The sequence below is a fragment of the Cyprinodon tularosa genome, unplaced genomic scaffold (genome assembly GCF_016077235.1).
Source record: "Cyprinodon tularosa strain WSP-4 unplaced genomic scaffold, ASM1607723v1 ctg739, whole genome shotgun sequence".
NCBI classification, from domain to species: Eukaryota; Metazoa; Chordata; class Actinopteri; order Cyprinodontiformes; family Cyprinodontidae; genus Cyprinodon; species Cyprinodon tularosa.
This window is the reverse complement of record NW_024039495.1, coordinates 1-57,731: the sequence shown is the minus strand read 5'-3', so window position 1 is coordinate 57,731 and position 57,731 is coordinate 1. Positions and strand designations below refer to the sequence as shown.

At 39.5% G+C, this 57,731-nt stretch overlaps 3 protein-coding genes and 1 pseudogene across 3 annotated transcripts; 3 read left to right on the top strand and 1 right to left on the bottom strand.

The window, feature by feature from the left end:
* The first annotated feature begins 8,014 nt into the window (after positions 1-8,014).
* LOC119773008 (14-3-3 protein zeta/delta-like) lies at positions 8,015-19,568 on the top strand. Its single transcript, XM_038269784.1, has 6 exons — positions 8,015-8,173; positions 11,749-12,060; positions 15,379-15,502; positions 17,484-17,647; positions 18,406-18,501; positions 18,604-19,568. The coding sequence occupies exons 2-6, from the start codon at positions 11,758-11,760 to the stop codon at positions 18,658-18,660; spliced, it is 744 nt and encodes a 247-aa protein (XP_038125712.1). The 5' UTR covers positions 8,015-8,173; positions 11,749-11,757; the 3' UTR covers positions 18,661-19,568.
* Positions 19,569-25,625: 6,057 nt separating this feature from the next.
* On the top strand, positions 25,626-31,761 carry LOC119773007 (polyadenylate-binding protein 1A). Its single transcript, XM_038269783.1, has 15 exons — positions 25,626-26,423; positions 26,912-27,105; positions 27,265-27,380; positions 28,093-28,232; positions 28,333-28,427; positions 28,519-28,656; positions 29,573-29,668; positions 29,763-30,035; positions 30,127-30,217; positions 30,302-30,424; positions 30,541-30,683; positions 30,786-30,870; positions 30,957-31,087; positions 31,192-31,282; positions 31,394-31,761. The coding sequence occupies exons 1-14, from the start codon at positions 26,231-26,233 to the stop codon at positions 31,279-31,281; spliced, it is 1,908 nt and encodes a 635-aa protein (XP_038125711.1). The 5' UTR covers positions 25,626-26,230; the 3' UTR covers position 31,282; positions 31,394-31,761.
* Positions 31,762-34,187: 2,426 nt separating this feature from the next.
* On the top strand, positions 34,188-34,833 carry LOC119773005 (annotated as a pseudogene).
* Positions 34,834-43,232: 8,399 nt separating this feature from the next.
* LOC119773004 (coiled-coil domain-containing protein 180-like) lies at positions 43,233-49,389 on the bottom strand. The gene is made up of 8 exons (XM_038269782.1): positions 49,280-49,389; positions 49,071-49,206; positions 47,008-47,168; positions 46,808-46,933; positions 46,637-46,733; positions 46,225-46,297; positions 46,005-46,137; positions 43,233-43,781 (listed from the first exon to the last, which is right to left on the bottom strand). The coding sequence occupies exons 2-8, from the start codon at positions 49,132-49,134 to the stop codon at positions 43,626-43,628; spliced, it is 810 nt and encodes a 269-aa protein (XP_038125710.1). The 5' UTR covers positions 49,135-49,206; positions 49,280-49,389; the 3' UTR covers positions 43,233-43,625.
* Between the last annotated feature and the right edge of the window lie 8,342 nt (positions 49,390-57,731).

Below are 57,731 nucleotides of genomic sequence, written 5' to 3'. Positions count from 1 at the left end.
CTTCCCTTTTTTTTTGGGCTATCAGCAATCCAGTGAATAAATAGAGATCACTGCCTCCAGCAGTCTAAGCTTACAGCAGCATAACTATATAGAAAGCTCAGGATAAGTCACTCTAATTATAAGCTTTATCAAAAAGGGAAGTTTTAAGTGTAGCCTTTAACATATACAGGGTGTCCGCTTTACAGACTAAAACTGGTAGTTGGTTCTACAGGAGTGGAGAAATTCAGTTATTTAGATATTCTATTATCTTGATATATAACTAATCTTGATTTATTACCCAGCTCTTCCCTCACCTCACATGAACCCTTTTACAGATTATAATACTATATTTGGTCAAAAATGGCTGCTCCCAGAATCAGTGATCGTAACGAAGAATATTGTTTTTATTTTACTGATTAACGCTAAATTCATTTAATGATGAACATATTAGTTTTAGGTAAAGATAATGATTCACTGATCCACTGACTTTTCCTTTAAAGGCTTATAGTTAAACATGCTATGAACGATAGGATAAGATTTATTGGTTTTAATCAGGTTGGAAATAAATGGTAATTTTTGATTTTGTTAATAACAAGTGTAGTAAAGAAATATTATTCAACAACGTCAATTAAAAAGTGGTATTTTAAGCGTCATTATTTACAGAATGACATTTGAACAAGGAGTATTTATAAATAACTGTTGTCCTTAAGTGTCATTCTTTATAACTGTGTAATGTCATTTTTATGCACAACCCTTAAAATAAAGAGTTACTCCTCTCTCTCTAACCAGCTTTTTCCAGCCTCTTCAGAAAGTCTTCAGCCTTTCTTTTCAAAACTCGATTCCCACATTTCACCACAGAACTCCTTCCTCTCTGACTGGAAAACAGATCCCATCTGCTTCCTAAATGGAAAAGTGGCTTAGATGTTTGATAATGCTTGTACTTACATAACTTGGTAGAGATGAAAGACAACGTCATGTATAACTTTCCAAAATAAATCATATTTTATTTAATATGAAACAAGAAACTGTCAAACATTGCAATAAACATTACTTTAAATAATTCAAAATACAGATATCATGATATTGTATCAGACATTGTTAGTATTGATTCAAAATAGAGCCAAATGGATCATACATGTAAAAAAGTATTAATAAGCAAGCATCCCTCTCATTGTCACTTTTGTTTAACTCTTAAATCTGCAGCCACTGGTTTGCAGCACACTGCCCATTCAGTTCAGTTTATTTATATAGCGCCAGTTCACAACACATCATCTCAAGGCTCTTCTTCTTTTCAGCATCGTGATGCAAAACTATGGAATGAATATGGAAAATATTTGGAAGAGAAAAATGGTAGAAAGTCTTTGAAAAAAAATACTGTTATCCAACAGTGATACAAATATTGACTACCTGAAATCTTAAAGCTAAAATGTAAAAATAATGTTACTGTACATGTTTTTGCTGTTTTCTCTCTTGAGTGAAATGTATTTCATAACATGAGGTGCCTGATGTTTTGTTGTTTTAGGGGTATGGCCTTTGGTATAAGCCCTATGGGGTTTCTGTCACACTCCATCACAGTTCATATTTTATTAATGTATTCTTAGTTTCTGTTTTGATTTGTGAAAATAAATAAATAATAAAATAAAAAGTCTCTTTACAGTTCACCAGATCATCCAGTCAGATTGATTCAAAGTTTTCTATCTAAGGAAAACCAGTTGATTGCATCGACTCATTGACTTGAAAGCAATCCCTCACACTAAGCATGCTTGTAGCGACAGTGGAGAGGAAAAACTCCCTTTTAACAGGAAGAAACCTCCAGCAGAACCAGGCTCAGTGTGAGCGGCCATCTGCTGAGGCCGACTGGGGTTCAAGGAGACAGAAACAGAGATACAAAAGTCAACTGTAAAAGGCGCCTCCATCCAGGAAACACACAGCCAGGGAGTTCACACCCCTGGCTAAAACTCAGGATATTAGAGATATTTTTGTATTTTCCCTTTAGTCTGAGTGTTTATTAAACAATCCCTCATAAATGTAAGCTCGTGCAGTAAATATATATTCTTCTATTTTCTCAAATCACCAAAATTGCATGTTTTATAAGTAACCCACAGAAAAGCAGTGGAAAAATGAACAGGCCGCATGCATGATTAAAAGACCGCAGTAAATCTATGATGGAGATGAACCTATGGGCGGCACTAAGGTGTGTGAGCCTCCTGGGAATTCCAGTAACACGCTTGTGCACTTCCTTGTTTTCTGAAGAATGCTGGGCGTTTCCCAGAGTTTATGTAAGAACTGTTAACACGTGGTGGTTGCATCACCGCTGATCCCAACCAAACCTGGGTCACTTTTCTGCCGCTCAGAAATGCTCTGGTGCCTTTAAGGCCACCCGGCTTGTTTTAAATCACTGTGAAAATGAGCATTTGTCAGATTTGTCAGAGCCCCCCCAACCCCTCAGAGAGTGGGGGTTAAAAAAGGCTCCACTGATGGCAGCAGTGTTACAATTTGAATCCATACCACTGTCACTCTCTCCTCACACTTTAACACTACACCGTTTAGAGCTTAAGTGCTAATGAGAGACCCATGTGAGATAACTGCAGAAAGTTCCCATCATGTTCTTAAAGAGTAAAGATTTCTGTTTGACTCGCATTTCTTTTTTTTTTTCAAATATATATATATATTTATTATCATTATTTTTTTTTATGCAAGTCGTAGTTGTTTTAGGCTTAGAGTAAAAGCTTTTATTGTCTATTTGTTGCCTTGTTTAACTCTTGACTAGCTGCCATCCAGCTGGCCCATGGGAAGGGCAGAAAGTCGCGTAGCTTGTTATGTCTTCCCAGGGCCAGGAATGTAACACCTGGAAATTAGTCATCAGCTTTCAGCCACTGTTAGGGCGGGTCACACTCACAGCTCCATCCTAAACCCCGGAACAAGGCTTTAAATGGTTCCTTTGAATGTTGCTGCTCTAATTTGTATCTCTCTTATTTGGCTCTTTATGGTTTTAAACAATAAAGCATTTTTTTCCTCCAAAGAAATAAACAAAAAGATGAAATTAGTAACTCCCTGCAGAGTGCTTTAATGTTCTCTCCTGAATATTCCAAGAAAGTTTGTTTTTAAAAAGTTGTAGTTTGCAAGGCAATTAGGAAATTACATTACAGTGGCATAGAGATAATTAAATAGCAATTAGATATGAATAATTCCAGAGAACAAAAGCAAAATAATTAAAATGACAAGGTGATTATAAAGAAAATATAACAAAATGAAAATTAGACTACAATAGTAAAATTAAACTACTAATAGTGTTACGATGAAGTTGAAGTCGCTTTAAATATTTTCTATAGTTTTCAACAGGCTGGATTATAATTAAAAAAACACTAATAGAATAAAAAGTAAAGCTTTCAAAAAGAAAATGCAATTTAAGTTATCAGGGTTACCAGATTCAATGAGACGTGAAAAAACATTTCTGACCACAGTGAAAAATGCAGGAGGGACCCAATCAACATCTTAATGGTGCCTGATTAATTTTGTCTGTTATTTAAAATATAACTTCTATCACTACTACTACTATCACAGGTGACTAAAGAGAGAACAGGTGTAGATAACCTAGTAAGGTTAAAATAGTTTAGTTGTTTTCTATCTGGATGTTTTATTCTGTAAGCTAAATATGTATAAATAGAGTAGTGACAAAAAATAATATGAAGTAATTAGAAAACTAAATAGTTGCGTTTTATGTCTTTATGTACCCAATGGATGCAGAAGACACACAGCCTCAAATTTCTGAATATATCCCATCTACTTCTCTGGTCCATATTGGGTTAGAGATTTCACCAGAGAAATGCAGATAAAACTGTTTTCAGCCCCCAAAAATGTAAAAAGATCATCAGTGCTCAACTTCTCTCAGTGGTGAGAAACCTGGCTGTACTTTAGACTTATTTATATTGTCAAAACACTTTACAGTACAATATTTCATTTGATTCTTTTTAACTCTTTACCATTATGTTATTCTTACACACTTTCTAAGCTCCACATTTGTGTGACCATTTTTTTTCTATAATCTTTTTGCTGCTGTAAACATCAGATTTTCCCCATTGTGGGACAATAAATGCATTTTCTATTCTATTCTATTTTAGATTTGGATTTAAATATATCCAATTTCACAGCAGCCCTTAAAGCTCTGTAATCAAACCGTCCAAGATTGTTAAATTCAGCGATTAAAGCATTGAGTGATAGTGGGTCTAAATGTTTTTCTGAGTCGCTTGTCAAGAATCAACCACCCCTCTGGGCTTTAAAGACCTGCTTACCCAGGAGCAGAGCTAAACAAAGGTTAGGGGCATTTGGCTTCTATTCTCTTTAATCCTTGAACAATTCCCTGGAAACCTGCCATGTACAGAATTCATGATTTATACAGAATTCATGACAGAATAAAAATTTCATATATATGAAAAAAATGCTTTGTCTTTCTTTTCCATATTATAAGTGGATTTTCATCGCATACATACTCCACAGCTGTTGGAGTAGAAGAAGAAGCAGTGGTTTAGACTTTTGGAGGACATAGGGACCCCTATTTCATCATTCTGCTTCATTCTCTCTCTATTCTCCTATTCTGCAGAATCTGTTATTTTAATCTCTAACCTTCTGCTCTCTCTGCTTTGCCTCAGAGTAGCTTTGCCTCGTCTTTTCCTGTTTGGCTGTGACGCCATCCTGGAAAGAAACATCAGCTGTGCTGCTTCCATCAACACCCTTGTTTATAGATGCTGGAGATCGGCCTGTTTTCCAGTGTGGTCCTGTTTCTCTGATCGTGACTCAGTGGATGTGCTCTCTTCGTCCTCTGGCATGGGAGCTGGCTCGGTGCTCGTCTGCCTGGCTGTGTGTTTCCTGGACAGGGCCGCCTTTTATAGTTGCTTTTTGAATCTCTGCTTCTTTCTCCTTGAACCCCAGTCGGCCTCAGCAGATGGCCGCTCACACTGAGCCTGGTTCTGCTGGAGGTTTCATCCTGTTAAAAGGGAGTTTTTCCTCTCCACTGTCGCTACAAGCATGCTTAGTGTTAGAGATTGTATTTGAGTCAATGAGTCAATGCAATCAACTGGTTTTCCTTAGATTAGAAAACTTTGTATCAATTTGACTGTATGATCTGGTTGAACTGTAAAGTGCCTTGAGATGACGTGTTGAGAATTTGGCGCTATATAAATAAACTGAATTGAATTGGTGAGTATCATCACAGGGATTGAGGTTGACAGACTGTGGCTCGGTTTGCTGGTGATTTTCCCTCGTTCCAGGAGGCACATGAGGAGTAATGGTGTTCACATGTGGGAAAGTCAAGACAGCGGTTCTAAGACAGAGCGACCAGAGAAAAAAATCTTTGAAGAGGATCTAGAGGATAAATAGAAGAGATGGAGAATCGAAGATGTGAGGGAGGACTATGGACTGGAGAGCGGGCTTCTATTACTCTTTAGTAAGCGCAATCTGGCATCTGCCTCAGGGGATCCTGTCATCTTTAAGCTCATTTTCATGGGCTGAATGGGTTACAGCAGCAGGGCCACACCTGCGAGACACACCTTGCTATTAGAGAAGGAAAGGAGCACACACACACAAACCCCCCACCCCACACACATGTTATGTCCTACTATCCTTATGGGACTTTCCACTGGCTTCCATTCGTTTCCAATTCATTTGTATTGCATAATAGTTAATTTTATAAAATATTTTATATTTTAAAGTATTTGCAGATTCAATTGAATAACCCAAACCGTAACTTTAACCATCAAATACTGGATCTATATTATCTATCTATATCTATATAGAGGGGATTTTTTTTTTTTTAAGTTTACATTATTTAATAGGTAATTTAAGGTAATTGGTCTGCATGTTTCCTGGATGGGACTGCCTTTTACAGTTGCTTTTTGTATCTCTGTTTCTGCCTCCTTGAACCCCAGTCGGCCTCAAAAGATGGCCGCTCCCACTGAGCCTGGTTCTGCTGGAGGTTTCTTCCTGTTAAAAGGGAGTTTTTCCTCTCCAGTGTCGCTACAAGCATGCTTAGTGTGAGGGATTGCCTTCAAGTCAATGAGTCGATACAATCAACTAGTTTTCCTGTGACAGAAAACTTTTTATAAAACATATACATATATATATATATAAAACAATATATACATCTACATACATACACTTCAACAAACATATACATACCTACACAAACAAATCACTCAGAGTACTATTAAATGTCGGCTGGTTAAATATTTTCCATCTAAGGAAGCCCAGCTAATTGCATGGAGTCACACAGGTCATGCTCCTCCTCGATGAGCTTCTACTTTTCATGATATATTCAAATATATGCATTGCATGATATATTTTTGCCCTCCATGTACCTAAGGGATCACGTCTGCATGATTGTAAACAGACCCACACTATTGGAACCCCTGAGAAAGATAATGTCCAACAACTAACAGTACTTTCCTAAATAACTTTGCTGCTTTCCTATGTACTGTTTTTTTTATTGATAAACTGGCCCATAGTACTCAGTTGTTTTTTTGTGTGTGTTTTCTTTTTTTTATAATGCAGTAACTGTGTCCAAAATAACTTGATGTATTTAGATTTTCTCTCCCAAGCTGTAGTTAGCTGCAGCCACTCCCACTGAGCCTAGTTCTGGTCAGCAGGAGAGTTTTTTCCAGTTAAAAGTGAGTTGATCCTTTGCAATGTTGCCGCTTGCTTGCTCAAGAGGAAGCTTTGCTGAGCAAAGTCAATGACATCATGCATTGGGCTTCCTTACATAGATAATGTCTGAGAGAAATTTGCATTGTGGTCTGTGTAACAATGTTGATTTGTATGTGTGTTTTTTATATTTCGATGCTAGTTGGACATTTTTCTTTGAGGTGACAGTTGTTGTGAATTAGCACTTTTGAAATCAAATAAAATATGATCTCTCTCTGGTGGTGAATTGCACTTTATCTTTTCCTATTTTATTTTCTCAATCATTTTTGAAGACATGTTCAGTTGCATTTGCTAATTATCTTTCTTTCTGTTTGTTTTCCAATGAAAGTCAAGAGAACTTTAGCCATTGCAGAAAACCATTGCAAGAAGCTGCTCCTAAGTGTGTGCCCGTACATGTGCATTCAAGACATGGGTCATGAACAGTAAAACTCACCTAACAGGTTTTTAGACTTTTAAGGTAGAGTCCCGCTGGTTTAGAGTTTCGCCCTTCTCTCACCCGAGTTTATTTAGACAAAAAGATGTCTTTTCCCCCTTAAATTCTTACTCTTTTGCTTCTGTGTCTGCACATTGGAGCCAATATTATCTGATCCACCCTTAAATAGGTTACAAGCTTGAAATCTCGCTCAAGGGGGAAACCATGTGACACGGCAAAAATAGCTTCACCCTCTCCCTTTGGAAACCAACAAGAATGCAAAGATAGTAGTTTCTATTAGGATAGTACCATAGCCGTTTCTTGTGTTCTAGTTTGTGAAACCCTCTGCATTTTATGCATATATCTGATGTTTTCAAAGATATAACAAATTTCTATATGATTCACATAGTTCTCTACCAATTAAAATTTAGTAATACCTCCTGCCTGGTATTTTCCCTCCTGTTCTCATACTAACATTTTCATTTGTAGTATTTCATTTAAAAGGGTGAGGGGTTATATTTAATGACTTTGACAGATTTTTTTTTGTTATTTTGTACACACAAGTGTAAACCAGAAGAAATGTTGTTAAGTACAGCTCTCTAGACTATTTCATGTTTTAAAATGCAGGTAAGCAGCAGTGATAAAAACATTGTGATGGAAAAAGTGATGTAAACATATGACTGTATAGTTACAGTTCCAACATTCAGGGGTTTTTTTTTGTTGTTGTTTTTTTTATTATTATCATTATTCAGTTTTTGTAGTTGCAACACCCAGACCTCACTGAGAAATAGTTGGACTAAAGATGTTCACGTTTTCATGTGAATAAAAGCACGATAATGCTCCTTGTTTGCACATTTCGTTTTAAAAATAGGACTAACAGAAAATGTCAAAGAGAACTACAAGTCCCACAGTTCTTCACGCGTGGTCGCCCTGGTAACGTTTGACGTCAGTCCTGATTTAGCTCGGCGCTGCTCTGGCCGTGTCTTGGACCGGTGTTATTGGGAGGAAACCCCGTTGACTTCTCTCATTCGGACAGGCTGGGAGTATCAGCTGCACCTTGGTACGCTGACATCTGCAAGAATCCAGGTAAAAGACAATAACGGCTTTAAAAAGCGTCTGCGCTTTAACACGTTTTAAACCTCACTTTTAGAAAACAGAGTAGATGAATAATTGACAGATAGAAGAAGCTCCATTGTGTGCGGGTTTTTAGGCAGGACTGGGTGTAGCGGGGACGCTCATCCAACTACAGAACAAAGGCTAGCTTAGCCTTTACCTTTACAGTCCGGGATGTGTCTAATGGCTGGGTTTTAATGTGAATATGAAAGGCGTATCAGTTAGATGTAGGCTTAAGTCCCACTAAGGACAATCATTAAACATGTTACCTGAAACTGTGCCGTAGATAAAAGGAAAATGAAGGCTTGCTGGAAACGGTATTGTTTCACCGAATCGTCTTCAGTCGATATATTACATTTATCCCGCAACTGTGAAGTTACACTTAAAAACACGCCCTCATTGATGGTAAAGTATTTTATTGTAAGCGATACGTTAGATATGAATGTAAAAAGCTGAGTAAATAGGACATTTCCGAGTGGGCAGTCAGTCGGGCCATACTTTATAAATTATTTTTAAATTAGCTGTAGAAATGGGATAAGTTTTCACGGTTATATCGTTTAAAAAAGCTGTCAAGCTTCTGTTTCAGGAAATAGTTGGCGCCATTCTAGAAACTAGTCGGTCACGCGGGCCTAGCTTCAGCGCTGCTGCCGTTCTTAAACCGGGCTTTTCACGCCCAGAATCTCCGATTTACGACTTAAGACCAGCCGCAGCTTTGCTTTGTGTTCTGTCAGGACATATCGCTTTATTTTCCCTTTTAAAGATTCAGACGAACTTTTGGTATTTTAGTTTCCGCCTGGGAGGCGAGCCACAGGTACAGGGATGGGTGTGGTGAGAGGAAAGGAGGGGGCCACATTCACTGCGAAGCCTCGCTGAACACACTGATTGCAACATTCTGCTTTTTCTGCTCCTTCAAAAGGGCTTTCAAGCATGAATGTTGGTCTTAGCTGTTTTTTTTTTTTGTTTTTTTGTTTTTTTTAAGAAATGGTCCATGGCAGAACAAGGTGAAATTTAAAAGTCCTCACAGCAGCCTTTCAAATATAAGTTTAGAAAAATACAGCTCTGTATGAATGTAGAAAAGTTGAACCAGCCTATTTAACACAAATAGCATAACTCTTCAGTGTTTTTTTTTTTTTTTTTTATTGATGCTGGTGAAGATTCTCAGTCATCCAGCTCATGGTCCTTCCAAAAAATAAAATGAAAAACAATCCACTGGACTTGGTTTCCAAGTTGGAAGATGTTTTGCCTCCCATCCAGGAAGCTTTTTCAATTCAAATGTCAGAAATATAGTTGACTTTGAGGTTTTATACAGTAAACCTCGAACCCAACACGATTTCTGACATTTGAATTGAAAAAGCTTCCTGGATGGGAAGCAAAACATCTTCAAATTTGGAAACAAAGTCCAGGGGATTGTTTTTAAAAATATATTTTAGTTAATATTTCACTACATTTTAAGGTGTTTTGAAAAAAGAAAGTTTACTAATTTAAAAAACTAGTAATGCAGCACCATTATTAGGCATGCAGAACTTTAAAGATTATAACTGCAATGAGATTTTTTCAAAATAATTTTACTCACCAGGAAAATCATCCATGCTTTTAAGTTGGAAACATTTTCCTAACCCTGTAACAACCAGGAAGTGAGCATCAGAGCAAATTTACTGTGCATTTGAACAAAATTGTTATCTCTAACATCTACCTCACCATGCTCTATAGTCATTTTCTTATCTAAAAGTGAGATTGGCTTCTACAAGTTGCTAAAAATTTCAAATCTACAACTGAACCCTCAAAGGCAGCTAAATGATGACGTGACGGCTTTTTTTCTTTCCATGTAGCGGTGGATGGCCAAGAAAATGGCAGTCGTCACAGGTACGCTGCCAGCCTGTTCGTGTTCAAACTGTTGCTCTTCTTGCCCACATCGTTAAGGAATTTAACGTTTCCCTCTGGTTGGAACATGGGGAGCATAATCTTTTAATAACCTATTACCAGGGAACCAGCTGTGAGACAGAATCTGGAGGTTTATTCATTTTTTTTATCAAGTTCTGCATTTTGCTCATATATTTGCTTTAATTTTAAAACTTGTGATGGTTCAACAATATAGAAATTTGGCTGCAAACCTGTGAGTTTTTTGTAAAATGGTGCTGATATGAATTATCTTGAGTAGTTCTTATTATTCATTTTAAGCCATTTAAAAACACCCACCCTTGAAAGTCCTTGAAATTTTATTAGAAAAAAAAGTTGTACATTTCACAAAAACTGTAATTGATTTTTGTTTGCTAAGCCATGGATTCTAGTGTTTCCTGTACACAGCTGATGTGCTTGTAACACGGCTGGCATCATTGCGTGCATTCTTCTTGTGGTTGAATTGCCAAATTACATTGAATTGGTCATCAATCTGACCCGTAATAGCCTGCCTGGAAAATTCTAATTTCAGGACATATGGCTTTCCAAGTGAGGCTTTCAAAGGATCCAAAATGATTACCCCTTTGCTTCCCCCTCGTTGGTTGGAGAACATTTTGAAGCTTTTAAAACATTTCTATGTATAGTAGAGATGAATTTCTACTCCCCTTTTAATAGTTCTAAATCCAACAATTTCTGTGCCTTTTTACTTTTCATTGAATTTACATACTACTAGGATTGTTTAGCCATGCTCAAAATTCCTTGTCCTGATTGGAATGTTTTTGAACTGGGAAACTTACCAGAACGATAACCTGATGTGCCATTTATGTAGTTACTGATAGCAGGAGGTCAATACTGCCACATGTGGCCTCCACAACCATTTCTGTGATGTTAACTGAGGTGTGGAAACCCTGATATCTGTATTCGGTTGCCTCGACATACCCTTAAATATGGACACCCCAATATATATATCCTAAGGTGCAAATTTTACACGATTGCTATTTTAATGAAGAAAATCAAAGATTTAAATATTATATTGATCATGACAGTTGGTGCGTTTTTGCTGTTCTCCAATATCGGTAGGAAAATTATGGTGGTTATTTTGCTCTGGACACAATCAAGCTACGGAGTGGATTTTGTTCCATTATTGTTACAAGCAAAGAATGTGCTTTGTAAATGGAAATTTGAGAGGGGGGGAAAATGCGATACAGATATAACATTTTTTAAAAGCATGTATAAAAAAAGGTTTAAAGAGATTCAGATTTCTTTTTTCAAATTAGATTTAAAAAAGCTTACATTTGAATTTAAATTTATACGTTTTTTTTTTTTTTTTTTTCAAATTGGTATTTTTAGAGGGTTTTGCGAATAGTATTTGTTTAAAAAAAAATCCCAGTTCACTTTAAGTTTGGTCCAAACGCATTGACCAATAGCATTGTTGCTAAACTCCATCCAAATCTCGGCCCTAGAAGTGAAGAGAACATGGACATTGGAACAAAATTTACTCATATCAGACTGCTCATGTTCTGATAACTGGCAGAAGGCCGTGCTACACTTCAATACATGTGTTTTAGTGTTTTTTTTTTTGTTTTTTTGTTTTTTTAATAATATCCTATTATTTTGCCATTGCTTGACTTTGTGCTCCATTTGTGCCCTAGTGAGCAGTCATGAGCGAATCATCTCAGAAGGAGCTGGTACAAAAGGCCAAGCTGGCCGAGCAGGCTGAACGTTACGATGACATGGCCGAGGCCATGAAAGCTGTGACGGAGGAGGGCGAGGAGCTGACCAACGAGGAGCGCAACCTGCTGTCGGTGGCCTACAAGAACGTGGTGGGCGCCCGTCGCTCGTCTTGGCGTGTGGTGTCCAGCATCGAGCAGAAAGCCGATTCGAGCGAAGGGAAACAAGCCCGGGTCAAAGAGTACCGGGAAAAAATCGAGAAAGAGCTGAAAGACATCTGTAACGACGTTCTGGTGAGTTTGGTTTTAGGGGTCTGCCTCTTCATACAACAAAAACATGAATAAACAATTATGTTTTTTTTAAAGGAAACAAAGTGCATGTATTTAGTTTACAACTTTAGTTATGATTCATGTTGGAATTAAACTTCCATATTCGGCTTCCCAAATCAGACCTTGACAAAAATGCTATAGAGGACAATTTAGGAAACAGATCTTAGAGAAGGAGTTGGCCCTCAGTATAAAAATACTGGTTGTTTAGAAAGCTCCTTTTTATTTGGGTTCTTTATGTTTGGACGCACATTTACAGAGTTCTGCTGTTTGTGACGTGGAAAAAGTACAAAGAGGGCTTGACTCATTAAACTGACCTGCAGAAAGCTGCTTTCAACCTGTTGTAACAAAGTTATGAAGTCATTTTAAATTTTTTTATGTGTTACTAATCTTTCACTTATAAAAGTGCTGCTTTAATGCCAAATAATTTGCTAGTAGTTTAAGTTGTTTACCTTCCTGATTATATAAACCTCTTTGCTGTCGTGTAGGGCCTGTGTTACTTGCTCTTCTTCACTCGGCATGTTATCTGCCCAACAATGACTCAAAGTCCTAATCCTATAATGACAAAAGCTGACCCATCAACATTGTGCATCACTAGCGCCTTATGGAGAGAGATGGGCTGTACTGGTTTAGGAAACTAGATCATTTTGAAGTAGTTTAATCTGGTCAGACTTAAATATTTATTCCTGTTCTCATTTTAACACTATAAGATGTGGTCAAAACAAAAGAGAAGAAAAGATATGAACCCGATGAATAAACAAAATACCTTTTTATAATGTTTGCTCTGATCCTAATGTTGTAAGAAAAAGAAAAGTAAACCAAAAAAAACTCTACTCTTAATGGGTGTGGCAACTTTTTTGTCCTCCAGGGCTCCCCCTACTGTTGCTAATTGGAACAACATTGTTTTAAAGAAATGGATTTTATATTTGGTACCAGTACTGGGTTTTTAAAAATGGATCATAGATGAACAGAGCAAACAAGAGGGTTAGTTTCAAACTTGATGCATATTTCTTTTCAGTTACTAAAACTGTTAAAGGGCTTCATTGTCTCATGCTTATCCCTTTTTTTTTACCTGAAGCGTTTAGGATCTCATAACATCCACTGAACTGTGTATTAATATAATCCTCTATTATTCAACTCGTTCAGACCTGGATGGGAGCAGCATAGGTTTAAGTAATTTTCTTTTTTTATAGGTAGGAAATTACTTTATAACCAAAGTAGTGTTATTCTTTTTTGTGTTAAATATATATTTATTTACTGTTGTCTTGGTGGTAGTTATTCAGAATCCAACGCTCACCATGCAGCGCTGGCTCTGCAGCCCCATACTGCTTTCACTGATCAATGCACCCTTCGATTCACACATTTCCTTTTTGAATGACATCAATTAGATTAGTCCTCATGGCCCAAATAAATTTGAAAAAGGCCACGTTGGACACTTTTCTGTGTTTTAAACTTTTATGTACTTATAAAGGTTTTCACATTTGTGCAGTAACTTGCACCATACCTACTTGCATGTAATGTTCTTTCGCTCTGCACTGCCATGGTGATATCCTGATTTTAGCTGTGCCCTTGCCAGTGGCCTAGTTCTACATTCACATCCCACTGGGCGTCCCTATCTTTCACATCGGTTTAGGAGCATTCAGCAAATGCATGATCCCATTAGCCATGTTTATCCTATTATTCTGCTGTTATGCAAATTAGCTCTTTTCTATAGAGTTTTACAATGGTAAAACTTAAAGGGTCCACATGTTTCTGTTGGTTTTGGGTTCATTAATTGTGAGCAAGTATTTTTATCCTGTCCAAGATATAAACCCAATTTCAATCAATTTGCTTCCCGAAGAGAAGGGTTTTCTTTGCGTTTTAGCAGCTAATTATTATTGCTCACACTGAGATCCACGGCTCCCCTTTGGCTTGCATCAGGTTAGCAACTTGCAGTTAATGAAGTGGTGCCTGCCAATGTGTCAGATCTGAGCTCTGACCTTCTTCCTCTACCTGGTTCCTCGCTACTTCTACTCACACAATGTTCCGCTTTTCCCCCCCATCCAAATGCCTTTATCATATACACATAAGTCAAACCCCTCTATGTCCTCTAAGACAGAGGTCTTAAACAGAGGGTCCTCTGTTGAGGTTCAGAGGTACTGCATGGAGGTTGCAAAAGTTATGGTTGATTTGCCTTTTTCTTTTTTTTTATTCCCCCCCCCCCCCCCGCCGCAATTTTTTTCCACTAATTAAAATGTCTTTAAATCCACATTGACATGAATTGTACACATTTTAGTAAACAGATGAATATGGGCAGAAGATGTCTTTCAGTCATCAATGCAAACATTCAGCGACACACAGGAGCTCTTTCAAGCTGTGCACTTCACGTTGTGCGTTTCATTCACAACACCTGTCCCATCAACCAGGAATCAGAATCAGAAATACTTTAATAATCGCAGGGAGAAATTACTTTCGTTACATTACTCCATCTGTAATAGAGTGACTATAGGATGATGCAACACAGTTTCATACAATATATATAATTAGGGGGTCCCCGCTAGCCTGGGTGCCAGTCAGAACTTAGTCCCGCCCACAAGGTTTGAGTTCGGGGAAGTTCGGTCTGGCTCTGCTCCATAGTAGCGCGAGTATTATCGCCCACTGTCAGGCGATCCAATCAAATTGTCAGGGCGGACTTTATACGATGATGGACAGATGATCAAGAGTAACGTAATCAACCACGTGACCAATGCGCGCTAGGGTGACAACAACAATGGCTGCCGCTGGAGAGTTTAGGTGAGTAGATTCTGCTATTAGGTCTGTTCTAGAAGATATCGACAGCAAATTAATTTTAAAAGAGGAACAGAGAAACGCGATCAAGTCTCATCTTCTTATTCTAGGCGTGAAACTGCACGCTTTGATTTTTGTTGACAACAACTATGCCTCGCTTAACATACGTCACGCACTCCGTTGCTCTTATTGGTTGTAGATCTATCCAATTGAGTGCAGAGGCATTTTTTTTCCTGGTTCGTTCGAAACACGCCCCATAATCACAGCTCTATGGAGCAGTATCAGACTCATATTCTGACTAGAATTGAGTCGGACTACGTCAGGCTAGGTCCCCGCTCCATCTCGCCATCAATTTGGGGGTCCTTGGCCTGGAAAACGTTGAAGATCCCTGCTCTGCTTTAAGATAACTGCTCAAATCTGTTCACTTGAACTGGTTTGAGAAGTAATAGCAAGTGAAAATGGTGAAGAATGATGCTAATGATTTTTTTTTTGGTTTTTTGCTTCTGTTTGTCGTCACAGGGTCTTTTGGACAAGTTCCTCATCCCCAAAGCAATGATCCCAGAAAGCAAAGTATTTTATTTGAAAATGAAAGGAGACTATTTCCGCTATCTGGCTGAGGTTGCAACAGGAGACGAGAAGACTGGTATGCCTCTCCTAATTTCTACCACATGTTACTGACAGAAGGAATGTCCAATTTGGGCTCATTCTGTCAGTCGTGGTCCTTTTTAACTTCTTATATATCAACTATATGCAGTTTTAAATGTACCAATATTGTTTTTGTTAAATTTAACCTTAATATGCTGAAAGTAAAAAGCTGTTGGGTTTAAGTTGTTTTATTTATTCATTGGCTTTGGCTTCTTGTTGTCTGGTCTAATGAGAGGTTTCTCCTCACTGGTTCGGCTTCCTGGAAATGTTGTTTTTTCTATTTATATATAGATGTGATTTTATACACACTTTTGCATTTAGACTATTTATTTTGTATAATAAAAAAAAAAAATAAATATATATATATATATAGATATATATATCTATATATATCTATATATCTATCTCATGAACCAAGGCTTCAAAGCAACAGCCAGTAAGACAGGAAGTTGAACTTAACATTACCGTAGAAACGACACTTCCCCTATGAAGGTCACTTTCATCAGCAATCAGAAAACTGTCACATTGGCCGTATTTGGTGTGAGGAGGGGATTTAATGGGCAGAAAGTAGTTATATTTCTGTCTGAATTATAGAATATCTCTGAGATCTATGCTGGTGAAGATTCTTTGGGATCCAGATCATAGTCATTCCAAAGAAAATGACTATCCAAAGTGGTGGACCCATTCGTCCGTTTCAATTTCCATGTTTTCCACGCCAAAACAAGGCTTTGATGGGATACTGTATAAAACCTGGAACTAAAACGCTATTTCTGACATTTTGAATTGGAAAAGCTTCCTGGATGGAAGAGAAACGTCTTCAAACTTGGAAACAAAGTCCAGTGGATTGTTTTGGAATCCCTGAGATCGAATCGTTCCTTTTTTCTTATTCCTATTAAGTAAATATACCTGCAGCCAGATTAAGTTATATAAAGTTTTCTTCATTCAAACTACAGACTTCAGACCTCTGATTCTCATCTTGGGCTTCAATTTCTTTGTTGTTTTTTTGAAGAATCTTTCAAATCATAGCGGTGTCTTTTACCCAACAGTCATCAATGCTGTTTAACTATAAATCCTCTAAAAGTTTTTCATCTGCTTTCTAGTTGGTACTTAGTAGGGCTGGGCGATAAATAGAATTCATTCAATTAATTCGTGTTTGTAAATTTTGCTAAATCGTAAAATCAAGGAAATCTCTTCCACATTTTTTTTTTTTTACTTGCGCGTTTGCGTTCCAAAGTGGTGGTCCCGTTCGTCCGCTTCAGTTTGCATGTTCTCTAAACAAATACGAGACTTTGATGGACTACTGTGTAAAGCCTCGAACTAATCGCTATTTTTGACATTTGAATTTGAAAAGTTTCCTGTTCCAAGTACTAGGGTAAAAAATAAAAACAAATTTTTTAAAGTCATCTTGGACGATTGCAATTTTTATCTATTTTAATTGAAGAATTAAAATCTACATGCATGCATTTTAAAATAGGTCTACTTAATTAAAAATATAATGTGCAAAGTAACACATATTTAGCCAACAATAAACGTATTGTAAAAATGTAAACTTAAATATTCATAACATAAATCTTCAAGTAAAAAATGCTCACCCAACAATAATTGTACTGATTTTTTTTTATCAGTAAAAAATGTACACCTATATATTCAGTTGAAGTGCAAGAAAGAAGAACTTAATTTGCTGAAATATGCAATTTATCAAACAGTCAATAACTTCTGTTGAGCCCAGTTCACGTTGATATAATGTCGTTAAACTCATAAACGACTTTATGCTCAGAAACCAGGTTGTCTGCGTTTGTCGCAGTTAACAGACATCTGATTTTAGATTTGTTTTATAAAACCAATTGATGAACTAAATGATAACCATGTTTAAGCTTACATGGTTGAGTGGGGCTTAGCTCAGTGAACTCAGATTTAGTTCATCATTACTATCCGATGGTTAAAATCTGAGACTCATTTCTCTCCTTTTTGTTTTCCAGGCATTATAGAGAATTCTAAGGAGGCGTACGGGAAGGCCTTTGAGATCAGCAAAGAGGAAATGTCACCCACACACCCGATACGCCTCGGTCTAGCCCTCAATTTCTCCGTCTTCTTCTATGAGATCCTCAATTCTCCTGAAGAGGCTTGCAGTCTAGCCAAACAGGTACCTCCATTCTCTGTAAAGCTGGGCATACACTGTGCGATTTTGTTTTTCAATCGTTGCATGCAACTACGACTCACACTGTACGACGAAAGCAGAGTTTTGTCGTACAGTGTGAGTTCACAGCTCATGATGTATGTGCAGCACGACGCTCTGATGCGATCTACCAGCTCACACCGTACGTCTAAAAACCACGTGGGACTCGGCTCTGCAGTTAGATGGCGATACTCAGACTCGTCTATCCGGAAGCCAAACGAGTAGAAGAGGAATATGAAGCTCACTAGAGTGAAAGCAGCTTTGTGCTGAAAGCCCTAAAAAGAAAAGGCAACGACGTATTTGGACAAAGACATGGCTGACCAAACATGGCTGCTACGCTCTGTCAATTTTACAGAGAGAACTCTATTTCACTCGCACCCCCGCCATGCTTCTGTGTTTTCATTTGAGAGGCAGAAGCAGAATCCTTTGTTTGCGCACTGAGCCATTTTTGCCCACAACGATTGGGAACAAATCAAACTTGTTTGATTTTCTCCCGATTTCTGATCGGGAGGTGGTCGTGAGAGGCTGATCACCCCTCGTTACCCCCTGTACACAACGCAACGCACGATCAGGCTGAACGTCGGCAAAATCCCCTCGAATGGGGGCGAAAAATGGCCCGGTGTAAGCCCGACTTAAGGCAGCTCCTAAGCAACCTGGTTGGATTCAGAGGTGGGGATTAGTTTTCTCTGAAGGCCTCTAAAGATATTCTCTATTTTCTTCTCTAGGCTTTTGATGATGCCATCGCTGAACTCGACACACTGAGCGAAGATTCGTACAAAGACAGCACACTAATCATGCAGCTATTGAGGGACAACTTGACGGTGAGTGAAACCTTCAGCCATCTTTTTTTTTTTTAATCTATTACAGAAGATGGGATTAGTTGTTGAGTGATTCTAAGATTGGATTGTTGTCTTTTCACTCAGCTGTGGACTTCTGACAGCGCGGCTGAGAACGAGGAGCCCGAGGAGCCCAAAGAATGAGCCTCACCCCCCCCCCTCCCTGTCATCCCGTCTGCCTGACATCGTCCAAAGTCCTCTTTTGGTTTTGTTTTTGATCAGCACTTTGACCACCTCATTCATGACATCCAGCTCAATCCTTTTCTTTCTCCATCCATGTCTCTGCTCATCTCACTCTACTGGGTTTGCTGTTTTTCTGCAGTAACTGCAAACAAACAGCGGGGGCGTTACAGTGTTGATGGGAAGGTTCATGTCTGTTTGTATTTCTTGCTGACCTTTTCTGGGTTAAATCAAGCTTTTTTTTTTTTTAGGTATTCTATTCTTGAGACGTGCAGCGAGTGGTTTTTAACACCAACAATGAATTCAGCGTGCGTGTATCCTACTCTATAAAGGGGCTGTTTGTAAGCAGCACCGTTACGACCAATCAAACAGAAGCTGCCTGCTCACACCTGACTTGGCAGAAGAGGAATTGCAGCGAAGGTAGACTCAGTGGTGACATAATGGGGAGCGCTGGTGATGAAGGGCCAGATTTTACACAGGTTACATTCCATATAATGTCGGTTATCAACCATCTACTGTCCTTTTTGTTTTTTTGTTGGGGGGGGCTGTTTTTGTACGTCTATGTATTCATTACGAGGTTTAGAACATTTAAAAAGACAAGAGCACAAGCTTGTACTGTTGCTGTTTTTTATGAGCACCTCAGTAAGTATGAAAATCCCACTTTTTATATAATTAAAAGGTCTTTGAAAATGAGTTTCTTGTTTTCAAAAATTGCATAAATCTGATTAAAGGCTAGTCTGGAGAAGTCAGGCTGTTGTTGGATGGTTAGCTTTGTCTGTCTTTGGATTTTTTTTGTACTGACCACTTGAGCATAACTGTTTTTTGGGGTAATGCATAATTACATTTAAGTGAAATAAACCATTTAAAAGGTTCAACTTGTCCTTTTTTTTTTTCCTTAGAAGTATCTCAGTCCTTCTAGTACCACTCGTTCAGACTTGAAAGTTGGGTTATCAAGCATAAACTTGGTAATCTTTTAAAGCACAATTGTCTGCAAGAAAAAATTTTACAGTTTTTATAAGACCAAAGATTATTAGATTAAGTTTTGATGCTAAAATATTCTCTTCCCGTCTTCATTAGTAACTGAGACCATTTAAATGCATGACTCCCAGCCTGTTGCCGTAAAACATGAAAACGTTCACTTGTCGGCTGTAGTATACTTCTAAAATAGTTTTTGCGCCGCAGGGAAGTCTACTTAACTGTAGCTTGGGTGTGGTTCCCACTCCCACAGCAGATTCCACGCAGGAATCCTGTCTGCTCTGTACTTTTATGTCAGAATGCACCATTTAACCTGCTAATGTCTGTGTCCCTTTACAGCCAGTCAACTCTTCACTCTTAGTTAAAATGAATGAATTTTTATTTAGACAGTTAAACAAAATAGGATTTACATAGTTTAAAGTTTTTTTTGTTTGTTTTTTTAAAGAATTCAAGTTGTATAGAACAGGAGGGGTGTTTGTTGTGATTTAGCACCCCCTAGAGGTTTATGATAGTATTACAGGGGGGGGGGTTACATCCTTTCTACCTTTAGAAGTGGGGAAAAGCATTGACCATAAGATAACTAGACCTGGATAATCAGATGGTTGGCTGATGGGAAAATGGATGCTATGGGGGGGGGGGGGGGGGGGGGGGGGGGGGGGGTGAGGGGATATAATGTCCATAGGGATATCGGGGTTAAAAAGTTCCCTAAGCGCGGTTTGAAGTCGGTATGGAAGGATTTGTATCATAAAGCTTGTAACTCGTACAGGTGCACAAATTAGATTTTTTAATCTAAGATGTATGTTGGCAGAGATCCTTCTTATTCATTAGAATACATGATTGAGTGTGGCTTGAGTCCCAGTGCAATAGATATATAAATGCACATCTATATAAATAACCTGTGCAATAACCAATATATATATATATATACAATATACAGTCATGGCCAAAAGTTTTGAGAATGTTTCAAATGTTAATATTTACAAAGTCTAACACATGCAGTCATCATTGCACTGCACAAAAATGGCCTAACAGGAAAGAGAATCGCAGCTAGAAAGATTGCACCTCAGTCAACAATCTATTACATCATAAAGAACTTCAAGGAGAGGTTCCATTGTTTCCAAAAAGGCTCCAGGGCGCCCAAGGAAGACCAACAAGTGCCAGGACCGTCTCTTAAAAGTGTTTCAGCTGCGGGATCGGGCTACCAGCAGTGCAGAGCTTGCTCAGGAATGGCAGCAGGCAGGTGTGAGTGCATCTGCATGCACTGTGAGGCGGAGACTCTTGGAGCAAGGCCGTGAACCATTCATGTGTGGGGTTGCTTCTCATCCAAGGGAGTCTGCTCTCTCACAGTCTTACCTAAAAACACAGCCATGAATAAAGTTGAATGTCCTCTGAGAGCAACTTCTACCAACTGTCCAAGAGCAGTTTGGTGATGAACAATGCCTTTTCCAGCATGATGGAGCACCTTGCCATAAAGCAAAGGTGATATCTAACTGGCTCAGGGAACAAAACATAGAGATTTTGGGTCCATGGCCTGGAAACTCCCCTGATCTTAATCCCATTGAAAACTTGTGGTCAATCATCAAGAGACGGGTGGACAAACGAAAACTGACAAAATGCAAGCATTGATTGTGCAGAATGAACTGCTATCAGTCAGGATTTGGTCCAGAAGTTGATTGAGAGCATGCCAGGGAGAGCTGCAGAGGTCCTGAAGAAGAGGGGTCAACACGGCAAATATTGACTTGCTGCATTAACTCATTCTGTCATTAAAAGCTTTTGTTACTCATATGATTGTAATTGCATTTCTGTATGTGACGATCTGACATACACACATGAAAACCAGAGGGCAGCAGATCATGTGAAAATATATTTGTGTCATTCTCAATACTTTTGGCCATGACTGTATATATAATATATATATTTCTTCCTTTGGCACCATAATCTTATGTAAATCAATTTTCAATGTTTTATTAGCCAAAAGAAAATGATTCTGATAAACAGAAATAAAGGTTTGAAAGTGTGTTATCGACATAAACCGTGTTTTATTCAAACACGTCCTCGGGTGGTAGACCATGACTGAGTCGCTGTAGTAAAGGGGAAGCATTAACATGACCTGAATTTAATACATCATTGATTTGCTGTACTATGTCTGATACAGAGCAGCAGAGAGAACATTTATAAGGTCATTTTCTCCCAGACACTAACCTGTTGGTGCTCTTTATAGAAATGTTCATTGTGCCCAGGACAAATTATGAAGCAGTTTAGAGGCTCAGAGTTTGGTTCATAAATGGATCCATACCTTTTTTTTTTTTTTTTTTACGCATAAAATCTGTAAAACATTTATTTTTCTTGCTCTTTTATTGTCATTACACTGTCACATGTACAGAGCAAAGAAATTCAGTCTCTGCATTTAACCCGTCCCCTTGGGGAGCAGTGTGGGGTTAAGGGTCCTTGCTCAGGGACCCAGAATGGCAGTCTGTGCGAGTGGGGCTCAAACTCTATGCCCAAACCACTAAACAGCCACTACATTTAAAAATCAGGTATCGATGCTGATTTATTTAAGTGGCCGCTGAAAGTTTTGAAATGTTTAAGAAAATACTGTCTGCAACTGCAGTGGAGGTTGGTTGTTCATATAAGCTGCCAGGATTTGCAGTATTAAAGATGGATTAGTGGAGTGCAGTCATGGGAAGAAGAGCACACACACCCCTTCAAGCCCTTTGTGTCACAGCATGATAAAAAATTTCAATATTTTAAAACGGACAATACTCAAAGAAACTGCAGATCTCTAAAGACCATAGTTATGTAAAAGACTTAGATATATTTTGTTGTCATCTTGTATATACAGAGTGTATACAAAACGAGTGTATAGTACAGCTTTTCAGCCAGTAAATGAACATTTCTATTCCATAAAATGCAGCAAAAGGTCAAGAAAATTAGAAAACTAAATAAAACTGGCTTTTGAAAAAAGCTGCTAGAAGATAATTTACAAAGAACATTGCTGGTCTTTAGTTTTACAAAGCGGAATATCAAAGTTTTCTTAGAAATGAGTAACAGATCAGCTCAGACCCGTTCTACATGTAGGGGAGCGACATTTACCGCTTAAGTCACAGCTGTTATGTTTCATCCTTTCTGTTATGTCCACACATTTCTAGACTCAATGCTTTTGGTCACATTTCCTGATAATAATAACTGAACTTTATTGATCTCACATTGGAGAAATTTACCTTTGCATTTAACCCATCGCCTTGGGGAGCAGTGGACTGCCATCGTGCGGCGCCCGGGGGAGCAGTGTGGGGTATATTCACTTTACTAAAAATGATTCAGAGCGCAGAAATATTTAAACCAACACAACATAAACAAGAGGAGAAAACTTTTTTAAATTTAAGGTTCTTTCTCAGAGAGCCAGAGTGGCAGTCTGTGGGAATGGGACTCGAGCTCAGAACCTAAGGATTAGGGGTGTAAATTAAACCCATCATGGTGATCCGATTCAGAATCAATTCCCTGACCAAACAATTCAATTATTTTCGATACTCAAGAATACACCACGATACGATTCATTAATTGGTTACATTTTTTTTTACCTTAAAGGCTAGACTATGTTTCAGATTTGAAATAAATAAATTAAAGCTGTAATATTGGTTTTCATTTTATTTGAAAAACAACAGCAAATAACAAAACTAGCAAAGTTGTAGTCCACCTATGCCTATGAAAACCTCTGAAAAATAATAATGCATCTGTGTTATACGATTCTTAAAGGCCTTGCATCAAAAAATACTTCAATGGGTGCATAAGTTTACCACCAGCTTAGGTAACAAAAATAGGCCTACAGTCATGGCCAAAAGTTTTGAGAATGATTTAAATGTTAATATTTACAAAGTCTACTGCTTCACTTTTTATAACAGCAATTTGCTTATATTCCAGAATGTTATAAAGAGTGATCAGCGTAACAGCAATTAATTGCAAAGTCAGTATTTGCCTAGAAAATGAGCTTTATTCCCCAAAACACATTTCAACATCATTGCAGCCCTGCCTTAAAAGGACCAGCTAACATTGTTTCAGTGATTGCTCCGTTAACACAGGTGTGGGTGGTGATGACAGGGCTGGAGATCAATCTGTCATGATAGAGTAAGAATGACACCACTGGACACTTTAAAAAGAGGCTGGTGCTTGGCATCATTGTTTCTCTTCTGTGAACCATTGTTATCTCTAAAGAAACACGTGCAGTCATCATTGCACTGCACAAAAATGGCCGAACAGGAAAGAGAATCACAGCTAGAAAGATTGCACCTCAGTCAACAATCTATGGCATCATCAAGGACTTCAAGGAGAGGTTCCATTGTTACCAAAAAGGCTCCAGGGCGCCCAGGAAAGACCAACAAGTGCCAGGACCGTCTCTTAAGTGTTTCAGCTGCGGGATCGGGCTACCAGCAGTGCAGAGCTTGCTCAGGAATGGCAGCAGGCAGGTGTGAGTGCATCTGTGAGGTGGAGACTCTTGGAGAAAGGCCTGGTCTCAAGGAGGGCAGCAAAGAAGTCACTTCTCTCCAGGATAAACATCAGGGACAGACTGATATTCTGCAAACGGTACAGGGAGTGGACTGCTGAGGACTGGGGTAAAGTCATTTTCTCTGATCAATCCCCTTTCCCATTGTTTGTTGTTTGGGACATCTGGAAAACAGCTTGGTTTGGAGAAGACGAAGTGAGCGCTACCACCAGTCTTGTCTCATGCCAACTGTAAAGCATCCTCTAACCATTCATGTGTGAGGTTGCTTCTCAGCCAAGGGATTTGGTTCTCTCACAGTCTTACCTAGAAACACAGCCATGAATAAAGAATGGTACCAGAATGTCCTCCGAAAGCAACTTCTCCCAACCGTCCAAAAGCATTTTGGTGATGAACAATGCCTTTTCCAGCATGATGGAGCACCTTGCCATAAAGCAAAGGTGATATCTAACTGGCTCAGGGAACAAAACATAGAGATGTTGGGTCCATGGCCTGGAAACTCCCCTGTTCTTAATCCCATTGAAAACTTGTGGTCAATCATCAAGAGACGGGTGGACAAATGAAAACCTAGGAATTCTGACAAAATGCAAGCATTGATTATGCAAGAATGGACTGCTATCAGTCAGGATTTGGTCCAGAAGTTGATTGAGAGCATGCCAGGGAGAGCTGCAGAGGTCCTGAAGAAGAGGGGTCAACACGGCAAATATTGACTTGCTGCATTAACTCATTCTGTCATTAAAAGCTTTTGTTACTCATAATATGATTGTAATTGTATTTCTGTATGTGATGATCTGACACACACACATGAAAACCAGATGGCAGCAGATCATGTGAAAATATATTTGTGTCATTCTCAATACTTTTGACTATGACTGTATACTAAACCGCAGCACGGGAGTAGACTGGAGGGGAAAACATCGTGAATCGATAGTCTTTTTGAAATGTCCATGCATTGGATCGTCAGCTGTTGGATCGATGCATCGATACAAAACCCTTATTATTTACACCCTACTGAGGATTCCAAGCTATATGCCCTAACCACTAAGTCACAACCTTTTGTAATGATTTGATCTGATTCTGAAGAAGTAGAGAGACCGGCTGAAAACCGCTTTTAACAAGCCTGAAAATGTCAACAGCACCACAGACTCTTCCCTCTATGCCAGCTGCATTACTATAACAGGCTTAATATTACAAGACAAGTTCATATATTCTAAATTACAAATTAGTAACTATAGACTAAAACTCGTTTTTTACGTCTTGCCTTGGCTATAGTTCTAATTTTCTGAAAAACTTAATTTCCGTTTTTTCAAGGACTGGAAGCTCACATTTAATTAAAGTTCTTTACAACGAAACACATTGTTGTCCTCTTAAGAGCTAAAATATCGCGAGAGCACATGACGTTACCCATAGTTAGTGCACGCGCCGGTGTTTCGACTGGAACCTGGAAACAGCCTCCGCCGTCCTTCCTTTCATTCTTGTAATCCGTCTGCGTAGGGTGTGCTCCGGAGCTAGCCTCGGCACACATTTTATTATTATGAAACAAACCAAAAGCTAGTGACCACCCGCAGACATATTTTTATAAGAAAACCTTAAATCGGTGAAGCAGGATTCGATTTGCCAACGAAGCAACGCGAAGAAGACGCTACCTTCGGAAAAAAGGAACGAAAGACGGAACGGTGTTAGCAGGCTAGGCTAATAGCGTCATTGTTGAAAGCGCTGCTAATTAACGTTAGCCTTATTGCTTTTCTCATTTAAACAAGTTTAACTTCCTGGCATTGTAATTGTCACGGTTTATGTTTGATTTTGTCGATAGTGTAACACTCTGTTGTTTTGAAGGAGCTGATATTCTTAAATTTGATCATTTAAGGCCACGTCGAGTAGGCCGCGCTCCGACATCTTGCTGTTCGTGCTACATAGCCCACGTTATTAGCAGTTAGCCTTATCGTGGCTCTGGTCTTTAGAGTTTGCCAAATTAAGAGAACGGAACGCTATTTAAAATCACCTGAAAGCCACCTTTCTGCATTGGAATTAAACATTTATCGGATTGATTGAAAACAAACCGACATGAATCCCAGCGCGCCTAGCTACCCTATGGCCTCCCTCTACGTGGGGGACCTGCATCCAGACGTTACCGAGGCCATGCTTTACGAGAAGTTCAGCCCAGCCGGACCCATCCTCTCCATCAGGGTGTGCAGAGATATGATCACCCGCCGCTCTCTGGGATATGCATACGTTAACTTCCAACAGCCCGCCGATGGTAAGCGAACCTTAAAATAATGTAACGACATAGTTTAATCCGACTGTTTTTCAAATTCATCTCAGCCCAGGGTGACCAGATTTTTTATTATTATAATTTATTGGGTGGTTAGCACGTAAAGCCATAATTCTAGAAAGGCTTGAAATTGAATAAAATTAGTGTGCCTCATCAGGCTAAAGTAGTAGAACAAGTTGACATAGATTTGGAGTCAGTGGGTCACATGACCTGGAAGCTATTGAAGAAAAGGCACAACTTTTGTCTTTAAAAATCGAAAATGGCTTAAAATTGCATAAAAGCACGTGTGCATTACGTATGTTATCTATTGGCATGATTTTATATTACCCCCACCCCCTCCCAAAAAATGTCCTCCTTATCAGAAACCCAAATCTGGTCACCCTAATTCAGCCTCACATTTTCAGTTACTTGGGTGATTATCAGTAAATGTGTACTACTTATACCTTCTTATTTCCATGATTTATTGTTTATAGCTGAACGAGCTTTGGACACCATGAACTTCGATGTAATTAAGGGCAGACCTCTCCGCATCATGTGGTCTCAGCGTGACCCCTCATTGAGGAAGAGCGGGGTGGGAAACATCTTCATCAAAAACTTGGACAAGTCTATTGACAACAAGGCCCTTTACGACACCTTCTCTGCGTTTGGAAACATCCTGTCCTGCAAGGTAAACCTCAACGCGTCCGGACTGCGTGTGGCTGTGGTTCATGTGGACTCACTGCATGAGTTAAAGAGATCTCAAGAGGGTTGAAAGTTGAATTAAAAATGCTTGACATGCATGGTGTGTTTAGATGTTTCTAACTCCCTTAAATCTGCCCTTTCTAAGGTGGTTTGTGATGAAAATGGCTCAAAGGGTTACGGTTTTGTGCACTTTGAGACCCACGAGGCAGCTGAGCGAGCCATTGAGAAAATGAACGGCATGTTGCTCAATGACAGAAAAGTGTAAGTGGTGGAGATTTACATTTGTTCTACAAATGTTTAAAAGACATTTAACAAAGTATGTTTAGCCTAACTTCAGTGTTATCTGTGTTTGCCTGCTTCCTGATTTAGATGCATTTGCAACCAGTTTTCATTGAATTGTTCTAGAATGAATGTTTGGGGTTCTGATGGGAATATCTTTTTGAATCTAGATTAATATTGCAACCTGGTTGAAATCCCATTAGTGCTGTCCTTCTGTCAGAATAGCATACCCTGTCAGACCAGCATACCCATAGTCAATATGAATGTGCAAGAGGTCAGATTTGCGCATTTCCCTTTAGTTTTGTACGAAAAATGGACTTTAAACCACCTCAATGTGCGTGTATCCCTTCAGTCATCTACAAAAAAAATTTAAGGTGAGATTGCAATATGCTTAAAAAAACAAACAAAAAAACACCAAAAAGTAAGTAGTTTAAAGACTATTTTTGTACAAAACTAAAGGGATAAACAGAGGGGATAAATTGATATTGACTATTGGTGTGCTCATCTGACAGAACAGCGTCTAAATTAATAAAAAAAGGTTATATCTTGATGTGCGACTGAGATGTTGGCTTGAACAGCTGAAGCATACTTTGCTTTTACAGGATCTCTTAGATTAGCTGTACCATTAAGCTCCTATAGCTGTCAGTTTTGAATACAGCATCACTTTGCTAATATGCTTTTTATGGTTCATTAGGTTTGTCGGCCGCTTCAAGTCACGCAAAGAGAGGGAGGCTGAGCTTGGGGCACGAGCCCGAGAGTTTACCAATGTTTACATCAAAAACTTTGGGGAAGACATGGATGACGAGAAGCTGAAGGAGTTATTTAGCAAATATGGTGAGATGTCAAGATTTCAGATGCACATTGTATAAAAGTCACCAACCGACAAGTGCAAAGCGCCTGGATAGACGTGTTGATTAGCCTGCCTGTTTTGAAGGTCCTGCTCTCAGTATCAGGGTGATGACAGACGAGAGCGGCAAATCCAAGGGATTTGGTTTCGTCAGCTTCGAGAGACACGAAGACGCACAGAAGGTTAATGGAGTTTCCTTTCAAGCATTTTTCTTTATCTCATCTTTTTCTGAACTTATCTGACTTTCTCTACTTTTCTGCTCCGGCTCCGTAGGCTGTAGATGACATGAATGGCAAAGAGCTGAATGGCCGACAGGTGTACGTGGGCCGCGCTCAGAAGAAGGGGGAGCGTCAGAATGAGCTCAAACGTAAATTTGAGCAGATGAAACAAGATCGCATGACCAGATATCAGGTTTGTCTGACTTCCTCTTGACAATTAGACTCCACTCATCATAAGTTCAGTTAAATCCAGTTAGTATATTATGTCCACCTAACCTCAACATTATTTTCAGGGATAAAGCTTTAAAGGACTGATAATGTGTTAGAAGGTTTATATAACTTTATGAGGCTAAAAAGTAAATGTGGGATGATTCTCGTCTCTCCATTATTGTGAATTAATTGACTGAAAAAGATTCAGGTCTGCTTGAGATGCTGATTGGGTGATTGTCATCCATCATTTGTGCTGAAATGGTTTCTTTCCTAAAGGGGATCACTATGTCTGTTTTATTTGTAGTTGACTTATTACTGGGTGTGCATCTTCTAAAATGAAACCGTGCACAGCAGCCTTTCAGGAAGCATACAGAGAGATAAGAAGAGGTTAATCATTCACAGAATGATGCAGGTGTGCATGCTGAACCCGGCTATGGTCTGAATTGTAAACTATCTTCAGAGGTTTAATGGCTTAAAGATTCAGGGTCTATTTTATTAATTATTATAGGGTTTCCGCGGGTCATTAAGTCAAAATTTTTATTATTTTTTGCATTAAAATTCATTAAATGTGATTATTGTTGCGTTTAAAATCCTTTATTAAAAAACAACACATTTATAAAAACAATTTAGTCAGATATATCAGATATAATTTACGGAATCAGATATAACTGGTTAATATGACTGTATGATCTGGTGAATTGTAAAGTGCCTTGAAATGACGTGTGGTGTGAATTGGAGCTACAGAAATAAACTGAATTGAATTCTGCGTCAAGGCGTATGTTTGGAAAAGCTAGAGAATAGGAAAATGATAATTTCAACAAGAGTGGGAAAACATAAACACTTAAATAATAATTCCTCATTCTTAGTAAGGAAAGTCATAATTGTTTTTATTTTACCAGGGTGTCAATCTGTATGTTAAAAACCTGGACGACGGCCTGGATGATGAGCGTCTGCGCAAAGAGTTCTCTCCATTCGGAACCATCACAAGTGCAAAGGTAAAAGTGATCCTTTGAATATACGAAGAATACATTTAGTGTAATCAGTTGGTTGTCTGGAAATGTAACGAATCGATCCTCTCCTCCTCCGCAGGTGATGATGGAGGGCGGCCGCAGTAAAGGCTTTGGCTTCGTGTGCTTCTCTTCCCCAGAAGAGGCGACTAAAGCTGTGACGGAGATGAATGGGCGCATTGTGGCCACTAAGCCGCTGTATGTTGCTCTGGCTCAGCGAAAGGAAGAGCGTCAGGCCCATCTAACCAACCAGTATATGCAGAGGATGGCTACGGTTCGCGCTGTGCCCAACCCCGTCCTCAACCCCTACCAACCTGCTCCACCTTCAGGCTACTTCATGGCAGCTATTCCACAGGTGACCCTCCAACCAGCTGACTCGCTTTAAACTTCCTGTTGGTGATTTCCTTTGGTTTTTGTGACTAACACACGGTTGGTCTCGTGTTCAGGCTCAGAACCGTGCTGCGTATTACTCTGCCAACCAGTTGGCCCAGCTTCGTCCCGGTCCTCGCTGGGCCACCCAGGGAGTGCGTCCTCAGCGTAAGTGTTCTCCCACAATATTCAAGCTTCTAAAGATCGGAGTGTTTGTGTATTAAATGTGTATCATTCTGGTGTTTTCACCAGACTTCCAAAACATGCCCAACGCCATGCGTGCGTCGGCACCAAGGCCGCAGACCTTCAACACCATTCGTGCTACCACTACCACCAACACCCAGGTCCCACGCATGATGGCCTCCCAGCGCATGCGTAAGTCTTTCCGATTAGCTCATCCTAATAAAGGTGTCCCTATCCGGTAACTGGCTCATCATTTCAGCTTTTTTATTTTTTTTTAACTAAGCGACTGGTTCTGTTCCTCCCCGTAGCGACCCAGGCTCTTGGCCAGCGTCCTGCCGGTGCCTCGGCCACTGCAGCCCCAGTCCGTCCCATGCCAGGGTACAAATACGCTGCTGGTGTGCGCAATCCTCAGCAGCACATGGCCTCCCAGCCTCCAGTCTCCATGCAGCAAGTAAGATCAACCCTGCCTCGCTTTCCATCCAACATCAGTGCTTTTTAATTTGATTGTGTTTGTACACCAGCTGGAGTTCTGATGTCCTTGTTTCTGCTTTAGCCCGCTGTCCATGTCCAAGGCCAGGAGCCGCTGACTGCCTCCATGCTGGCGGCTGCCCCGCCTCAGGAACAGAAGCAGATGCTGGGTGAGTTAGCCATCCATTAACCAATGATGTCACTCATCGTTTGGTTTGATTCTCTTTATAAGACGGCCGGCTTCTTCCTTCCATAGGTGAGCGTCTGTTCCCCCTCATCCAGAATATGCATCCCAGCCTGGCTGGTAAGATCACTGGCATGCTTCTGGAGATCGACAATTCTGAGCTTCTTCACATGCTTGAATCTCCCGAGTCCCTGCGCTCCAAGGTTTGACTATTTAGTTTCAACATCTGGATGCTGTCGTTTAAAAATCAGTTTCTCCTCATTTGGTAGACATTTTTCATTTGTTTCACTAAATGTTTTGTTTTCAGGTGGATGAGGCTGTTGCTGTGCTGCAGGCCCACCAGGCCAAAGAGGCTGCTCAGAAGTCCACCACACCTGCTGGTGTTCCTAGCGTCTAAGGTGTTCACGAGCGATCGATCGAAAGCACGACTTTAAGAGCAGTTTCATTCTTAGCATCATCTTAAATCCTTTGCTTCTAATTATTTATACTGTTGTTCTTTTGTCTTGCAGCTCGAGCTTTTTGAAACCTGCTTCACCGATGGAAAAAGAGAAAAAAAACTTAAACATCGAAAAACCTAAAACTCAGAAAACATTGCAAAATGATAAATTATTTCTTTAAAAAAAATACAAAAACGATTGAATCTGCCAGGTCTAGAGATGGTTTGACTAGACCTTGATCATAAAGAAAAAATTAGTTTAAAAAAAATAGCAAAATAGATAAAAATTGAAAATTGTTATAAAATTGAATGCATTCCTCTGTTTTATGTCATTTTACTGTCAGTGCTCAACTTGTCAGCAATATCAGGAAAGTGATTGCTGAGCATTTTGGGGCAATTAGTATTGCAACCTACTGGCTATAATAAAACGTCATTCAAAAATATGTAATTGGTTTGTGTTTATTAACGGTAAGATGTTGGTTTCAAGGGGCTTCAATAGTTCAATGTTTCAGTACTATTCTCCACTAGGTGTCACTGTTGGGCCAACAAATGGCAATTTTAATCAGTATAATAGAAACTTCTGAAGCATTTAGTGAAATGTTGTTGAAACTTCATGGGGAAAACTGTGGTTTTATATAAATTTACCAGAAAATGTATAATTTACCTGCTCCACAACATGTGCAGCAACATGTGATTCAAATAGGTTTTTGTTTAAAGGAGACGTGGAATTGTATAGCAATTTGCACATTTTCCTTGTTTACAAATTATTATGGGCTCAAAAGAAGCCTCTTTTTTTAGGCATTAGCACAGGATGTGGATCCATTTTTTTTAAACGCTGTATTTATTTTAGTTTCAATGAATGAAACCAGGTTTTGCTAAACCAAAGAAATGAAAAGAATCATAGAAGAACGTTTAGCTTTTTAAACGTTTTCCAAGATTTAAGTTTTTGATCAAACTTTGGCCCAATACATGAGGCTCATGCTGATTTGCTCCAAACTTTTCTCAAAACACAGCCTGAGACCAAACAATCACTTTAGGGAGTAAACTCTGGCTGTTAAGGATGTCATGCAATCATTTAAGAGAGGACCAGCCTTTTAGAACTGTGGCCATGTCAGTTTAGGAGAGAAATTTGTTAAAGGCCGAACTCTCTAAATACAGTCAACATTGTTTATCTTTAATACAGTATGCCTCTGGTACTAAGGACGCCATGAAATGTCGTTTTATTATATTTAGTTGTGAATGTGAAATATGATTCATGTAAGAGCAGTAATGCATTGAAACTACACAGATTTTGGCTGATAAGCTCTAAATTGTCTAAATCAGTGTAAGGTTGTACCTTAGAAAAGAAAAAGGCCTCATTGGTGTTTTTATGATTGATCTATAAGAATGAAAAAGATGCGACCAAAATCAAACTGTCCTTTAATTTCTTCAGTCAATTAAGGAACGAAGATGGATAAAATTTGGGTATGGGTAATCATGGGTATGATTTGAGTATAATTTTAGAGAGTAATTTTATTTGTATTTTTTTTAAATTCTATGTAAATTTATGAAAAATAGTGTGGAAAAAAATAATTTCCTAATTCATGAAAAATATGAAAAAATGGGATCACACCATCAAAATATTTTTCAATATTTAACTGAATTTGAAACACTAGGTGGTAAAAAATCGAGTGGTTAAAGAAAATGCTTTATTTCCAGCAATGATTTGCTTTAGCAATCAAGGTATAGCCACTCATAGGGAAGTGAAGCAAAGATAATTCTTCCAAAAAAGTAAAAAAAAAAAAAAAGAACAATCCACTGGACTTGGTTTCCAAGTTTGAAGACGTTTCTCTTCCCATCCATCCAGGATTTTTTTTTTAATTCAAAATGTCAGGAATAGCGTTTAGTTTGAGGTTTTATACAGTAGCCCCTTTACAGTATTTTATTATTCATATTTTAACTCTTCCCTATTATGTTATTCTTATTCATTTTTCTAAGGTCCTCATTTGTGTGACCATTTTCAGTAATCTTTCTGCTGCTGTAAATTTGCCCATTGTGGGACAATAAAGAGATTTTCTATTCTATAAAAGGGTTAGAAAGATAGAAGTACATCTAAACAATGTCTATATAAAAAATATACCTGCAAAATCTCTAATATTCAACAACAAAATATACTTGGTTAAGCATATTGTGCAAAACAGTAAAAAAAAATTAAATCCTATCAGATTTATAGTCCCCACACTGCAGATATGTTAAAATGTCCTTAAATTACAGCCAAACCCATTTACACAGTAAAAGGTAAAAACCTTTAGATAAATCAAACATTACCGCCACATATCTGACTCAATAACCATTAAAACAACTATTTTCATTCATTTCAGACAGAACTATTCACAGACTTGAATTGTATTAAACTGCACTTCCAATATTCACCACTAGTCGGCGCCAAGTGCCTTTTTCCTCTGATCACGGAGCAGCCAGCTTGCTTGGTCTCGCAATGAATCCTGGGAAAACCAAGAGGATTTGAAGAACGGGGGCCTGTTTCAGAAAGGAGGTTAAGTGAAAACTCTGAGTTTGTTAACCCTGAAATGAGGGGAAACTCTGGGTTTTCTGTTTCAGAAAGGGAGGTAAGTTAAACCCTGAGAAAGCAGAGTAAGTCAAGCCCGTTTCTGAAAGAGAGGTAACTTATACTCAGAGTCAGTTACCATGGCAATTTCCCCTGTGAACCTAACCTGGTCGGGAGCAGGTTTTCTTCAGAAAATCCAGAGTTTATTTTGGTCTCCTCCCCTTTTTTAAAGAGGAAGTGGTGTTTAAACGCCTCATTGATTCTTTGGGGACATATTCATTGCACACATTTCAGTCACGTAGAGCGTATCAAAGGGAATGAAATGGCATGTCCTTTTATGGATAATCCTGTTGACGAAGAGGCTGTATTACTTCGTAGGGAGTTACATTTACGTCGGGAAAGGATTTTGAGGCCCAGAGTGGATTTTTTGTCATATCCCTATCCATTTTTATTTGAGCGTTACCGTTTTTCTTTACAGTCAATAAGATACATCCATAATCTCATCCATCCTTACATAAGAAACATCAACCATCGTGGCCGTGCTCTTACATCCGAGCAGATTCTTTGCGTTGCCTTACGTTTCTTTGCGAATGGAAGTTTTCTTTATATTAGTAAGGCTACTGTTTGCAGAGCGGTAAGGAAAGTGTGCTCTTAAGCGCTTTCTGATAATTTTTGTATTGTTTCCTGGGCACAAACCAGTGAGAGTCATCAAAGAGGAGTTTCACAGGATTGCAGGTCAGTGGTGTATAAATCGGTTTAAATGAGGCTAACCTGATAAATTACATTCAGTTAAGAATATCTTGCTGTGACCCCTGGAAGTAACCTAATAATTAGAATTCCCTTTAGGATTTCCGAATGTGGTTGGATGCATTGATGGCACACATATTCCGATCATTGCACCTTCTGAAAATGAAGCGGACTATGTGAACAGGAAATCCATCCACAGTATTAATGTGCAGGTACACTGACAGCCTACTGTTTCTAATGGTCAAAGACTACACCACAATACTGTAACATCTCTCATTCTTTGCACTGTCAAGATTACAGGTGCTGGTCATAAAATTAGAATATCATGAAAAAGTAGATTGATTTCAGTAATTCCATTTAAAAAGTGAAACTTGTATATTATATTCATACATTACATACAAACTCATATATTTCAGATGTTTATTTTGTTTAATTTTGATGATTACAAATGACAACAAATGAAAATCTCAAATTCATCATATCAAAAAATTAGAATATTGTGAAAAGGTTCAAAATTGATGGCCCCTGGTGCCACACTCTAATCAGCTAATTAACTCAAACCACCTGCAAAAGCCTTTAAATGGTCTTTCAGTCTAGTTCTATAGGCTACACAATCATGGGGAAGACTGCTGACTTGACAGTTGTCCAAAAGACGACCATCGACACCTTGCACAAGGAGGGCAAGACACAAAAGGTCATCGCTAAAGAGGCTGGCTGTTCACAGAGCTCAGTGTCCAAGCACATTAATAGAGAGGCGAAGGGAAGGAAAAGATGTGGTCGAAAAAAGTGTACAAGCAAGAGAGATAACCGCACCCTGGAGAGGATTGTGAAACAAAACCCATTCAAAAATGTGGGGGAGATTCACAAAGAGTGGACTGCAGCTGGAGTGAGTGCTTCAAGAACCACCACACACAGACGTATGAAAGACATGGGTTTCTGCTGTCGCATTCCTTGTGTCAAGCCACTCTTGAACCACAGACAGCGTCAGAAGCGTCTTGCCTGGGCTAAAGAGAAACAGGCCTGGACTGCTTGTGAGTGGTCCAAAGTCATGTTCTCTGATGAAAGTAAATTTTGCATTTCCTTTGGAAATCAAGGTCCCAGAGTCTGGAGGAAAAGAAGAGAGGCACTTCATCCACGTTGCTTGAAGTCCAGTGTAAAGTTTCCACAGTCAGTGATGGTTTGGGGTGCCATGTCATCTGCTGGTGTTGGTCCATTGTGTTTTCTGAGGTCCAGGGTCAACGCAGCCACATACCAGGAAGTTTTAGAGCACTTCATGCTTCCTGCAGCTGACCAACTTTTTGGAGATGCAGATTTCATTTTCCAACAGGACTTGGCACCTGCACACAGTGCCAAAGCTACCAGTACCTGGTTGAAGGACCATGGTATCCCTGTTCTTAATTGGCCAGCAAAGTCTCCTGACCTTAACCCCATAGAAAATCTATGGGGTATTGTGAAGAAGAAGATGCAATACACCAGACCCAACAATTCAGAAGAGCTAAAAGCCACTATTAGAGCAACCTGGGCTATCATAACACCTGAGCAGTGCCACAGACTGATCGACTCCATGCCACGCCGCATTGCTGCAGTAATACAGGCCAAAGGAGGCCCAACTAAATACTGAGTGCTGTACATGCTCATACTTTTCATGTTCATACTTTTCAGTTGGCCAACATTTCTATAAATCCTTTGTTTTTATTGGTCTTCAGTAATATTCTAATTTTCTGATATGATGAATTTGAGATTTTCATTTGTTGTCATTTGTAATCATCAAAATTAAACAAAATAAACATCTGAAATATATGAGTTTGTATGTAATGTATGAATATAATATACAAGTTTCACTTTTTAAATGGAATTACTGAAATCAATCTACTTTTTCATGATATTCTAATTTTATGACCAGCACCTGTATATGTGATGCTGCACATATAATTACAAATATGGAGGACAAGTGGCCTGGCTCTGTTCATGACTCAAGAATCTATCGGGAGTCAACCCTGAGCAACAGACTGGAAAGGGGTAAGTAAATGTATATCCTTTACACATATTTCAATGTATGCACTAAACACTTACAGGGGAATTTCTATGCAGCTCTAAAGCAATGTGAACTTTCTTACAGGAGAGATTGATGGCTTTCTGCTGGGAGATAGGGGTTACCCATGCCGACCAAATCTTATGACCCCTTACCCAGAACCTGAACCAGGCCCACAGCAGCGCTTCAATGTGGCACACTGCAGGACGAGAGCCTGGGTGGAGATGACCATAGGCCTGTTGAAAGCACTTTTCCAGTGCCTACGTCACCTCAGGGTAACCCCTGAAAGGGCCTGCGACATTATTGTGGCATGTGTTGTTCTCCATAATATTGCCATAATTAGAGGGGAGCAACATCCTGCCCTACAATTACAAGACCCTGAGGAAGAGCTCATCAACCCTGCAGATTTCCAGGATGGAAGGGTAGTCCGGGATATGATATGCCGCAATGTCTTCTCAGATTAATACACATGATATCCACCACCACCACAAAAAAAATGAATAAACACAAAATCACAGCAATTTATATGGTGTTCTTCATTTGCTAAAAAAAAAAAAAAAAGATTTTAAAATAGTTTCAATACTTCCTAGAATTCACCTGTGACCATACACTCACCTCTAGCTTTAGTTTCAGAATGTCGATTTCCAGATCTGCCTTTTGGATCCGGCGTTCCAAGTATACAAGTTCTTTGCTGTTTTTTTCTATCTTTTTAATAAGAAGAAGTCTATATAACTCCTTAACTGGCAACTGAAAATACATTAGATTAGAGTCACATCATGAATGTAGTCTACAATTCAGAATGAAACTGACATTTACTGTAAATCACTAAACTGTGTCCATCTGTGCACCAGAAGTTGATGGACCTTTCTCCTGCTGTTCTTCCACACTCTGGGGTGTAGAGATAAGAATGACCATTTATAGATATAAACTTGGATTCTATAGGCTACTCCACATATAAATGTGAATGTGTAGATTGTTTGATGTGTAGACAAATAATATTAAAATTACCTCTCTAGGCCTGTCTGTGGCAGCAGAAACAGTTTCTTCATCCCCATCATCCTGTGAAGATGAGCATTTCATAGAGTACACTTTATAATACTATTTGTCATAATTGATGGTGTATGGAGTAGGCTCCTGACAACTGGATGGGGTACTGTTGGGACAGGAGGCTTCAAGAGGCAGATATTACCATCCGAATCTGTTGGGACCAACAAAAAACCCAACCCAAAGTAATATAAATGGAAATATCACATTAAGTCTACATAAAAAAATAACACTGTAGGTAGACCTCTTACATTTTATGAAGGCACTTAAATCTTCTGGAGTGACTTGCTCTGATGAAGTCCCTCCAGGAATTCCCTCAGCCATTGGCCTTCCAGCATTTAGGCTCAGGGCCATCTCTTCTGCATTTGTCAGGGGTGGTGGTGCAGGTCCTCCCCCTGTTTTACGAGCCTCTGCCTTCTTTCTGTTGGCTGAGTAGAAGTCAAATGAGAATGAACATTTAGACCTAGTATGTCAAAAATGCTGCTGCACTGCTAGACACTGAATGCCATTTAGTCATTTAATATGTCAAATGTTTGTAAAGCCAGGTAGCTACTCTACTCCCATGATGTGCTCAAGGCTTACCTGCTTGAAGTATGTTTTTATATTTCATTTTCAGCTGCTGCCATGTTCTTTTGATGCCTGCAGGATTGCACCTATCCATGAAAACTAAATTAGGTTTAATAAAATACTGTTCTTCCAGTTTCACCTCTGATATTATAACAGTTGGGTAAGTTACTCTAAAATAGTTCTTAATTACTAACTACAAATTTTATCTTCAACAAGTCTAATTAGATTAATGTAATAATTACTGTCTCTAGAAAGTATTGGTCTACTTACTCATTTGTTTTACTTACTTATTAATTACTTTCTAAATCCCAAATCAACCTCAACCACTTGAACAGTACAAGGAGAGACAAGAAACTGCACTTCTAATGCTTTCAAATAAACAATATTCAATTGCATGAATTAATCTTAAATTGACCAAAGTGTGTAACTAGAGGGAGAAAGTTCAAATCAAAATATACCTTTTAAAATTTGATATTAAATCCACTATTGTTTTATAGTCTTTAATTTAATTACAGTATTTATATGACTTAAGTAACTTAATTCATTACCCCCAACACTGTATAAAAGTAATTAAAATGTAAACGTACGCATTGACTCGAGCAGCTATTTTCACCCAAGCTAACTGCCGCTGCAGCCGTGTTGCTTTTTTTTTTAAATACATGTTCAAATTCTGCATATGCTTGCATAAGCACATCCAGTTCTGCTGGTGAGAAATATGCACACCTTTTTTTGTCTGACGCTGTAGCCATGGTGACTCGTAATATCTGTGCTCCATTGATAATGGCTTTTTATAGTTGTGGTGCACGTGCTTAACTTAGAGTCAGTCAATTTAGAGTTGATTGAACTAACTCATTTCAGCTGTTCTGAAACCCAAAACTCAGAGTTTCCAATCTCAGGATAAGTCAACTCAGAGTTCAAGTTGTAACTCAGAGTTGGTTGAACTTCCTTATTGAAACAGGCCCCGGGTCCGAGATTGCAGTAATCATCCAAACCGATTTCCCTTTTGGAATTTTTTTTAAATGTATTTTTGAACTGAATTATTCGAAAAAACACTGTTCAATTTCATACAGTTTTTTTTTTCAATGTAAAGCAAGGCCTACCTGGGTCTGTGTAGGAAGTCAACCTTCCATCAATAAGGTGTAAGGCTGAAACATTTTTTTAAAATGTCCTTATTGTTCAAAAACGTGTTGACTTATTTCATATTAGTGATGAAGCGTCATTCAGCGTGTCAGCAGACTGGTAAACGGTATTGATACTGTTACTGAATACTGACACCTGCTGGACATTTAAAATCACTACAGGCCATCAGAGTCAACTGACTTATCTGATGACCTATAATATGATTTAAGCCATTGTTTGCCAGAATGTATTATTTCATATCTATTTTTTATTGAAAATGTTTGAGATTTTTAGATGTAAATCATGAATGAGAGCCTATAACGGGGAAATTTAAGACATGTGAATAAGGATATTTGTGGACTAGGATTTATTTATTTTATTTAAAATAACTGCAGTAAGAACATCAACCTAAGAGTCCGTTTAAAATTAATTTGAATTCAGATAAATTGAGTGATAACTAAGAGAAACAGGATGACAAGAAAATGAAAACAAAGGTGAGATCCAAATGGTCCCACTCGGCTGAAAACTTTCTTTTGCCTTTAATGCTGCTCCAAATTTCTTGTTAAATTTGATAAACTGCAAAAAATCAAGGGCTGTGTTCAATTGTCTGCCCTTATCACTATATAGGGCACTATATCATGGTTAGGTCGTTTTAGCTGCGTGTCCGAACCATGGACTTGATTTCAGAAGTGTGGGGACACAAGTATTTTTTAATATAAATATCAGTTATTTCCAGTAGTTGTTCTGTGTTTGTTTCCTCCACTTTCTCTTGCCTCTCTGCTGCCTCTCTGGAAAAAAAATGTATGGATGCATGACATGAACAACTGGACAACATAGGGTGCAACAATCCATCTAGATGAAAAATACATAGTTTTACTTTTATTATAAGCTTGGATATATAAAATCCCATTCAGAGATTTTTTCTTTTTTGATGATAATAATATGGAACAATAATATATTTTATTTATCAGCACTGGTAATAAAACAAACATACTTTACAAGGTTATTGAGAGCATTATAATGCAGAGGATCTTGAACTGGATCTGCTGCTTTATGGAGCCAGTAAAGGTGTTTTAGGAGGAGTGTTGCACAGTTCTTTGAATGTAACTAACTCTTTCTATTTTCAGACAGTCTATTACTGTCTATTAACCAAACACACACAACCACACATATCAATTAAGACATCTGATATTACAACCCTCCTAGATGACGTGACCTAAGTGAAGAAAAAATTTAAAGTAACAGATTTCCTCACCATCTTTTATGCTGACCCACGTTCTTCTCCAAGACCGTAACTCCTGGACCGTTTAAGAGGTCTCAAAAATCCAACAGGTACCAAAGCAGAGAAAAAGGCTTACGACCCTTCAGGTCAAATTACGGTAACGTGGGTTTTCAGCAAAGCTGTGACTGTCCAATCACAGACCTGATTCAGTGGCGGATCAGATGTTTGCAAAGTGAGATTCTCAGTAGGGAGAGCGATGACAGCCAGTCACAGTACTTGCTTACTGAATGGCGTGTGCGTAACTTGTGTAAAAAACGTGACGCAAGTCTTGCTGCCCAGCGCTAGACTCTGGTGCTGCCTGGAATCGTTAAGCGAGCTGCCAAACGGTGCCATGGAATCGGAACACACAGAACCGGTTCTCGATTCCCATCCCTAGCGAAGAGGCAACCGGGTCAGAGGCCGCTGTTGAACGGGAACCCTAGTAACAGCGCACCGCCGGGGTCTGAGCTGCTCCGACAGAAATAAGATTTTAAGGCAGGATGGTAATCTGGATGAACTGACTGCACTGACGATGTTTTCAGGTGGACTTTCTCACTTAAAAATAGATTCAAACAATTTTTACCCACTGATCACAGCAAATATAGCTGCCATTGTTACAGGCAAAGAAAGGATAGGGTAGCTCCGCCCAATGCATCAGACCCACTTTTTCCACCAACTATGTACAAGCTTAAACTTGTACAAGCTTAAAAAATGAAGCAGCACACATGTTTTTGCTGCTCCTGCTTCTTGTGGTGTAAACGTAGCATAACAGTGGCTAGCTTCCAGCCATGTGGCCTGCATGAGCTTTGAGGGGTCGATTCGTTCATGTGTAAGGGTAAGCACACAGGGGGGAGGGACAAGCAGACAACCATGATTGACATGTCAGGAACCAATGATGTACAAGGCAGGCACCATCTTTGGTGTTTGGTTGGGGTTATTCATTAATTTAACACCCTGAGCTCCATTGAAAGCTGCTGCAGCAGCAGTGCAAGCAGTGCATGCTGGGACAGCCGTCAATCTCAAGAACGGACAAGTCTGCTCTGATGCATGCTGGGTAAAGAGGGAGGCGCCAGAACAACATCCGGGGACTTTGTCCCTTCTCGGTCTGCTGTTCTTGTGAATTGGAACAGTATTAGGGCTGAGGCTGATGACGTTTCACGAGCACATGAGAACCACAAGTACTGAAGGCCTGCGGGCTCTGTCATAGTGCTTGACGGATGTCTGTGTACTGTAGCGTAACAATGTTTTTGGACAGTAAGACGTGCAGGGGACCGAAAGTGACATTTTACAAAGGCTGACAGCAGATTGGTTTTCCGTCTGCCTTGAGAGTCTTACAGTTGCCTCACAATGGCGAATCCAAATTCCTGGTCCATTTCCAACACTCCTCCTGAAGTCTCACCGCAGGTGAACATCACTTTCCTAACTATTTAAAATCCATCTTGCAGCAACTCTCCTCCTGAGGATGAGGTGGTTTCCATGACAACGGGATATGAGCCCTGATGTTGAGTTTCACCAACAGAGAGTGGACAGCCTGTAACTCAGATGAAATCACAGAATCAGACTAATTCTGAGGTTTGGAGATCTTTCTGAAGGGAACCCAAGCTTCAGTCATCAACCTTCACAGTCTTTGGTCTGGTTCTGATTTACGACAGAATTAAAGAAACTCGGTTTTCTGTTCTGATTTATGATATTTCTTCTACAGCATGTTTTAATTTCATATAGCGCAGATATTTATTCCCAAGAACAAATACTGAACTTTTTCATTAAAATATCTGAACCAGCCGCTGGGTCAGGAGCCTCTTGGGGATCTCTGGGGATTTTAACCACTGTTGGATGCTTGTAGGCCTCTCATTCACTTATTTTTGTCCCGCCGTAAAGGAAAAGTCTGGTCATATCTAGAATCAAAATTTTTGAAAGCACTTTACATTTGAAATTATTCCATACTGTTCAATAAATAAGTGTTTTTAATTCAGAGTCATTTTCTTTTGAATGTGCTTTACTGGAGGCATCCATGTTTGTCAAAGAACACTACTGCCACCTACTGGTTTGTGACGTCACGGTGCGGTATCGGCTGTCGATCAAGTCCCAGTGCTGTATCTGGTGTTTGTCACAATGTGCTATTATCCAAGTCATCTTGAAAACATTCTTCTTCCAAATGTTGGCTACATATCACATGTTTTTTCTCTGGTCAGAAGTTCGATGGCAAATCCTCCCTCTTCAAGTTGGCGATCCAACGACGAACCCATCCGTGGAGGATCAGGAATCGGAAAGGTGAAATGAAATGTTTTTTCACTTTTACTCGATGTATTCCAGCATCCAGCTGCCATGCACGTGGGTATTGTCAGTTTAACTATAGCTCTGGTGAATTTCAATGGAGAAGTCCTCTGGAAATCTTCAATAATTTTTGTTGATTGCAGATGTGTCTAGTAGTTCCCAATGATTTTGCTTTTAAAGCGGGGAGAATGGCGCCAGGCTTACCGCACCAGGATGTCACTGCCGGAAGATGGCAGGATTGAGGTGTTCCTATATTTGGGCAAAAATGGTCGCTTCCGCACTCAAGGATGGCAGCGAAAATTATCTTTATTTTTTTACTGATTAACACTTAATTCATTAAATCACTGCAAACGTATACATTTTAGGTATAAACAATTATCGATTGATTATTCCTTGATGACTGAACTTTTCCTTCAATAAACACCTTCAGGAAAATAGTTGACAAAATTCTAACCTGACAGGAAGAAAACGAAATGTTCCCCAGTTCATTTATGAGCCCATTTAATAAAATGAGGTTATTGTTCCATTTGAAGCTGTTTAAATCAACTTTAATGTTCCAAAAGATCAAATATAACATATAACAATTAACAAATCAAACAAGCAGGGATGCTAATAACAGATCTTAATGCATCAAAACTAGAGCAGATAAACAGCAGACTTTACAGCATCGTCGTCCCCCTGCTGAACAACTATAATTACAGAAACAAAACAGCAAATCAATTGTCTTCACTCGGTGTCACATAGCCTTTGAATTTCCTCATAGCGAGAATCTGTTGTTTCCAGTAGGACGTCCAGCTGTGCTGTTTGCCCAGTTGTTTCTCTTTGCTGACATCAGAACTGGACTCCTCTGACTGGATCAGCTGCTGAAAGCGCTGACAGACACAAAAGTACACATTCATTTCACAGTGGCCGGTGATTACTGTGCTTAGATGATGCCAAGAGAGGACAGTGTTAAGTTTTTAACCAGCCAGTTTTTGGGTCGGTTTACACAGCATGACCTTAAAATTACTGTGTGATTCTCAAAGTATAAAAGACTGATAAGATCTGGTATTGACCAGTTTTGGGGTTGTGTTTGCTCCAGATTAAAAGCACAGTACGTCACACTTGAGCTAATTTTAACACCCTTGACACACGTCAAAGGATTCATACTTAAACCTAATGTCACAGAATTGATCCAAAACTTAAATAAGTCTGAAATACATGTAGCCGCCCTTGAGTCACAATAAAGGATGGGTGACAGATTTTGTTGTAACACTGGTTCTCATTTACAGTGACAGAAGCGAAGAGGAGAATGGCTTTGCTTTATTCACGGATGAGTGGAAAAGTAGATAGTTTTAAGAGCAAGAAATTACATCTCAAAACATCATCTGTCCAGTCAGTTCATCAGGATTAGGATTCTTCTTTTAAATATTGTGTAACTGCTCTGAGCAGCAGACCCCTGCAGACAAGTGCGCTAAGAATCCCCAGTAACAGCTCTAAAAGCTGGCCAATTATGCAGGGATATTTCCCAATGCTATAAAATGCATCTGAAAGTAAAAATAAGCATTTTTTTATGTGGCAAAACTAGTAAAGTACTAGAATAAAATAAAAATAAAATATATATTTTTTAGGCATTTTAAGTTAATTAACAACTGTTAATAAATAAACTATGTGGTATGTATTAGGGGTGGAACGGTTCACAAAATCCACGGTTCGGTTCGGTTCGGTATATGTTGATTGTTACCCTGAAATCCCATAAAAATGAATGAAATAAATGATAAAATCCCCAAAAATTAATGAATTGTAATTATTTTTAATGATCCGCGGAAACCCTGGATCATTTCCGCATGTTGTGCTGCTTTGAATTTAATCATCTTGCGCATGCTCTCTACCATCTCCAAGGAACTCAGAGCGGAGCGGATGGGAGCCACAGAGGAGGCTGTAGGCTTTGCTTTGTGCAGGCGGTCTGGAGCGCAGCGGGGCAGAGCGAAGCGCTGACGGAGTATGTGGGATTTCAGGGTTCGCATGACATGTTGGTCTTGTTGCTGTTAGCATAAACAAAACGTGTTGCACAATGCTTGCACACTGTTGCACTTTTATCCACAGCTTTCTTTCCGCTGTCATCGTAGGTCACGCTAAATGCAAAGTGGTCCCATACAGCAGACCTATAAAGTGCTGCTGGCGCGTCTTCCAACTCCTGTTCTTTCCCACTCGCCATACCCACACAATTCTCCACAACAACTGATTTTTTTCTGCTACATCCAGCTACGCTGCTTGGCTTCTTCTTCTTCTTGTTTACTACTGGTGGTTGGCTTTGGTCGCAGTACCGCCACCTTCTGCTCTGGAGTGTAAACGCTTCGCCTATGAGAAAAAGGAGCAGCGCATGAACAGAACGAAACACACGCGAACCGAACAGAGACAGTCGAACAAAACGGTTCGGACGGTTTTCATAAACCCTTCCATCCCTAGTATGTAGGTATTTAAGTAATGCCTATGAGATAAGAACATTTTTACTTTTCTTTGTACATGAAATCCGAGTGGAGTCTAACCATTTTATATATACTCTTTTTTTCATGGTTCTATGCTGACAGGAAGTAATTGTTTGACACACTGTGCCACACAATACAGGATATAAGCCAAGTCAGTAAAATATGTTGAATTTTTCAGATTAGCAATCGGACCAGCATTAGGGCTGTACTGGTAAGGATTAGGTTTAGTGTAAAGGTCAATGCAAGGTCATAGAAATTAATGATTTTGGAGGCAAAATCTTTTTATAGAGAGAAATACAAAGATATGTATGTGTGTTTGTGTGTACCTGTCTAGCCCTCAGAGTGAGGACCATTTTTCCAATTTCATCATCAAATTGAGGAGCAGTTGTTGTAAAGTCAGGACATTTTGCTGGTCCTCACAAGCTATTTTGCTAATGGTTAGGTTGAGGGCTAAGGTGTCCATTGGGTTAGGGTGAGGTATGCATTGGTAATGGTTAGGTTTAGGGTTAGTTTTAGGGTTAGGGCAAAGAAAAGGTTGAAAATGACTGAAAATCAATGGAAATCAATGGGACTCAACACATGGTGGCAGAGTTTGTGTGTGTGTATGTGTGTGGGGCTGGTGATCACCTTTAATGCTGCATCTCTCTGCTCAATAACCAAATTCCGGCTGCTCCTGGCTGTGGTGATGGATGCTGGTCTTGGGATAAAGGATTCTGCTAAGTTAAGGTTTGCAAGACGGCGAGCAATAGCGAGCCATTCCCTGAAACAAACACAATCCCATTGACTTACTGGAAAGCGGCACTCTGTTAAAGTTCTTCTGAATCTTGTCAGGTATCTCAGACGTTACCTGCTTCCTCTAAGCTCACTTCCTGCCTCTGTTGCTGTGGTTACAGCACTGGGAGGTTTTGCTGGATCAGGTTCTGCAGGAACAGAACCATAAAAATAAATTAAATACCTTCTGCCAAAAGAACAGACGGTCCTTGTCTTCTTGGTAAATAGGAGTTTTTCCTCTCCACTGTCGCTACAAGCATGCTTAGTGGGAGGGATTGCATTCGAGTCAATGAGTCGATGCAATCAACTGGTTTTCCTTAGATAGAAAACTTTGAATCAATTTGACTGGATGATCTGGTGAACTGGAAAGTGCCTTGAGATGATGTGTAATGTGAATTGAATTGAATCCTGGTCTTCTGGATTGATGGGGCTCCTGACCTCTAACTCTGTCTGGAGGTTCCTTCTGGTGTCAAATGGGTCAACGTTACCTTCAGCTATCAGCAGCTCATCCAGGAGATGCAGCAGCTTCTCTGTCAGGGAGGACAGTGACGTCACAAACTCCTCTGCTCTCCTTCTCAAACACTCCTGCATTGAACACACACACAGGTCTTCAGGCCGAGGCTACAGTTGTGCATCTCTCTGGCTCCTCCCCCTCTTGCCTGCAGCTCCAGGTGTGTGCTGAGGGTGGCGCTGAGCAGCTGTTGCTGTCTGAGCTCCTCCTTGCTGTTAAGTGTCTGCAGCTCTTTCTCTCCAAGAGACACCTTCAGCCCATAGAAATTGGAGTTCTGAGAACGAAACGCAGCTTCAGCCTCTGGGAGCTTCGTCATTGTTAGAGAAAATCTGCAGCTTAGCTTCGCACCTTTTCCTCCTCGCTGGTCGCCAGCTGCTTTTCCAGCTTCTCCTGGACTGCGCCTACCTCCGCTGTGAGCCAAGTCACATGTTGTCCTTCGTGGTTTTTGATCAAAATCTCAGGTAAGCTCCTAAGCAGCCCCCTGAACACAAACAGCTGCCTCACCAGCTCTGAGACAAGAGGACGCATGAGGACAGGTAAGGCATGGAACAGCAAGGTGAATTATGCTAAATTTGAACCAAAGTCTACTGATCTCTTAGGCAATAACTCTGACGAAAAACATGTTTTACCCATAGATGGCCATCCTAAACTGCCGGATTGGGATATATCCCAACCTGGCAACAATGCACGTAATACGGGAAACGTTAGCCTTTAGATGCAAAACCCAATCATGCACCGCAACACATTTTTGCAAAATATTCAAACATAAATTTGTCAAATATAAGAGGAACATTGTAGTTTGGTTTTAAGAAAGTATTTTTGTTTTATTATAATTTAGTTTGTTTCAAGGGTTTTACAGTTTGAAGAAATAGAAAATGACACCGTCACAAGGATGTGCATGACAAAGAAGGGCTACATATACTGTATTTACACTGCCTGGCCAAAAAAAAAGGTTGCCACCTGGATTCAACTAAGCAAATAGGTACAAGCCTCCTATTGGATAATTACTGCATGGGTGATTATCTTTCAGCTGGCAACAAATTATTAAACCCCAACTGGTGCAATGACTTGCTTCTCATTTCCTAAACAACCATGTTGAAAGACACATCCCGTGGTCGAGGAAAAGATGTTAGTCTGTTTGAGAAGGGTCAAATCATTGGCATGCATCAAGCAGAGAAAACATCTAAAGAGATTGCAGAAACTACTAAAACTGGGTTAAGAACTGTCCAACGCATTATTAAAAACTGGAAGGATAGTGAGGACCCATCATCTTCAAGGAAGAAATGTGGCCGGAAAAAAATCCTGAATGATGGTGATCGGTGATCACTTAAACGTGTGGTGAGATCAAAGCGAAGAAAAACAACAGTAGAACTCAGGGCTATGTTTAATACTGAAAGTAGGGGCATTTCCACACACACAATGCGAAGGGAACTCAAGGGATTGGGACTGAACAGCTGTTTAGTCGTAAGAAAACCACTAATCAGTGAGGCTAACCGGAAAAAAAGGCTTCAATTAACTAGGCAGCATAAAGATTGGACTGTGGAGCAATGGAAGAAGGTCATGTGGTCTGATGAGTCCAGATTTACCCTGTTCCAGAGTGATGGGCGAATCAGGGTAAGAAGAGAGGCAGGTGAAGTGATGCACCCACCATGCCTAGTGCCTACTGTACAAGCCTGTGGGAGCGGTGTTATGATCTGGGGTTGCTGCAGTTGGTCAGGTCTAGGTTCAGCAACAGTATGTGCTCAAAGAATGAGGTCAACTGGCTACCTGAATATACTGAATGACCAGGTTATTCCATCATCAATGGACTTTTTCTTCCCTGATGGCACAGGCATATTCCAAGATGACAATGCCAGGATTCATCAGGCTCAAATTGTGAAAGACTGGTTCAGGGAGCATGACGCATCATTTTCACACATGGATTGGCCACCACAGAGTTCAGACCTCAACCCCATTGAGAATCTTTGGGATGTGCTAGAGAGGGCTTTGCGCAGCGGTCAGACTCTACCATCATCAATGCAAGATGTTGGTGAAAAATTAATGCAACACTGGATGGAAATAAATCTTTTGCCATTGCAGAAGCTTATCGAAATAATGCCACAGCGAATGCGTGCCGTAATCAAAGCTAAAGGCGGTCCAACAAAGTATTAGAGTGAGAGACCTTTTTTTTGGTGGCGACTTTTTTTTTGGCCAGGCAGGGTAAGTAGTTAACATTGTATTACTTCTTGAGCTCCTTGAGGTATTTATAGTCAAGGTACCGTAGGTGTTTCGGCTAGAGGTTAGTGTTGGGGCCGATATGATTAAAGGAAAGCCGGCCCTCTCACACTGAAATTAGGACCGGCCCACCGGGCGAATGCCAGCTATCACAGATTACCAGTCAGAGCCTGTTAATGCTGTGAATCCTCATGTACCATCTTTGCTTTTTCTCAGGAACATTCTGCCCTGCTCCTGGTATCCCAGCTCCTGTTGCTGCATTCTCTTAGCCCATTGTTCCACTGATTTAGGGAGCAGGCTGAATTCGCAGAGATGCTCGCTGCAGTAAAACTCCTGATGGACACAGAGGACACATTACTGAAGAGCTCAGACTAAGCTGGTGGTAGTATTGGGGTGTGTGTGTTACTTTTGCAAGCTGCAGCAGGACATCCTTGGTTTCCCGTAGAATGGAAGTAAGGGATGAGCTGAAGGAGCTGAGAGAAAATCAATAAAAAAAATATATTTATATTGTTAGTGTTCTGGACCCATTGAACTCTACAGGGATGTTCACCGATGTGTTGGCTCTAAAATAGCTGCAGGAGGTGCTCTAGTGGTTAGTCTAAAAAGCTAAAAACTTTTTCAGACAAAAACATTTTGTTCTCTGATCTTATTGCGGACCTTTAATGATCAAAGTTCTAGGGAAAGAAATCTAAGAAAAAGGGAGGATCCAATTACAGAGAAGCTTTAGTTGGGGATTTTACTTGTATTATTTAGTGTGATTCCTGGGTTTCTGTTAAAGCAGATTAAAAACTTTCAGTATGTCAGAAAGAGATCCCAGACAGACTGTAATAATATGAGATTGGGAACATATGTAGACAGACATGCAGATTACGGAGACTGGACTTACTGTGGTTTAATAGAGTCAATTCAATTAAGTTTATTTCTATAGCTCCAATTCACAACACATGTCATCTCAAGCCTCTTTACAGTTCAGCAGATCATCCAGTCAAATTGATTCAAAGTTTTCTATCTAAGGAAAACCAGTTGATTGCATCGACTCATTGACTCAAAGGCAATCCCTCACACTAAGCATGCTTGTAGCGACAGTGAAGAGGAAAAACTCCCTTTTAACAGGAAGAAACCTCCAGCAGAACCAGGCTGAACGTAAGCGGCCATCTGCTGACTGACAGAAGCAGAGATACAAAAAGCAGCTGTAAAAGGCAGCTCTGTCCAGGAAACACACAGCCAGGCAGACAAGCACTGAACCAGCTCCCATGACAGAGGATGAAGAGAGCACATCCAGCCAGTCACAGTCAGAGAAACAGAACTACACTGGAAGACAGGCTGTTCTCCAACATCTATAAATAAAAAGTGTTGATGGCAGCAGCACAGCTAATATTTCTCTCCAGGATGGAGTCACAGCCAAACAGGAACAGACCAGATGAAGCTACTATGAGAAAAGGCAGAGAGAGCAGAATGATTGAGATTGAACTAACAGATTCTGCAGAGTGGGAGAATAGAGATAGAATGAAGCAGAATGATGAAATGGGGGCCCCTATGTCCTCCAGCAGTCTAAGCCTATAGCAGCAGAACTATAGAGATAGCTCAGGATAACCTGAGCCACTCTATAAGCTTTATCAAAAAGGAAAGTTTTAGGCCTACCCAGACAGGGTGTCTGCCTCCTGGACTAAAACTGGCAGTTAGTTCTAAAGATCTTGAATTTTATTTTAGTTCTGATCTCAGTATTAATAGTTGTGATGGACCCTGAGCACCTTCTCAAACAGGACACAAATAAAAACACCAGCCCCCACAGCCACAGAGAAGATAAGTTTGGAGAGTCGGATGCTTAATGTTTGGTAGCTACAATAGAGGACCGACAAATAAAACAAAAATAAGTATTGAACATGCCACCATTCTTCTTAGTAAATATATACTTTTTTCCTGTGGCATTCCGCATTATTACACATAACCTAATTTCTGTATATATATGGTTTAATCTCTGTGTATGCGTGGATTGCATGGATAGTTACTGGCATCTGGTGAAAATGTCATGTCAATAGCACTTCTAGAAATATGTTTACTGTGAAAAATGGTGGCGTGTTCAATACTTATCACCCACTGTATTATGGATGGCAAATAGAAATAATTATATATATATATATATATATATATATATATATATATATATATATATATATATATATATATATATATATATATATATATATATATATATATATATATATACAAAAACCTGCATCTTCAAAATAAATAGCAAATCCTATTTATTTGCCATGGAGTTCTAGTTGTTGGCCCTGTTAAAGGTATACTATGCAGCAACCGGTGTTGATTTTCCAGCGAGGCTCCCCCCAGAGGGCGAAAGTAAAAGTGCACTGTCGTAAATATGCACAGCTGTTCTCCTGGTTTCTCCGTCAAGCCAGGCGCGGTTGTTTTGAGCTTAGCAGACAGGCGAACGCAACGAATGACTAACACAGTGAAAGTATGAACATGCACACAGAGAGAGAGAAACCATTCCAATGTTACTTACAATCGCATCAGCAGAAACGCGAGGTCCGCGTCAGCCTTGCAGCCTTCTTTTTATTTTAGCTCTCGCCATTCGGAAAAAGCTTGCCCAATGTTCACCCGTGTATGACTCCTCTCTCTGTCCGGAGCCCTTTTCCTGCCTGCTCCGACATGGGCTTTCGCTGTTTTCACGCTGGTTCCGCCATGATAACTGCACAAAGATCGCCACTGTGCTAGCAACGAGCATGCTTTTAACTGGGGGCTTGTAGCAGTTCTCGCCGTAAAGCAAGACCGACTCTCGCGAGACTTCTGAGCCTGTGGGTGCGGGTCGGTGCTCCTGCAGTTGCAAGTGCGGTATTTCCCCCACAGACCACTAGGGCGGCCGAGAATACCTTTGTTCAACCTGAAATGACTCATTTAATCATCCAAAACGTTATGGAACACATTAATTAACTGAAAAATGTTGCATAGTGTGCCTTTAAACACATTCATCTAACAGCAATGCTTTAGGGCGGGTGTCTCTGCCTCAACACACACGATTAAAAAAAATCAGGTTAGTAGCAGGACTCCGGAGTCCATGACTGCAAACTGAGGAGGATTTAGACATGTGAATCAGTCACCTCTGAAAGGTGCAGGACACTGGACTTAGTCAGTCTGAATGGACAGTCAGAACCGCTGGAAGTAATTTTGGAACGGGGGTGCTGTGAAAATGTTTTATTTTTATTTTTTTTGGACAAAATACCTATAAGCCTATAAGTCCAAATACAATAAAAATACATAAATAAATAGATCGAGAGTCACTAATTTAATATTCAGGTACACTTCAGTGGACGCAACCTGGGTCTGTAACATCATCAAACATTAATCATAAATCAGTTCTTAGGTGACTATTTTTGCAATTATTTAAACTTCACAATATAAAAATTTTCAGTGGCTCTATGCCAATTTGAAAAGCCGGCATTCACGAAGGGATTGTCATTTTTAAATTTGTCTCTAGGTATGACTTTTTTTGATTCTTTGCAGACAAACAAAATACAAAGCATGATCAGTCTCTTACACAAAATGCCGCCTCTGCCATCTACCAAAGCTACAGAACATTTCATTATCACAACGCCGTGCAGGAAATTTAAACTGGATGTTGGCTGGAAGGACTTGCATAATCCGATCACACTAGGTTGGGTTGCGGGTGCTGAGACTGTGCCTAGCGGTGCATCTGCCATCAAAGACTGCAGAAAGTCTCCTCACTCTGGCTGCTTTGTTGTCATGGTTGCAGTATTAGTGTTCTTTTTCACTGGTGGTAGTTTTCCCAAAAAATACGAAATGCGTTTCTGTCATTCGACTTTGTAAATGTACTAGTACGCTGTTGTAAGTTGGATACCTCGGTGACCACCTGCCATGACAACGCAACTTTAGTGAACTTGTGTTGAATAGGCCTCAAAATGATTTAATTAAAATCCAAATAGAGGTAATTGTAAAATAAAAAAGTAAAATATTTATAAGAAATGTAGAAATTGTGCAAAGTATATTTAATAAATTTTTTAAAAAGTCTCCCTCTCGCCACTAGGGGTTGCTTCAGCACCCCCACTTCCTGCGGCCATATGGCCAGTTACCTTTGTTGGTTAGGGAATCTTGGTCCCTCAAAACAAGTTTCCCCTGAATTCCACAACTTTCAACATCTACCAGCAGTGCCAATGTGTCCATGATGCACCATTATTCACAGGTGTCACAAGGGTGTTTAAATGTTTAGAGCAGAGGTCACGGATTAGCGGGTCTGTAACAACAGACCGGACCCACCTGCTGGCTAAAGCGGACCAAACCTGAATTAAAACATTTATAAATTAGTGCATGTTGTCTGATTTCAATTGCGCCGCTTCTCCTGTTTGTACGGTAAACCACCCGGCACCAGGCTGCACGTGATACATATTAGCCAATGAGCTGCTGTCAGTCTGGGTTGCTGCTGCTGCTACTTTTAGACACAGCAGGCAAACCTGTGGCAAGCCGGGCGATGGGAAAGAAGGAGAAGACGATGAGAAAAAGAGAGCTGAGAAAGTGTGGACTGCTGGAAGAACTGTGGTGAACTGGTGACAGAAAAGTGAAATGGTGCTCAAAGATTACCCTGAACATTTAGAGGATGTTTGGCTCAACCTGCTGCTGTGAAGCAGGATTCTCCACCATGAACAGAATCAAAAATAAATATGGATCCAGGCTCAAAATGAGCTCCTTGATATGTGCTTGAGAATGGCTTTGTCTCCATTTAAACCCAGGTTTAAAGCCTTGCAGGGCAGCCTAAAGCCCACTGCTCTCATTAAGCCAGAAAAAAGAAAGAAAAAACATACGTAGTTAGTAGTTGAAGAAGAAGAAGAAAGTCGGATTTTCTTCAAATTACAGACAACCGAAAGCAGCAGCAGCGCCGGCAGTAGTGCGGAGAACACCTTTAAATGTAAGTAGTTTTTTTTATTTTTATGAACATCTATTAAAATACGTGACGGTAACGGAGCCACCGGAATGTGTAGGAGCAGCTAAAGCTAAAGCTTAGAGCTAACCTGTTGATACAAGATGCTCATCAACAATTAAAAGCCGTCATACAAATGTCACTATTTTTTATTTTAACCTACATCTTACTGTACTGATAGCCGTATCCCTCACTAATCGGATCAATTTATTCTCAAACAGTTTATTACAAAGTATTAGAGCTGTTAAAGCTTAATGCAGCTGAAGAAATAACATTAGTCCAGCTGTACTGGGCTGTCAATACTGCAAACGTTTTGTTTTAATACTCAATAATGTATAGTTAATGTACAGTACATTATAATACGGTTTAAAGTATAATTCACTTGAAGAACAATACCGGTGTAATTATACAGAACAGTTATTTTGCCTGTTGACTTAACAGAAATATGCTTTACATGTCATTTTGTTCCAGGGAGCAGACAGAGGAGTGGATAAATGACCACCTTATCATCGGGGCCAAAAATACTGCTGCAGTCGGATGGAGGGAAGAGGCAGAATTCCATCTACATGTTGCATTTCTATGTAAAAGTCACACAAGTTAAAAGAAGTCCTGTTCAAACACCAACGTACAAATATAATCTTTTGATCACAACAAATGATGCTTAGATGCCACTTTTTGTAAATCTCATATTTGTGATAGAAGTGATCCTTGTGTGGGATAACTTAAAAAAAAATACAAAGTATGTTCAGGTTTGGATAATGTAATGAAACACACATACATATATATATATATATATATATATATATATATATATATATATATATATATATATATATATATATATATATATATATATATATATGCGTGTGTGTGTTTGTAGGGAAATAACATCTTTCATTTATTATATTCACGTTAATTTCCACTTTGAGTAAGCTTAAAAAAGTAATCTCCAGGTTACCATTCCAAAATCTTTTTCTGTAGAATTTCATTAATCCATCCAAATCATGAAACCTTCCTTTTTTCTAGCATCTGTTGATACAAATAGTTTTCCTCTACTTTAGGAATGCAAAGATCCTTGGACAGGGCAGGGGGTCAGTGGGAATCCTACTGCAGCCACCTGGCCCTGGTTTGTCCTCATGGATGAGGTATTAGGACGGAGACCCTCTGTTGCCCCACCTGTCCTAATTGCCTCCATCCCTGAGGACACACCAGGGCCAGGTGCTGCAGAGGCTGAGCAGCATCGGGGTGACGATGAGGAAGAGAATGAGGGAGGAGGGAAAGGAGGAAGAGAAGAAGGAGTGACGAGTTAGTGGATTTAATCAGGGAGGATATGAGATGGCAGAGGGAGGCGGGAAAGGATGGACAGATTATTTAATTTATTGGAGAGGATGGTGAACAGTTATTAATTTTGGTGTTTTTTTTTTTAACAAGTTGAGGTTCTGTGTTGCTGTTATGATTAAATTAAATTATTAAATTGTTTATAAAAGTTATTGTTGTTGGTGTTTTCTTAAAGTCTTTTAACCTTTTTACATTATCTGTTTCATCACTTCTTTATAATTTAAGTAAACTTAAAACAACTTCTCAGTGACATCAGTTTATTTTTAGAGAAGCAAGTATTTAACAATAAACTACTAAAAACATTTTTACCTATTGACATTAGATTTTAAAATTAACTACTACAACTATTTACAGAAGATAGAAAAAAAATATTACTAGAGAACATATATATATATATATATATATATATAATTGTGACTGAGCAGGAGTCCCTGGTGATGCTGCTGGACTGGATGCGATGCCACACAGATGACCTTGGAGTCTTCCGACTGCGAGTGGGACATCATCTGGGGGGTGGGGGTGCCTCTCTCCACTGTTCACCACATCGTCCATCAGGGTTTGCAGGGCTGATCCAATTGACAGCTGCCATGTTACTAAAAAAGTTTAAAAAGATGCAGAAAATAATGACTTTACTAAAACTGTTTTCATAACCCTGAAATAAGAACAGCTAAAATGTGATTCTACTTGCCATCTAAATGTAACTGTGGTCGGGTAGACCCTCCTCCAGGGCAGACCCTCCTCCAGAGCAGACACCTCGGCAGACAGCTGGTCCCTCCATGGAGCACCACTGACTGCCTCCAACATGTTCTCCCCCTCCTCATCCTCTGGCATGTCGTCCTGCTCTTCATCCTCTTGGGCCATGATGTCACCGGCTCCCAGGCAGATGTTGTGCAGGACAGCACATGCTGTTATGAGCTGTAGGAAAAAAAAGACAAAAATATTTACTTTTACTCAGTCATCTATCTTTTTTTCATTATCTTTATTACATGATTTATTAGAAATTAAATTTTACTTCATCTAGATCCACTATTTAACTAATTTTTTCGTTTTTATATTTGGATTTTTTTTATATATATAATTGCAAATAAAGTCAGGCAGTAAGGGGATAACAATTTAGACAAAAAAGGATTTATTTCTCAACAGTTTGGCTTCTCAACACAACATTAGTAATGGTGAAAGTAGTGATTTAAGTCAGTTATTTACAGGGTTTGTACACATTTAACTATTTAATTAAAATTACTAAAGTTACAAACAAATAAATCACAAACTTACAAATAAATATTAATATATTAATATATACAAATATATTAATATATTTAAACCTATTCATCAATCTGCTGACAAGCGTTTATTTAATAACTGGTATATTCTGATCATTAGCAGGCCCCTGTGGGTTAGAATAATAGCAGGTAGATCTTACCTCTCCACTGCGCTCTGCCAGCCTGAGAAAAATCCGTCGCAGGTTTGCTGCCGCCGAAGCCGTCAAAGCCGACTCGCCTCCTCCAATAACAAGTAAATAAAAGAAATAAAAATGTCCATATCTATTTTTTTGTTGGTTCTTTCCGTATTTCTCGAGCTGTCGGATTTTGTTTCGGGCTGTGTTTGGGGTAAACGTGATGACGTCGTGTCGCAACCAGGAAGTGCTCCAAAGGCTAGACCGTCCCATACCAACGGCTGAGGATCCTCCGGAGCAGCCTACCAAGTCTGGGTCCTCCGGAGGCTAGGTAGGCTGCGTCCTCGGAAGTACGCAGCCTGCGAATTGAGACGCAGCTAATATACCAAACTGAGCGATTGCTGTTCTCTACTTAAAAAACACTTTAGATTTTAAAAAGGAAAAATTTTCTATTTTTTTAATGTCTTTTTTTTATTTAAAAAGTCAATGTAAGCCATCAATGCATAAAAACCTCATTTTATTTAAGTGTTAAATTTAGTTTAAAGTAACAGATTATAATGAATCTTTACTGGTTGATTTTCTTTATCTGGACCCTGCTGATTTTTTATTGGTGACCAACCAAATTAGAGCAATGAGTGTGAATCTGTGGTTGATCTGTGGTATGACTCATAATGCTGATCATCTGTATCCAGAGATGGGAAGTAACGAAGTACAAATACTTCGTTACTGTACTCAAGTAGATTTTTCTGATATTTTGACTTTACTTTACTACTTATTTTTATGGCGACTTTTTACTTCTACTCCTTACATTTTTACACAAATATCTGTACTTTCTACTCCTTACATTTTAAAAAATTGGCTCGTTGCTTTAGTTTTGAATCATTTCAATGGAGTTACAGTTATTATTTTTCACGTCATCAATACCAAATTCAATCTCATTGGATGGGAATCTACGTTGCATTTGACGCACCACTACAAGCTGAATCCGCAGATTCGGCAGTATTCATTCTCAGCAAATCATTGCAGCTTGGTGGCGGTAGCGTTAGCGTTAGCATAGAAGTATGGATGACGAGAGGATGGAAAATGAAAACAACAGAGATCCCAGAGATTCGGCAGAAAAGCAGCAAGACATTCCCAATCACCCTTGGCCTTATCTGAAAGAGATGTTTGACA

What these genes read in the sequence shown, in the direction of transcription:
- LOC119773007 (XM_038269783.1), top strand. Translation starts at nt 26,231, where the DNA reads ATGAATCCCAGCGCGCCTAGCTACCCTATGGCCTCCCTCTACGTGGGG. An exon ending in ATCGCATGACCAGATATCAG is followed by an intron (nt 28,657 to 29,572) that starts GTTTGTCTGACT and finishes TTATTTTACCAG; the next exon opens with GGTGTCAATCTGTATGTTAA. An exon ending in GATGGCCTCCCAGCGCATGC is followed by an intron (nt 30,425 to 30,540) that starts GTAAGTCTTTCC and finishes TCCTCCCCGTAG; the next exon opens with CGACCCAGGCTCTTGGCCAG.
- LOC119773008 (XM_038269784.1), top strand. Translation starts at nt 11,758, where the DNA reads ATGAGCGAATCATCTCAGAAGGAGCTGGTACAAAAGGCCAAGCTGGCC. An exon ending in AACAGGAGACGAGAAGACTG is followed by an intron (nt 15,503 to 17,483) that starts GTATGCCTCTCC and finishes TTTGTTTTCCAG; the next exon opens with GCATTATAGAGAATTCTAAG. An exon ending in TATTGAGGGACAACTTGACG is followed by an intron (nt 18,502 to 18,603) that starts GTGAGTGAAACC and finishes CTTTTCACTCAG; the next exon opens with CTGTGGACTTCTGACAGCGC.
- LOC119773004 (XM_038269782.1), bottom strand. Translation starts at nt 49,134, where the DNA reads ATGCAGCAACAGGAGCTGGGATACCAGGAGCAGGGCAGAATGTTCCTG. An exon ending in CCTGAGAAAAAGCAAAGATG is followed by an intron (nt 47,169 to 49,070) that starts GTACATGAGGAT and finishes CTCTTGTCTCAG; the next exon opens with AGCTGGTGAGGCAGCTGTTT. An exon ending in AGTGAGCTTAGAGGAAGCAG is followed by an intron (nt 46,138 to 46,224) that starts GTAACGTCTGAG and finishes TGTTTGTTTCAG; the next exon opens with GGAATGGCTCGCTATTGCTC.